Raw genomic sequence first — 72,089 nt, forward strand, 5'->3', positions numbered from 1 at the left:
TCTACCAATTGAGCTACAGAGGACCTATACCATAATCAATGGGCCGAAACAGGGAGGGACCTATACCTTGTCCAATGAGAAACTTTTTTTTTTCTGTTGCAAAACATTTTACTACGGTTTGCTACAGTGTGTACTAAAGAATACACAGAACTTGCCCCCAGTTACCCTGGACACACAGGGTTATGATCAAGATTAGGATGGGGGTTGAAGGGGGGCATCAGGTGGTTCAGGGTGATTTAAAAACCTATTTTTATCAATAACCCCTGATTATCAATTCACAGCCAATGCTCTCCTCTGGCGTAGTATGCTGTAATTCTATTTCACAAATCCTCAGCAGGTTTATTGAGTGGAGAGCGGTCGTAGGATGCGCTGACATGCACATGACTGCATTTCAATTCAAAGCCAAAGAGACTGGCTAATCAGAACTAGATCATCATAGTCATGATCGGTCATAATTGATCATTGATGCCAAACTGAGACGTTTCTTATAAAGACTTGTTTATCTTAAACTTGTTATCTGGGAAAAGAGCTCAGAATTCCTGCAAGACAATGGTAGTATATGAATCATGCGTATATTAATGTATAATAATGTATTTTCTGTAAAAATGCATACCACAGTTCCACATCAAGGAATGTGTGTGTGTGTGTGTGTTTGTGTGTGTTTGTGTGTGCGTGCGTGCGCACGTGAGTGAGTGCACATCTGTTTGTCTCACTTCTATGAGCATATGTTTGTTATAACACCACCAGTTGATTATGCATCTCTTTACTGATTGGCTCATTTTATCTGGTTGGGGCCAGGAGACAACCCCCTTCTGAGAAGTGACCTCCAGTAAGCGTGCTGATTGGCCCAGATGTGTGCCCGTGTTAAACCTATCTGGGCCCTAGTGCTTACACTAGTCTGATCACAGGATCAACGGCCCTAATGGACTTTACAGCTATATCCCTGGGACCAGGATCTCCAGCAGATCCGGGTGCTCCAGGTTGAAACTAAAAGCTATAAAAGCACTGTTCCACGAAGACACATCACTGCTGGGTATTTATGACCACACTGAGCCATTTATTTCAGACTCAGAAGTCCATTAAGCTCATGACCTTACGCTCATGACCAGCCCCAAACCAGAACAACCATTTAGCATAAGCTAAATATTAGATAAAGGCCAGTAGCATTAGATAAATGACACATGTAGTCCTATGTGCCTACTGGTGGTTTGAATAAGTAAAACATTATTAGGACAAATTAGAATGAGCTACTGTAAATACCGAGCATAAACAACATGACCTGTGTGTGTGTGTGTGTGTGTGTGTGATCCCACTGCAAGCTAAGAAGGTCACTCAGACATTAACACATAAACAAACATATACACTAAACAGATATATAAACGCAACATGCAACAATTTCAAATATTTTACTGAGTTACATTTCATTTAAGGAAATCAGTCAATTGAAATTAATTAATTAGGCCCTAATCTATGGATTTCACATGACTGGGAATACAGATATGTATCTGTTGGTCACAGACACCTTTAAAAAAAGGTAGGGCCGTGGATCAGAAAACCAGTCAGTATCTGGTGTGACCACCATTTGCCTCATGCAGCGCGACACATCTCATTCGCATAGAGTTGATCAGGCTGTTGATTGTGGCATGTGGAATGATGTCCCATTCCTCTTCAATGGCTGTGCGAAGTTGCTGGATATTGGCGGGAACTGGAACACGCTGTCGTACACATAGATCCAGAGCATCCCAAACATGGTCAATGGGTGACATGTCTGGTGAGTATGCAGACCATGGAAGAACTGAGACATTTTCAGCTTCCAGGAATTATGTACAGATCCTTGTGACATGGGGCCGTGCATTATCATGCTGAAACATGAGGTGATGGCAGCGGATGAATGGCACGACTATGGGCATCAGGATTTCATCACGGTATAGCTGTGCATTCACAACGTTGACATCAGCAAACCGCACGCCCATACGACGCCATACACGCTATCTGCCATCTGCCCAGTACAGTTGAAACCGGAATTCCGTCCATGAAGAGCACAATTCTCCAGCGTGCCAGTGGCCATCGAAGGTGAGCATTTGCCCACTGAAGTCGGTTACAAACCCGAACTGCAGTCAGGTCAAGACCCTGGTGAGGACTACAAGCACGCAGATTAGCTTCCCTGAGCATGTTTCTGACAGTTTGTGGAGAAATTCTTCGGTTGTGCAAACACACAGTTTTATCAGCTGTCCAGGTGGCTGGTCTCAGACGATCCTGCAGGTGAAGAAGCCAGATGTGGAGGTCCTGGGCTGGTATAGTTACACGTGGTCTGCGGTTGTGAGGCCGGTTGGACATACTGCCAAATTATCTAATGGTAGAGAAATTAACATTAAACTCTGGTGGACATTCCTGCAGTCAGCATGCCAATTGCACGCTCCCTCAAATCTTGAGACGTCTGTGGCATTGTGTTGTGTGACAAAACTGCACATTTTAGAGTGACCTTTTATTGTCCCCAGCACAAGGTGTACCTGTGTAATGATCCATTTGTTTAATCAGCTTCTTGATATGCCACACCTGTCAGGTGGATGGATTATCTTGGCAAAGAGGAAATGCTCACTAACAGGGATGTAAACAAATTTGTGCACAACATTTGAGAGAAATAAGCTTTTTGTGCTTATGGAACATTTCTGGGATCTTTTATTTCAGCTCATGAAACATGGGACCAATACTTTACATGTTGCCTTTATATTTTTGTTCAGTATAATAGCCTTAAACCGTTTGTGGTGGTATTATAACACCAGTCACCAATAAATATGACCAACTTTTGTCTCTCTACTCTCACATTCTTTCGCATTCTCTCTATATTTCACTTTCTCTCTCTCTCACACACAAACACACACACACACAAACACACACACAAACACACACACACAGTGGCGTCATGTCCATAGGGGACACAAAGGCATGTGCCCCCACAGATATATCCCGTTTTTTTAGATGTAAACATAATTACTAAACTTCATTTTAAGCCCATGTTTTATCATCATTATTTATAAAAGATCTGTCAGCTGTATTTTGTGGAGGGGGCACACTGACTGGACCAGGCAAAGAGTACTCCTGCCCCCTAGTAAGTGGTTCCTTCCAAAGTGCAAAGAGATGTCTAGGCAGGATGCTAGATACTTGAATGCATGCGCTATCATTAGTGGAGGAGGAGAGAGAGTGTGAAGTGACACACACAGTGTTTGATTTGATTTTAGCTGCCGGTGATGGGCAGGAGGCATGCTTGTAAATTAATTTGATCATCTAATTAAGTTTACATCTGAAAAGGTACTACAGATGAAAATGAGCTATCTAGTTAAATCTGGTGCAATGGCATGTTGTACATGGTCCCTGACAAATAAAACAATTAAAAATACAAAATCAAGCTATGTAGCCTATTGATCCCTTCTTGATTAATTAATCAAACAAAAATGTTTTGTTGTTTCTCTGTAATACTAGCCACCTAGCAATTTTATGAAGTTAGCTTTAGCTAGCCAGCAAGATATAGGTTCCCAATCTCCCAACCTCATAACTAGCTACCAAGAAGCCATTTCAGGCCATCAATCAAGTTAGAGTAGCTTGTCTAACTATCTTAGCTGGCATGCCTGCTGGCAAGGTTGGTAGACTTTAGGGTTAGGGATTGACAGACATTTAGATTGTTATTTTCAAAACTCAAATTACAATAAATGGATACACAATTGACTAAAATTACTTTAATTATTGGGTTATGATACTATATACCAGTGTGGCAGTTGTACTAAATTCATAAGACATAAAAGTTATTAAAGAATCAATGTGCATCATTAATTAAAATGATAATTGAACAGGTAAAAGGTATGCTTAGATAGCATGCAGAAAAATAAACATATTTTTTTACACAGAATTAGGCATAATTATTATGGCTCTAGATTGCAGGAAAAATATGTTGTGCTTTATTTGTACTACTCCTGCTGAGACTGAGGCTGTCCTAATGTGGACACCGTACTTATGGATCACACAGTGGCTTCATTGTGATTCATCCCAGTCTCCTTTACTTCTACTGAACAGGTCATCATGGGTTAGTGTTTAATCATACATCCATATGGGTCATCATGTCCAAACCTACATGGACAACAGTTGTACAGTCGGTCAACCTCAGCTGTAGTACAGTGACCTCCTGGGTGTTTTCTTTGATGCTTCGTTGTGTGACAAGTTACAAGTAGAGCAATCATTTCAGAGAAGAATTAGTGTTTACAAATAGTAAAGCCCCATGTGTTTACACGCACAGATGCATGCATCCACGCACACAGACACACACACACACACACACAGTTTTAATATGAAAACCAGTGGTCTGTCTTGTGGAATGCAGGATCAGTCATGGGACGTATTTGATGGCTCTAATAAACACCATGGATCATTGTAGAACATTAGATTAGGGCAAGAATGTGTCACAGCGGCTCGTTGCCATGATGACGGAGGAGCGTTATTGGCAAGGAGGTGATGTGGAGATCAGAGGATCAGAGAGAAGCCTTGTTCCTGGAGGAAGTAAACAAGAAAATGGATTCCGCCCCATAACACAATACCCCATGAAAAATCCTTGAATGTCTGGTCTATGGCCTACCTAACCTCTTTCTCCTTGTCTCTGTACAGAAGAGGGTTTATCCCCCCCGGATCAACTGGATTAGGTGTAAGGCAGGCAGAGAAAGGGCACCCCTACACCCCTCTAGTGTTGGCTGTATATCCTGTGTTTTTCCCCCTTGGTAAATTTCATATTTGTATTTATTAGGGATTCATCAAGCAAACAGTGGATCTGTGCTCCTTTCTACATCAGGGGTGGGGAGGGGGGGATTGGGGGTGGGTAATGTGATTGTTTTTTCATATTGTTTCATATTTCCCTGGGTGTAATCTGCTGTGGTGATCCCCGCCCCCCACTCCCGAGGCTCTGTGATCCTGTCTGATCTGCTGTGATCCGATTGCCTGGCAGGCAATGTGGGATGCAGCGCTAAGCCTCTTTACCACAAGTGTTTAATAACTCAGCAAAATTTGCTTACGTACCCCCCTTGTCCCCCCTCGTCATACAGTCACTGCTCACCGTGACAGTCAGGATTTTGCACCCCGCCCCCCACCCCAACACACGCACACACACACACACACACACACACACACTCCCACCCTCACGGAATGATCATGTGTTCTGAAACCAAGGTTATAATAGTAAACTAAACTATTATCTTTGACACCAAAACTAACTAAAATAAAATAAAAACCATCATAAACGATCTTCAGTTTTAGTTTTTTCTGTTCTAAACTTTGGGCAAAAATCGAATGGGGTTTTCGTGCTTTGTTAAATGCCAGGAGATGGCGCTGTTTCTTATAGGCCTAGTTTGTGCGTCACTTTCACTAGCTATGTAGTTTCTCTAGACAGACGGAATGCCTCCCACAATGTTCCAGCATATACGTCTGTAAAAGTACCTGCGTCAGTCGGGACAGAAATGAGTCAGAACATGGAAGACAGTCACTGCCTTATCCGCTTGTTGACCTAGCGTAAACATCCCCGCCGGACACAAAGTAGTAGCTAGATAGCTAGCGAGATGTAGAATGCAGAGGTTATTTATAATGAGTGCATTTCGCTAGTTTGCATCATCTACCACTAAAACCACGGCAAAGGTTTTGCCTCCAAAATTTGGTTTCAAATCACGACGTTCTGAAATGTCTGCCTACAGACTACGGAAAGAGTAAAATTTTTCAGGATTGGCCCACGGAGTTGTCTGTCCGGAGAGTTGTCTGTCTGAAGAGGACCCTCCATGGAATTTTTTTGCCCCCGAAATGTCCAAGAAAATCTGACATCCTCCCCAGACCTAGTGCTGTTGCTCTAGGTCTGGGATTTCCAAGACTACTAGCTATCACTAGCTAACAGGAGACTACTAGCTATCACTAGCTAACAGGAGACTACTAGCTATCACTAGCTAACCGGAGACTACTAGCTATCACTAGCTAACAGGAGACTACTAGCTATCACTAGCTAACAGGAGACTACTAGCTATCACTTGCTAACAGGAATGAAAAACAACCTACAACACATAGATGCCTACTAGCCTCCCATGCATAGGCTACTTTCTGTTCCTAACACTAAAACTAAAACTGAAACTAAATAATATAAAAACTAAATTGAAATGTTTTATCAAACTAAAACTGAATAAAAACAAGTAAATCAAGTCAGAAAACTAACTGAAACTGAATTTTGAATAAAATTAGAAAAACACAAAATTATAATAACCTTGTCTGAAACTAATCACTTTGAATTTAGCCACATTTAACAAAAAACAAGCTGAGTCGTTGAGTTAAGGAGACATGAATAGAGCGGGAGAGATAGAGGGATTTAGACCAGCTGAGAGAGAGAGAGAGAGAGAGAGAGAGAGAGAGAGAGAGAGAGAGAGAGAGAGAGAGAGAGAGAGAGAGAGAGAGAGAGAGAGAGAGAGAGAGAGCGAGAGAGAGAGAGAGAGAGCGAGAGAGAGAGAGAGAGAGAGAGAGAGAGAGAGAGAGAGAGAGAGAGAGAGAGAGAAAGTAAGAGAGAGGGAGGGGGGGTCAGTAAGGCAGGCAGAAGCAATGGAAAAGCGAGGATTGGATACAGGAGGTTGAGAGGTTGTAAGGCATGTGTTTTTCCTGATGCTGCTTCTTACTTTATCCCATTTCTCAGTGTGTGTTTAAGCTTTGTTTAACTGTACTAGAGGTTACTCATAGGGCTGAGAGGCTCAGTGTCTAAGCCTGTCTACTGGATTAGCAAATCAGCTGAGGAGAGGTCACACACACAAACACACACCATCCACACTCACCACATGCAAATGATACACACACAAACGCAGACATGCAAAGTCTACAAACATATGAACCTCCCACAAACAAACAAGAATATACAAGTACTATACTCTACGCGCACACACACACACATGCACGCACACACACACACATACACACACACAGGGCCATTAGTGTGAGTATAGGCCTACATAGGGGCACATGACCGCAGCAAGTTGCCAGTATTAGCCTGAGTTGAGGGTATTTCCCAAAGCGTGTTTTCATTAGTGTTAAACAAATGCTGTTTATCCAACTATGGAGCCATCTTTGTTCCCCTTGAGCTTTACAGTAATCCATGTCACTCAGATCACTGGTTCATTATAACTGAGCTCTCTGTTAAAACACAAAGTGAATGCCTTTTACAGAAAAACGTTTCAACATACAGAGACGCATCAAAAGTTGATTGAGCTAAATTGATTTTTTTTATTTCACAGACATAAAAAAGTCTTATGCTGTTGAGTGAATTGACAAGTACAGCCCAGAAAAATACTGCTTTCTTTGTTATGTCGTCAGGAAGAGAATGTTTCAAAGAGAATGTGGAGATCAAGCAGAATGCCCTAACATACATTAGCACTGTCATGGTGTTCGTTTGAAAGAAAACGTACTTCTCGTGTGTGTGTGTGTGTGTGTGTGTGTGTGTGTGTGTGTGTGTGTGTGTGTGTGCGCACCCTTAACCCCCACCCCTCTGTAGGGAAAACATGACCAGTGCAGTTCAAACATACCCAAACCACAACAAGTCCAAATAAATAAAGCACAATGCAAACACTTGTGCTCGTGCTCTGTCCTATCGAGTCAACTGCACATAAGTACTTCTACGTTTCATTGATGAGATGAAGCATCTGTCTTTATGCTTTTGATAAACTTCATGCCCTCCACCAGGTAGAGAGCTGTGAGCAGAACGGGGTTGCAGTATGGCCTGTGGGTTGTTGGGTGGTGTTAAGCATTTCTAATCGGAGGGCAAAGCCTATTTCTTCACAGAGAGTTTAATGAGCCACTCAGGCGTTGGACACCTGATTTGCATTATGAGTTCCACAGCTACACGTGTAAGGAAACACAGACAGAGCAACCACCACCCCCGCCTTCTCATCACAGACACACGCATGCATGCACGCTCAAGCATGTCACACACACACATTCACACGCACACGCACAGTGTTATATTCACAAATACCCTCCTGAGCGGGACACCCAGCAGAATGGCTGTCGCCCATCTGGGCCCAGTATACCGGTCGGAACCAAAGCAGCTCCACATGTTGCCTTTGAAGTGGCTCTGAGCCCAGCTGGGGCTGATAAACCAGGGGGTTTATGTTGGTTCAGAGCTCGGCCTGGAGGGGGGGAGGGAGAGGGGCGGTGGGGGTGCACAGCGTGTAATTTCCATATTATCTGGTACTCGCCCCCCACATGTTTTTTGTTTACCTTTTTTCCCGGCCCTCCTGTGAAATCTCATAGCCCTTCTCATGATGGGGCTGCTGTGGCTGCTGTGTCGCTGTGTGATCCTGGGGTCCGTCTGCTAGTGTCTCTGGTGGATTCACTCACCCCTCTGTGATGTTCCTAGGTCAGTGCTAGACAGACAGACGGTTTATTTTAGTCCAATTATGCCCTTGGATATTAAGACAACAAGACAGACAGGAATTGTGCCCCCTTTTTCTTTTCAGTTTCAAATGCAATCCAAAAACAATGCATTCAGGGGCTATAAGGGAAATGAGTGCAATATAATAAGGTACCATCTATCAAAAATAAAAATAAATATCTTACTTAGTCTTCACAATTGAATAACACCATCCTGTGGAACGTCTACCGCCGTGCCTGAATTACTACACCATGAAGCCGAGGGAAACAAATGACTGGCTCCATAGAACAGCTCAACTGAAAACCTCAAGAAAATGTCCATTATTAACACACCTCAGGAACATGAATCCTTCGCAGCCTCCCTCCCCTCTCCTATTGTGGTGAGTGACTAGAGTGGGATCACTCCATTTAGCCTCCCACACGAAGCTGCTTGTTCAGCCATTATCGGTGAGAGCTTCTCATCACTACAGCAGGACTGACACGGCAACCGCTGAAATAGCCACTTCTCCTGGCTGTCTCTCTAGTTTTTTTTATAAAATCCCAGTCGTTTGTTTAGCCACCAAATCAGAAATTAATTAACATTTGCAAACCAAATGGGGGCTTGTTTGCTGGTTATATCTGTCATTCAAAGCAGGCGTTAATGGTGTGCGTCTCCACTCTAAACAAATGTAGGTGGGGGGAACAGAGAAATGGGCCAGAGAGTGGTTTGCGAGGGATATGAAGTGACATTGTGGTCCTCTGTTGCTCAGCTGGTAGAGCACGGCGCTTGTAACGCCAAGGTAGTGGGTTCGATCCCCGGGACCACCCATACACAAAAAAAATGTATGCACGCATGACTTTAAGTCGCTTTGGATAAAAGCGTCTGCTAAATGGCATATTAATTAAAATTATTAATAATATCTACCCTGTCTGTCATTGATGAAAACGTCAGGGAGCGTTCTACAGTTGGGGTTTGCCTGGAATACACCTTCCTGTTTACTCTAAACTGGATAGCACAGATGGAATCAACATATAGGATTGGATTGTAGGGGTAGTAAGTCATGCACTTACGTCACTTACTAATTTCGACAAGCATAAGTATTTAAACGTATCTACGGATAAGGTATACGTATCTAGACGTACAGTTGAAGTCGGAAGTTTACATACACCTTAGCCAAATACATTTAAACTCAGTTTTTCACAATTCCTGACATTTAATCCTAGTAAACATTCCCTGTCTTAGGTCAGTCAGGATCACCACTTTATTTTAAGAATGTTAAATGTCACAATGATAGTAGAGAGAATGATTTATTTCAGCTTTTATTTCTTTCATCACATTCCCAGTGGGTCAGAAGTTTACATACACTCAATTAGTATTTGGTAGCATTGCCTTTAAATTGTTTAACTTGGGTCAAACGTTTCGGGTAGCCTTCCACAAGCTTCCCACAATACGTTTGGTGAATTTTGGCCCATTCCTCCTGACAGAGCTGGTGTAACTGAGTCAGGTTTGTAGGCCTCCTTGCTCGCACACGCTTTTTCAGTTCTGCCCACAAATGTTCTATAGGATTGAGGTCAGGGCTTTGTGATGGCCACTCCAATACCTTGACTTTGTTGTCCTTAAGCCATTTTGCCACAACTTTGGAAGTATGCTTGGGGTCATTGTCCGTTTGGAAGACCCATTTGCGACCAAGCTTTAACTTCCTGACTGATGTCTTGAGATGTTGCTTCAATATATCCACATAATTTTCCTTCCTCATGATGCCATCTATTTTGTGAAGTGCACCAGTCCCTCCTGCAGCAAAGCACCCCCACAGCATGATGCTGCCACCCCCATGCTTCACGGTTGGGATGGTGTTCTTCAGCTTGCAAGCAACCCCCTTTTTCCTCCAAACATAACAATGGTCATTATGGCCAAACAGTTATATTTTTGTTTCATCAGACCAGAGGACATTTCTCCAAAAAGTACAATCTTTGTCCCCATGTGCAGTTGCAAACCGTAGTCTGGCTTTTTTATGGAGGTTTTGGAGCAGTGGCTTCTTCCTTGCTGAGGGGCCTTTCAGGTTATGTCGATATAGGACCCGTTTTACTGTGGATATAGATACTTTTGAATCTGTTTCCTCCAGCATCTTCACAAGGTCCTTTGCTGTTGTTCTGGGATTGATTTGCACTTTTCGCACCAAAGTACGTTCATCTCTAGGAGACAGAACGCGTCTCCTTCCTGAGCGGTATGATGGCTGCGTGGTCCCATGGTGTTTATACTTCCGTACTATTGTTTGTACAGATGAACGTGGTACCTTCAGGCGTTTGGAAATTGCTCCCACGGATGAACCAGACCTGTGGAGGTCTACAATTTTTTTCTGAGGTCTTGGCTGATTTCTTTTGATTTTCACATGATGTCAAGCAAAGAGGCACTGGATTTGAAGGTAGTCCTTGAAATACATCACAGGTACACCTCCAATTGACTCAAATGATGTCAAATAGCCTATCAGAAGCTTCTAAAGCCATGACATAATTTTCTGGAATTTTCCAAGCTGTTTAAAGGCACAGTCAACTTAGTGTATGTAAAGTTCTGACCCACTGGAATTGTGATACAGTGAATTATAAGTGAAATAATCTGTCTTTAAACAATTGTTGGAAAAATTACTAGTGTCATGCACAAAGTAGATGTCCTAACCGACTTTCCAAAATTATAGTTTGTTAACAAGAAACATCTATCCTCTGTGATTTACGTTCCTTTCCTGCGGTACAGTTGACAACCATGGCCATGAACGCCATCTTTTTTTTTTTTACTGAAGCACGTTATTCCTATCACTCTCTATTGGCCTCGGCCAACTCACAGGGATCCTCTTAGGATCCCTCGCCCTGGACCCATCTTCCTCTACTACTCTCTTCACTGCCTCAGCATACGACACCTTCTGCACTACCCTGTTACTACTCTGATCCTGGCAACCTCTGATCTCCAGCACCATAGGTACCCCTTCAGTTTACACACAACTTTTTCCACCAATACTTACTACACATTCCTTGGTCTCATGTCCCCCTACACACTTCTCACATCTAGGAATCTCCCTCCTACACACTACTGCCACATGACCATAAGCTTGACACCTAAAACACCGTAATGAGTTCAGGAGAAAAGCTCTCACGGGATAACTGACACATCCTAACTTGACTTTATCTGGTAAAGTCTCTGCATCAAAACTCAGTAGTACAGACAGTGTCTTCTCTTTTTCACCACTCTCTCCACTGGGTCTGCATTGCACCAAACAGCGGGCATCACAGACACCAGGTATCTTCAACTTCAGTTGACCCTCCTCAACACTTAACGCCACTCCAGTTCTGACTCTTTTCAACGGCGCCCTGAGAGGAAAGCAAGTCACAGTTCTTGTCCCCAGTCGTGTGGGGGGAGCGCACGCTCCCTCTGGATGACAGAAACGCAACAAAATCTACACAATTCCACCTAGAGTCACTTTCACCGACCCAACATTCCCCAACTTCTTCTCCACCCAACCTGACACCACATATGGATCAGCCAGAAGGCAAGGATCCATTCTCCAAAAATCTCACTCCCACTGGGCCATCACCATCAGGACGGGGCTCAAACCCGGCGGTCTTCACCGCACCTGCCAGAGCAGTTCATTCATCCTCACTCTCGTCATGTTCAATTTCCTTTTGCAGCACTCTTAATATGTTCCCCTTTCTTCCTTTCTTTCCTGCCAGCCTTCTTACCAACCTTTATGGGTTCCTGTGACTCCATCTCCAAGTCTGACAACCATTCAGGCGTACTTGCCATCTTCCCTCTCCCTCAAGACCGCAGAGAAAACTTGAGACCACAACTTGTTCTTCTATACTATTGTTGTTTTTATCCCCACCAAGTAAATTATGTTTATTTTCGCCTCCCTCATGGAACCCAGCCCTGTCAACGAATTCACTTTGTCAACCGGGCTACAGGAAGGGGTTCGTCAATAGTTACTACCCAGCCCCCACACTCGACTCTCAGCTGCGTGATAAACGTCATCCATTTGGGCACCAGGCGTGTTTGTATAGCCTCCCATTATGGCTACAGTATATTCGCCCTTAATGCTGTTCAATGTTCTGTGCTATTCTAGCTGATTCTATGTACAATGGATATTTTATACTGACTACACACCTGATATTCAAGGAATAATGCTGACAGGACAGCTTGCATGCTTCTTAAGTGGAGACTGAAATACGGAGCTGAATAGTTTATTTGTATGTGTGTGTGTGTGTGTGTGTGTGTGTGTGTGTGTGTGTCTTTAAAGGCGTCCTCCAGCAATTTTTGAACTTTTACTGTTGAAGTAAAGTACTCACTAAAAGATTAAAAAAGGTTTTGAACAAAACAGTGTTTTTTTAGACACAACTGCAAACTTCAAGTAGTAGGGCGTTCAGGGAATTGGTCTGATGGGGATTCGTGATGTCATCGCGCATTTAAGGACCTTTAACGGTACCACGTTACTTTGATTGACAGCTGAGATCTGTCACTCTTCAGTACACTAGCTGCCTTGCCCGCCCCTCCTCGCGAAACCTATCCGTCATTCGGGATTGGCTGGTGTCTGTGTAGCTCAAAATAATCGACAGGCTTGAATACGTTTAAAGAAAATCTATTGCTGGATTCTACATATCGCGTCATTTTGCCACGTGGAAAGACAATTCCTATTGGCCTGTGCACATTTTCGGGGGCAGTTCCTTTTCTGGTTAGCTGGGGGGGGGGGGGGGGGGGGGGGGGGGATTCGATTATCTGGCCCTGGCTTTCCCAGTGAGAGGAGTTTGAATCTGGGTGAAAATTGATTGCATTCGTTTTGGAACTGGGCTACCTCCGGGCGTGAGCCAGATGCCCCATTCAAAGCCCACGGCTAAATTGGTTCAAAACAAAAGTGAAGTAGCCTAGGCTAGATTAAGCACTTGGAGTAAAGAGCAGGATTCTGTGTTTTGACATGCAAAAGTTATTGCTTATTTGCTTTTGAAAAAAACGCTTTATCTACCTTCCCAATGAAAACTCGTTAGAAAATTCGAACATATATTTTATGGAAAATAGATGTATGTTTATGGACGATGCTTCCTTGTTGACAATTTGACCGAGCGGCGCAGATTACTGTTCAATTTGAGAATTGCGCTCCTCACTGCTTTTGCCCGTTCACGTCACGGACCATAAATCGGTGCACCGCGGCTCAGGTTAATATAACTCCCTCAGTCTGAAACCTCGTGAGAAAGTTGCCTTTGAGGCAAAGCTACATTTCGTTGTGCTGATAGTTGGGGTTGTTATTATCAAAACTAACAACATTTTCCCCTTACGAAACCTTTATTGGACTGCATTCTTCCCCACCCCCCTATCTCACGTTTAATCGAATACAGTTTATTCTTCGGATAACGAATATTAATTTATGCTGAGCATTCACCACAAGCTATTGCCGCAAGTCAAGTGGGAACTCTACTTTGCAATTAACTTCTGTGGATTTGTTCTAGTAGCCTACGCTTCTCATGACCGCGTTGTGGGTTTGGCTTGTTGACTATAACTGGAGTTTCGGGCTATTCGGATATTGCTGCGTGGACAGGATCACACAGTATACATAAATAGGGATACTAGTAGGCTACTCTTTTTGTCCTCACCTGTTTTCTTCTCCCTTTTCTATGGTTGATACATGATCGTATGCTGGAGTAGCATACAGCGAGAGAAACAGATTCTTACACGCATCATTCGCTGGAGCACCGCTGATAAAGAGTTGACCGGAGATCTAGGAGGACAAATGGTCGGACGACGTTGTGTCATTTAACGCACAGTCTCGGAAGGAGCTAGGATGAATTTATCGTAATCTGGAACATCCCCGCGCCGGTCCCTATTTTGTTAGCAGACGGGTTTATCAGGAACAGGGCATCTGCGGAGGTAGAACGATGTTTCCCCAGGGTCGACACCCGGTAAGGTCGGCCAGTGAAACGCATTTCCCATCCGCAGGTTCTCTGCACTCATTTGTCATGTTGAACCATTTTCGCATTTGTATAGCCCACGATGGCGGGTCGGTCGAAGTTCCTTTGTTTGTCATTGCCTAAGCGGCTGTCGGCCTGTAACATTTCTGTATTGAGTTTATCATGATGCACTCTCAGTAATTAGGGCAAGGCGCATATCGCACTTGGCAGCGAATGCTGCATTGCTTTTTGTGTAATTCACTACTAATTAGCCTACATCTAAAGTATTTTAAATGCTTAATGAGTTGCAGAAACAAAGGTTTTGAATAATGGTAAAATGGGTATTTTGTTTTTTTTAACAGACACCCCACCAGGCCCCAGGCCAACCTTTCAAATTCACAATCCCAGAGTCACTGGACCGCATCAAAGAGGAGTTCCAGTTTCTCCAAGCCCAGTACCACAGGTGAGTGGCTGTTCAACATACACACACACACTCTGAGGCCAAGACATCACAGTTTGTGTGCTCAGACTGCATAGGTCTAAGCCATGCTGATGTGCTTGAGCCAGAGGAGTGGTGTCTGAGGTCAGATTATCAAAATCCCCTCTTATTCCCTATGTGTGAAACTGCATGTTGCTGTATTTGGGACTAGTGAAGGGTAAAGGAGAGAGCTGGGATATCCTGCATGATCACAGTAGAAGGCAGTAGGCTATACTGCTGCTATTTTAGCCCTATGACCTATAACCTTCTGTTACTGAAAAAGGTAAACAAATATTGCTCTTCCATGATTCCAAGATGTTTTCCTGACCATGTGACCCTCTGCAGATATGTTTATCTGAACTGAATTATGAATGTTTTCTGGTTATGTGTTCAGGATTGGTGATGGTATCTGAGGCCTTTTGCTTTGTTTTGATTGTGTCCCTGTCCTCGGCAGTTTGAAACTGGAGTGTGAGAAGCTGGCCAGTGAGAAGACAGAGATGCAGAGGCACTATGTTATGGTGAGTCCAATCAGCACAATCTATGTTCAACTCTCATCAAATCAACTCTAGATGTTAACACTGTCAGTGTGTGGATAGATATATTGCCACATTGTACATGCAAGCCTGCTGTCAACTCTTATTGTTGCTCACACACACATGAACAGGACTACACACACCCAGCATGCACAAACGCACATTCTCTCTCTCACATTCTGTGCTCAATGATTTCCAGTACATTATTGACTTGGGGTCAGTACCACATTTTGAGGTTGTTTTGTCCTTTTCAAACACCAGCAGTATTATTCACGTATCTCTCTTATGGCCAAGAAGCAGTCTACTTTGAGATTGGAATATACTGTAATCCTAGTAACTCCAACTCTGTCATCCACAGTACTATGAAATGTCTTACGGGCTGAACATTGAAATGCACAAACAGGTAAGCCTCACACACTCTCTTCTCTATCTCTCATCTATAGTGTGTGTGTGGGTTTACCCAGGGAATGAGCTTTTAGCCTGCCAGGGAACTTGGGTTTATCAATGATAGATGGTGCTCTGTTTCTCTCTAGTTAGACCCAATGGTATGAGCCCAGAGGCAGGATGAATTACTCTGATTGATTGGTATTGTCTGGGGGAGTAGCCTGTTTTATTGCATTGAAGAGGCCTGGCTGGGGAAGGCATAGGAATCAATCACGGAGCTCCTTGATCCAGGAAATGCAAAGGAGCACTCCTCCTCCATACATACATGCATACACACACACGTGCAGGTTTGCCCCACAGGACCAGAGCACTCTGGCTCACAGCATTTACCAGTAATTACCACAGAAATCGATTGGTCAGGACAGAGGAAATTGGAGGTGGATTGGCCTGGGTGGTTTGCTGAGGAAGGATTATGTGGGTTCTATCTCTCGCTCTATCTCTCTCTCTTTCTGATACTAATGCATGCCTCCTATTGTGAGGGAGATGCCATTTCTGCTCATTGTCTCCAGAGGGGGGTGTATTGTGAGTGCTGTATCGCTGCTGCCTCCTCACTGTAGCCTGTTGCTCTGGCCACTCCAGCCCCAGGCTAATGTGGCCTCCCCTTGGAGCAGTGGAGGCTGCTGAGGGAGGACTGCTCATAATAATGGCCGGAACGGAGCAAATGAAATGGCATCAAAAGCATGGAAACCATGTGTTTGATGTATTTGATACCATTCCACCAATTCCGCACCAGCCATTACCACAAGCCCGTCCTCCCCAATTAAGGTGCCACCAACCTCCTGTGCCTTGGAGCCCCTGTCTCTGCTGCCTGGGTGTATGGGGTTTTAGGAGAGTGGAGAGCAGACCCATTCTCCTGCTCATATAAGGGGCTAAATTCCGAACTCACTCCTAGGGACTTTACGTAGATCCTAACGGAATCGAGTGGACTTCCATGAACTGGTATGGTATTAGGTCTAGCTCCATCTTGCCCTCTTGATAGGTTGAAGTTTAGCCTATCCAGTCCTCAGGTGAACTACAGAACCAGCAGTGCCTGGGGGTTAAAGGGCGACTGCACTTCCTGATTTGGCCTTGTTTTTCATCATTGCTTATTAAGAAATGCTAGCGGCCATGACTGAAGGCAAACGAGAGTTTGATGTGGGTGTCTTTGCCATTCAATCACAACAAACAGTAGCTAGCCAGTTTGAGTTAAAACATTATTGAAAGCAAGCTGCCAACATGCATCAAACATGTCATCAGGTTTGCTTGATCATGAGCAAGCTAGCTAACGTTAGCTAGCAGGGATCAAACCTGTCTTCAGGTGCAACGTTGGCTATAAAAATCTTCCTCTCACATTACACGTTAGGGAGAGGCTATGTATTTGGCTAGTTACATCACAGTATCATGGCGGCATAGCCTATCAAAAAATGACCTGTAGCTAGCTAGCTAACGTAGCTAGCTAGCTATGAACAAAACTTAGTTACTTACCAACACACCAGTCTCAGGTTTGACCGTTGACAGCCCAAGTAGAAACTAGTCAGATGTAATCCATATCCTGGCCATCTGCCCAAGATTGTTGAACAACTTAATGGAAGCCCATTTTCTAGAGTAGCTATTTCCTGAGCAAGGGCAAGTACTAATCACACCTCTTGTCTGGTGAAGAGGTTCCAGTCGGCGGGGCTTGCTCATTTTCAACCATTCCATTGGTCCTCCACCTGCCCAGGGCACCGGGCCATGTAAAGCCAACTCGCCCAGTCTTTTCACAGAAAACACAGTGCCACAATAAGCAAAAGGGGGCATGAATTGTTGACATACAGTGCATTCAGAAAGTATTCAGACCCCTTGACTTTTTACACATTTTGTTACGTTACAGCCTTATTCAAAAATTGATTAAGTCTTTTTTTCTTCCCCCTCATCAATCTACACACAATCCCCATAATGACGAAGCAAAAATAGGTTTTTAGATTTTTTTTCTCTCAAACCCTTTACTCAATACTTTGTTGAAGCACCTTTGGCAGCGATTACAGCCTCAAGTCTTCTTGGGTATGACGCTACAAGCTTGCCACACCTGTATTTGGGGAGTTTCTCCCATTCTTCTCTGCAGATCCTCTCAAGCTCTGTCAGGTTGGATGGGGCGCGTCGCTACACAGCTATTTTCAGGTCTCTCCAGAGATGTTAGATCAGGTTTCAGTCCGGGCTCTAGCTGGGCCACTCAATGACATTCAGAGACTTGTCCCGAAGCCACTCCTGCGTTGTCTTGGCTGTGTGCTTAGGGTTGTTGTCCTGTTGGAAGGTGACCCTTCGCCCCAGTCTGAGGTCCTGAGCGCTCTGGAGCAGGTTTTCATCAAGGATCTCTCCGTACATTGCGCTGTTCATCTTTCCCTCGATCCTAACTAGTCTCCCTACAACTGAAAAACATCCCCACAGCATGATTCTGACACAACCATGCTTCACCATAGGGATGGTGCCAGGTTTCCTCCAGATGTGACGCTTGGCATTCAGGCCAAAGAGTTCAATCTTGGTTTCAGCAGACCAGAGAATCTTGTTTCTCATGGTCAGAGTCCTTTAGGTGCCTTTTGGCAAACTCCAAGCGGGCTGTCGTGCCTTTTACTGAGGAGTGGCTTCCGTCTGGCCACTCTTCCATAAAGGCCTGATAGGTGGAGTGCTGCAGAGATGGTTGTCCTTCTGGAAGGTTCTCCCATCTCCACAGAGGAACTCTGGAGCTCTGTCAGAGTGACCATCGGGTTCTTGGTCACCTCCCTGACCAAGGCCATTCTCCCCCGATTGCTCAGTTTGGCCCAGCAGCCAGCTCTAGGAAGAGTTTTGGTGGTTACAAACTTTTTCCATTTAGGTGGACTCAAATCAAGTTGAAGAAACATGTCAAGGATGATCAATGGAAATAGGATGCACCTGAGCTGAATTTCGAGTGTCATAGCAAATCCAGATATAAATAAGGTATTTCTGTTTTTTGATTTTTAATAAATTTGCTAACATTTCTAGATCTGTTTTCACTTTGTCATTATGGGGTATTGTGTGTAGATTGAGGAACTTTTTATTTATTTAATCCATTTTAGAATAAGGCTGTAACGTAACAAAATGTGGAAAAAGTAAAGGGGTCTGAATACTTTCCGATTGCACTCAAGTAAGCCAAACCAAACCCTCAAGTAAGTTATGACACAGTCACTTACCAAACTTTGTTTACACTTTGTAGTCAATTTTGACACTAGAATGAATGTTTCTGACTCGTATTGATGCCACATAGGCCATTTCAAACCAGAGAAGTTGGTTCTAAAGGGCAGTTGATCTTTAAGAGAGAGGGGTGGTTCTGGAATTCAACATATGTCCTCCTAGTCCCTGTAGGGCTCACTTTCTCTGCCACCTGGCAGGCCCTGTTGCTCAGTTCACGCCCTCTGACCTACGACCTGAAGGCCCCCCATCACTGATATCCTAGCTGATGACTTGAGAACTCGCCATGATTGCGATGTGTGGTTAGTTTTGTCACCTACTACCCTAGTTGAACACACTTATCGTAAGTCTTATGCTCTGCATAAGAGCGTCAGTCTACTCAATGACGACAGGCGATCCTTTCAATGTAACCCTCTGGCTTGTGTGGTAACCACCATGCTGCCTGACTTTTGGGGTGTGTTTGGGTTTGTTTGAGTTGGGTAAGACACAGGCGAGGTAAGTGCCACTGACCCACTTTGGCCTCCAGCTCTGGGTCACGTGTAGATTTCCTTAACCGCCCCTTAATGAATCCCGTTAGCTCCCTCTAGTGATGTTACGTTCGATACCAGAGCTCCGATTCTTCATGCATTGAAATCGCTAAGCAGTTTACTTCGAAACAGTGGGCAGATGCTTGTCACTCTATCAGAAGCACGTAATCAATGACAATCGAAGCTTCATTTTGTCGAACAACCACCTGATTGGTTTGGTAGAAGGCAAACAAAAAAACTTTGACCAGCAGGTGCCACTACAGTATACTGTGTTGGTCAAAGCCTCAAGTAATGAACCTATTTTTGACAATTGGCTGGAAATGCTCAGTGCTTCAGGAAGCTTAGTTTCCCCATAACTAGCTCCCTCCCGTGGGCTTAGCGGTAGTGTACTGGACACCGCCTGTTCCCAGCCTGCAGCACCTATCTGCTGGCTAAGAATACCCCTCAGACATTCTGGGAAAGCACAGTGGGAGAAGCAGGTATTTTTTTGGCTAGTGGGCTATTATAGGTCATCTGCTGTGTTTCTAGGAGCTAGGCAGCAGCCAGGCCAACAGCAGGTGTGTGTGTGTGCTAATGGTAAGTCTGTCAGGCCAGGGCTTTCGAGGGCGTCACATGAGGACAGGGCCGATGGCTGGACTGCTAGAAGACTGGCTGGAGGAATTAAACCAATTTATTTTACAAAGCTTTTTTACATCAACCGTTGTCACAAAGTGCTTTAAAAACCCATAGAGCAAGCAATGCAGAGGCAGAAGCACAGTGGCTAGAAAAAACTCCCTAGACGGCAGAAACCTAGAGAGGAACCAGGCTCTGAGGGGTGGCAAGTACTCTTCTGGTGCAGCTTGGATATGATGTTATGGAGATTTGGGGCCATATGTATCAAGAATCCCAGAGGAGGAGTGCTGATTTAGGATCAGTTTAGCCTTTTAGATCACAATGAATACGATTACATGGACAGGGGGGACCTGATCCTAGGTCGGCACTCCTGCGCTGAGAAGCTTGATACATACGGCCCCTGGGCCTGGATTTTTAAAGGAAAATGGGCTGTGTGTGTCTGTCTGTGCGTGTGTCTGAGTGATGTCCCATTACTGCATTCAGAGGCTCCTCTAGTTTCACCTGTACCCTGACCCGCCTTGTATCAATTTGTTTGGCCGATATGTAATTTGAGCTGGATCATCTGATTTGCCGCCACCGTGGGGGTATAGGGTATCCAGCCAATCGCAGTCACCCCCGAGGGCCGGATGCCTGGCCATGGATATGAGAGTGGGACCAAATGAAATTAGGAGTGATGAGATTATTTTAAGCGCCGATGGGAATGGAAGAACAGAAGAGTGAGGCACAGGGTGAAACCTAATCTCAGGCTGACATGATAGCAAGGTGGGAGCCTCTCTCTGATTCACTGCTGTGAGTGTGTGAGCGGAGCTTGAGTGGCGCTAGGAGCGGAGCGTGCCCATTTTGACTAAAGCGCGGAGCAAGTTTCCCAAAGTCTGGAGCGTCGGCCTTCTCGCCCGCTCCAATTCTGCTCCACTAAATATTTTCATAAAGGAACTGATAAAATACGCCGGTGCAAAATCAAGGTGACCTACAAAGATGAGGAGGACCAAGAGAGGGAGTGTGGTGATGTAGTGTCCACAACTACAGAGTCATTGTGGAATCTGAAAATACATGTATCCCGAAAGCATGATCGTGTACTTACTATGTGCACATGCTAACAGAAAGGAATGAGGTGGGTAGTTAATTAAGTGTGTCATTGTAGCAAAGTATTTATGAACAAAAAATCTGATCTCTTAAAAGTTTAGTTCATTTTTGTTCTATTATGTGTGTATATATATATATATATGATTTTGGCCCAATAGGCCTCCTGTCATATTACCTCTTTCAAGGAGCTTTCTGTTTTGATAGGGTTATTTTGCCTAAAAACCTTAAGGCCTACCTAATAGAAAAACAAAAAATGAAAACTCCGCATCCCTGCCCAGCCTGGCAAGAGTGGCCCGAAGGGTGTTTAGCATCCCTAGTAGCTCTGCAAGAGCAGAGAGGGTATTCTCCACTGCTGGCCTGCTCTCCAGGCACCATCGCATGAGCCTGAAGCCACAGACTCTGGCCAAACTGGTGTTTCTAAAAGTGAATTCAAAGGCCTAATAAAGCATTTTTTGTTTAATTGTTATTTCATTCTAAGTAAGTCACAGCCTATACAGTATGCAAAATGTATAGACTATAATACTTTAGTACAACTAAATATTGTTTAAATGCTGAGCGCTTAATGTTCATGCCAGCCTAGTGTGTCGCACTCGCAAATGCTTCACAATTTTATTTATTTGTAGGCTATAGCCTTGAAATAATTGAAATAGGCTAATCATAATATAGCTTAAATATACTGAACAAAAATATAAATGCAACAATTTCAGCGATTTACAGTTCATATAAGGAAATCTGTCAATTGAAATACATTTAATTAGGCCCTAATCTATGGATTTCATGACTGGGCAGGGGCACAATCATGGGTGGTCCTGGGAGGGCATAGACCCACCCACCTAACCCTAACCCTTCCCCATTGGGGAACCAGGCCCAGCCAATCAGAATGATTATACTCAGCAGTTTCATCAGCTTTCTGGGTGGCTGGTCTCAGACGATCCCGCAGGTGAATAAGCCAGATGTGGAGGTCCTGGGCTGGCGTGGTTACACGTGGTCTGTGGTTGTTAGGCCAGTTGGACGTACTGCCAAATTCTCTAAAACTACGTTGTTTATGTTATAAAAATGAACATAAAAATGATCTGGCACCAGCTCTGGTGGACATTCCTGTAGTCAGCATGCCAATTGCACGTTCCCTCAACTTGAGACATCTGTGGCATTGTTGTGTGACAAAACTGCACATTTTAGAGTGGCCTTTTATTGTCCCCAGCACAAAGAGCACCTGTGTAATGATCATGCTGTTTAATCAGCTTCTTGATATGCCACACGTGTTAGGTGGATGGATTATCTTGGTCAAAGGAGAAATGCTCACTAACAGGGATGTAAACAAATTTGTGTACAAAAGTATAGAGAAATGAGCTTTTTGTGCATATGGAACATTTCTGGGATCTTTTATTTCAGCTCATGAAACATGGGACCAACACTTGACATGTAGCTCAGCTGGTAGAGCACGGCGCTTGTAACGCCAAGGTAGTGGGTTCGATCCCCGGGACCACCCATACACAAAAAATAAAAAAGAATGTATGCACGCATGACTGTAAGTCGCTTTGGATAAAAGCGTCTGCTAAATGGCTTATTATTATTATTATTATTATTATTATTATTATTATTATTATTATTATGTTGCGTTTATATTTTTATTCAGTATAATTCATTTTCATTCCTTCTTAGGCTACATGTCTGGCTCCTGACCTATTTTTTTGAGTGTTTATATGCTGTTTAATACGACATGTAGCCTATTTGAAATTATGACCGCTTCTTACTGTCACCTTTTTCATGTTGTTTATTAAAATACTTTTCATTCAAATCATATGGTTTGGTTTCAATACTTCAAAACCAAATGGTAAGTCCAGGTAGTCACAAAAATAGATTGGTGTTAGTTAAATTGTGATTTTAATTTGAATGAATGGAGCGAATTTGGAGTAGCAGTTTTTTTCCCTGTGAGTGAGGAGTATTTCTTTTAGCGGAGTGGTTGGAAAGGATGTGGTGCGCCGGCGCACGGCTTGGATTTCCGACCGCTCAACCTCCACTCCGCTCACATGCTCTGGTCTGCACACCTATGTGTGTGACTGCGTGCGCATGCCTGTGGTGCGCTCGATTGTGTGTATGCGCGCAACTGCATGTGTTTTCTGTGAACTGTGGCAGCAAGCTGTTAACTAGCCCTCTCTCCCCCAAGTTAATTGTGTATGGAGTCATTCACACCCATATTGACTAATATGTGTTGTGTGCATTGAGCCCATGTCATGACAGATAGCATCAGTTGCTCCTAAGAGCAGTTAGATGTCTGCCTATCCTTCAGTAACTCTCCAGCATCACACATACATGGGGATATCAGGTGGAGTTGACCTATGGTGTACTCGGAAGCCAGGCTGAAACTGGGAGGGACATGCCTGAACTTGTCCAATAAGAAACTCTCATTTTCATTGCAAAACCTTTTCTCGTTGCAAAATGTTTTGCTATGGTGTGCGCTAATGAATACACCCCAGGTGGAGTTGACCTGAACATACTAGCTGTGTAGCTCAGTTGGTAAAGCATGGTGCTTGCAACGCCAGGGTTGTGGGTTTGTTTCCCACGGGGGGCCAGTATGAAAACATTTATGCACTCACTAACTGTAAGTCGCTCTGGATAAGAGCATCTGCTAAATGACTAAAATGTAAATACAATCAGGATCCCTTTGGATCTCTGTGCATGCTAATTGTAGCTGCTAGGCTATTTCTGGTGCTGTTGACACTGCCCATACTTATCCATCCTGTACTCTATCCAACAGACAGAGATCGCCAAGAGGCTCAATACCATCTGTGCACAAGTCATCCCCTTCCTCTCACAGGAGGTAGGTGTGTGTGTGTGTGTGTGTGTGTGTGTGTGTATCCACACTACTATGAAATGTCTTACGGGCTGAACATTGAAATGCACAAACAGGTAAGCCTCTCTCATTCTTCCCTTTCACTCCCCTGTATTGTGTGTGTGTACCCATGCAGCACCAACAGCAGGTGATCCAGGCAGTGGAGAGGGCCAAGCAGGTCACCATGGGCGAACTCAACTCCGTCATCGGGGTACGTGGCCTTCCCGGTCTACCACCCACAGTAAATGCACTCTCTACTACAACTTCCTGTGTTTGTGTGTACTGCGATAGTGTGGGTGTGTGTGACATTTTATTACTGAAATGTAGAGTTATTTACCCAAGGATATGCTACTACTGTTTTGCAACCATAATATCTGCTGTGTGTATATATTATATTATTATTATATTTAGGCTGCTGTTTGGATATTTAGGCTGCTGTTTGGATTTTCTCAACGGTTCTGGGAAGCTTTGGAGGGGGTGGGGGCTTTGCTTGATGGCTGTGGCGGGGGGTGGCGGTTGCCATTTTGAGTCTTAATTGCAGGATTCTAGTGTGTATAAAGGGGGTTTGAGCGTCTGGTCCTCCCACCAAGCTGTCAGTCACCCTGTTTGTGTGTTAAATGAGTGTAATGAAGCATGGCCACCCTTTCACTCCTCCCCCTCCGGCTTACCCTAAAGGCGTCAGCATTCTTCAGTTCGGCTGGCGCCTAGCCGAACTTGGCTAGCCGAACCGAACGACTGTGCTCACATACTCCCTTAAGACCTTCGCATGTAAAATAAGAAAAAAAATGGCAGAAGTACTCTGTCCATTTTGAGACGCCGTTGAATTAATCGAAGATAACTAAAGAAATCCGTCATTAATTTTGCCGTTTTTGCCGAGGAGGTCTTAGTCACACAATTTTACATCTAACTAAGTAAGATGTTTGGTGCAGTATTTCTCCCCAAAACAAATTGTGCATGAAAACGAGTCTTCTCTCGTTGAATGACGACAGACTTTATTGAAGAATCCCTACTGTTGACCAATCAGCGACGAAGGGGCATAGACTTCGGCTCCAAACTTCCGCTTGCCTCCAGAAAATATGAAGTGTGCCCGAACAGCTGAAATGAACAAAAACATCACAAAATGTCATCATAATATAGCCCACACCTTAACACCCCCTGACACACAGGGCTCCCCTTGCCTCCACCAATACCTCCCCTCCATTGACTCTCACCGTGTGTGTGAGAGCGTCCTTTGCTGTGCTGTTTTGGCACAGCGAACAAGGGTTTGGGTGGTGTGTGTTTTGGAGGGCAAGCGCAGGGATTAGTGCTGTGAAAGCCACACCCACTGTTACTGGGCCTGCAGTATGAAAATGTATGCACTCACTTAACTGTAACTCGCTCTGGATAAGAGCGTCTGCTAAATGACTAAAAATGTAAAAAGCATGGAGATGGGGATAGAGTGCTGTGGCGTCTCTTTCCTGTGGTTCTCTGAGGGGAGGGGGGGGGCTTAGTCAATTAGGTGAGATAAAGAGGGTTGACCTTCACCACTGCCCCTCCCCCCACTCTACTACTGAGACCTCCCTCCCCCTGCGGCAAATCTCTGGAGTTTGATTCCCGCGGCTACTGTCTGAAGACGCAATAATTATGTTTTGGAACACAAAAGCTTTTCACGCTCAGACGAACGCCTGATTTGGTGTGAAAGAGACCGAGACCTGACAGCTAAACGCCCCCAATCCACCAGAGTCCCCCACCCTCCCTGGCCTGCAGGCAGCAGCTGGAGCTCTCTAACCCCTTCTCCTCTCGTATCCTCCCTCCATCCTCAGGCTCTGGGCTGTGATCCCAGCTGTCACTATTGTTCATTGTTTGACCCCAGAGGGAGGTGTTTGCGTGTGTGTGTGAGAAACCGTGTGTGTGTGTGTGTTGAGGGGGAGGTTTACTGCCTCTGACATTATTTGTAAGCAGGCCACGTCGTTGAAAGCTGCTCTTGATGAAAGAGTCATGAATTCCTCTATATATTTTCACATTGATCACTCTGCTCCATCTGTGTATTAATGGCTTGTCGTATTGATTGACACACTTTCCAGTGGTAGGCCATATTGATTATGGATTAGTAATTGATTGCTGTTCCCTCTCTCTCTCTCTCTCCTGTAGCAGCAGCATCTGTCCCACGCACATGGCCCCCATGTCCCTCTCACACCCCACCCTGCGGGGCTCCACCCAGCCCACCTGGGGGGAGGGGCCAGCCTGCTCGCCCTGTCCAGTGCCCTGGCGGCACCACCACACCACCTGGTGTGCAAAGAGGACAAGAAACACCCGTCAGAGGCCGAGTACCTGAGAGGTGAGCAGCAGCCACACCCACTGTTACTGGGCCTGTCTGGCCCGCCCACATAGACAGACTTGACAGACAGACAGAATAGAACTGACAAGACTGTGTCATCATTGGGTTTGTTAATAATTAATATACTGAAAAAAACAAGTGCAGAGCTCTGGATTCTAATTGATGATTTTTCTTTTTTCTCTTTCTTTTTGTGTGTTTTGTTGCGCCTCCCTCATGTGCGCCCTGGTGACCTTATCACCTTGATGCTGTGTCATCGTTGCTATGGGAACAGAGCGAGAGCCGGGCACAGTAAGTACTTCCTGTTACCTCTGGCTACAGCCTCTCCTCCTCATTCCCTTCTCTACGCATTCCAACATTCACCCCAGTGTGCGTGTGTCAAATACCTCGAAACAAGCATTATACCCCTCATAGTTTTAATAAGAAAAGGATGAAACTAGAGAAGCAACTAGTCCCCGGTTGCTAGGGGACCTGATGCTACTTTACACCACAATACACAGTCAATCTAGTTTTCCCCTTCACCCCCCTAGAACTTTTGAACTTAACCCCTGCTAATAATTTCCTAAACCCTCACTATCTTTCTCACACACACCGCTCTGTACAACCCACCGTCATTGCTAGGATTCATTTCCCATTTCCCTCATTATCACAACAACCTGGGCTTCATTTACACATGCATCCATGGCTTTTGAGTGTGTGTGCCTCTTAGGTAAACATCATGGTGGGTGGGGGGGGAATGGCGCTGGAGAGAATAGTAGCTGTTTTACGGGCTCCTGACCAATTGTGCTATTTAGTATTTTTTTGCACTGAACGTAACTTTTTTTTGTAAATAATGTTTCACCATCGTTTCCTATTACCGAAAAGCGCTTGTGGACATCAGAACAGCGATCACTAACCTCGATTTGGATGAGGATTTCTACTTCGGAGGCGAAGTACATATTGCTAATCTCAGACAAAGGAAGAGGTGACGTTAGAGGCCTGACGAGACTACGTCGGGGAGTGGATAAACCGCTTCTACCCTCTGGTCGATTGGCGAACTTGTAATCTTTTGAGAATAAACTGGACAAGCTCCATTCCAGACTATCCTATCAACGTGATCAGAAGAACTGTCGCGGCTGAGCAAGGACATGGAAAAACTAAGTCTAGCTTAAATGCAAATTAATTACTTAAAAATCATACAATGTGATTTTCTTGATTTTTGTTTTAGATTCTGTCTCTCACAGTTGAAGTGTACCTATGATAAAAATTATAGACCTCTACATGTTTTGTAAGTAGGAAAACCTGCAAAATCGGCAGTGTATCAAATACTTGTTCTCCCCACTGTATATGGAATCATGTAGTAACCAAACAAGTGTTAAACAAATCAAAATATATTTTATATTTGAGATTCTTCAAATGGCCACCCTTTGCCTTGATGACAGCTTGGCACAGTCTTGGCATTCTCTCAACCAGCTTCATGAGGTAGTCACCTGGAATGCATTTCAATTAACAGGTGTGCCTTCTTAAAAGGTAATTTGTGGATTTTTTCCCTTCTTAATGCATTTCAGCCTATCAGTTGTGTTGTGACAAGGTAGGGGTGGTATACAGAAGATAGCCATATTTGGTAAAAGACCAAGCATATTATGGCAAGAACAGCTCAAATAAGCAAAGAGAAACGACAGTCCATCATTACTTTAAGACATGAAAGTCAGTCAATCCGGAAAATTTCAAGAACTTTGAAAGTTTCTTCAAGCGCAGTCGCAAAAACCATCAAGCACTATGATGAAACTGGCTCTCATGAGGACCGCCACAGGAATGGAAGACCCAGAGTTAGCTCTGCTGCAGAGGATAAGTTCATTAGAGTTACCAGCCTCTGAAATTGCAGCCCAAATAAATGCTTCAGAGTCCAATTCACAGACACATCTCAGCATCAATTGTTCAGAGGGGACTGTGAATCAGGCCTTCATGGTCGAATTGCTGCAAAGAAACCACTCCTAAAGGACACCAATAAAAAGGAGACCTGCTTGGGCAAAGAAACATGAGCAATGGACATTTGACCGGTGGAAATGTGTCCTTTTGGTCTGGAGTCCAAATTGGAAATTTTTGGTTCCAACCGCCGTGTCTTTGTGAGACGCGGTGTGGGTGAACGGATGATCTCCCCATGTGTAGTTCCCACTGTAAAGCATGGAGGAGGAGGTGTTATGGTGTGGGGGTGCTTTGCTGGTGACACTGTCTGTGGTTTTATTTAGAATTCAAGGCACACTTAACCAGCATACCACAACATTCTGCAGCGATACGCCATCCCATCTAGTTTGGGTTTAGTGGGACTATCATTTGTTTTTCAACAGGACAATGACCCAACACACCTCCATGCTCTGTAAGGGCTATTTTACCAAGAAGGAGAGTGATGGAGTGCTGCATCAGGTGACCTGGCCTCCACAATCCCTCAATCTCAACCAAATTGAGATGGTTTGGGATGAGTCGAACCGCAGAGTGAAGCAAAAGCAGCCAACAAATGCTCAGCATATGTGGGAACTCCTTCAAGACTGTTGGAAAAGCATTCCAGGTGAAGCTGGTTGAGAGAATGCCAAGAGTGTGCAAAGCTGTCATCAAGGCAAAGGGTGGCTACTTTGAAGAATCTTAAAATATATTTTGATTTGTTTAACACTTTTTTAGTTATTAAACTCAGCAAAAAAAAGTCCAGTGTAGCTCAGTTGGTAGAGCATGGCGCTTGCAATGCCAGGGTTGTGGGTTCGATTCCCATGGGGGGCCAGTATGAAAATAAAACAAATTTATGCACTCACTAAGAGCGTCTGCTAAATGACTAAAATAAAATAAAAAGAAACGTCCTCTCACTATCAACTGCATTTATTTTCAGCAAACTTAACGTGTAAATATTTGTATGAACATAACAAGATTCAACAACTGAGACATAAACTGAACAAGTTCCACAGACGTGACAAACAGAAATGGAATAATATGTCCCTGAACCAAAGGGAGGGTCAAAATCAAAAGTAACAGTATCTGGTGGGGCCACCGGCTGCATTAGGTACTGAAGTGCATCTCCTCCTCATGGACTGCACCAGGTTTGCCAGTTCTTGCTGTGAGATGTTACCTCACTCTTCCACCAAGGCACCTGCAAGTTCCCAGACATTTCTGGGAAGAATGGCCCTAGCCCTCACCCTCCGATCCAGCAGGTCCCAGACGTACTGAATGGAATTGAGATCCGGGCTCTTCGCTGGCAATAGCAGAACACTGACATTCCTGTCTTGCAGGAAATCACGCACAGAACGAGCACTATGGCTGGTGGCATTGTCATGCTGGAGGGTCATGTCAGGATGAGCCTGCAGGAAGGGTACCACATGAGGGAGGAGGATGTCTTCCCTGTAACACACAGTGTTGAGATTGCCTGATGGAGGGATTGTGCATTCCTGGTGTAACTCGGGCAGTTGTTGTTGCCATCCTGTACCTGTCCCGCAGGTGTGATGTTCGGATGTACCGATCCTGTGCAGGTGTTGTTACACGTGGTCTGCCACTGCGAGGACGATCAGCTGTCCGTCCTGTCTCCCTGCAGCGCTGTCTTAGGCGTTTCACAGTACGGACATTTGCAGTTTATTGCCCTGGCCACATCTGCAGTCCTCATGCCTCCTTGCAGCATGCCTAAGGCACGTTCACGCAGATGAGCAGGGACCCTGGGCATCTTTCTTTTGGTGTTTTTCAGAGTCAGTAGAACGGCCTCTTTAGTGTCCTAAGTTTTCATAACTGTGACCTTAATTGCCTACCGTCTGTAAGCTCCACAGGTGCATGTTAATTAATTGTTTATGGTTTATTGAACAAGCATGGGAAACAGTGTTTAAACCCTTTACAATGAAGATCTGTGAAGTTATTTGGATTTTTACGAATTATCTTTGAAAGACAGGGTCCTGAAAAAGGGAAGTTTATTTTTTTGCTGAGTTTACATGATTCCATATGTTATTTCATGGTTTTGATATCTTCACTATTATTATTTGCTGAGTTTAATAACTAAAAAAGAGTTAAACAAATCAAAATATATTTGAGATTCTTCAAAAAGCCTCCCTTTTGCCTTGATGACAGCTTTGCAAACTCTTGCCATTCTCTCAACCAGATTCATGAGGTAGTCACCTGGAATGCATTTCAACTTTTAACAAGGCAAACCTGTTAATTAATTTGTGGAATTTCTTTCCTTAATGCATTTCAGCTAATCAGTTGTGTTGTGACAAGGTAGGGTTGGTATAGAGAACATAGCCCTATTTGGTAAATGACCAAGTCCATATTATGTCAAGAACAGCTCAAATAAGCAAAGAGAAATGACAGTCCATCATTACTTTAAGACATGAAGGTCAGTCAATCCGGAAAATGTGAAGATGTGGAAAAGTTGGATGTGGATAAGGGGAAGGGGTCTGAATACTTTCTGAATGACGTGTGTGGAACAAAAATATAAATGCAATTTCAAATATTTTACTGAGTTACAGTTCATATAAGGAAATCAGTCAATTGAAATAGATTCATTAGGCCCTAATCTATGGATGTCACGTGACTGGGAATACAGATATGCGTCTGCTGGTCACAGATACCTTAAAAATAAAGATAGGGTCGTGGATCAGAACCAGTCAGCGTGACACATCTCCTTCGCATAGAGTAGATAATGCCATCTACTAGGGCTCGGCGGTATTAATGCACAGACCGGTTCGAGCTACTTAGCTAATACTGCCTGGTACCAGTGCTGATGTAGGTCTAGATAAGCAGGTTTGTGCAACGGTATCTTTTCAGAGAGGAATAGGTGAAGCATGAATATGTTGGCTAGCTTGCTACATTAAGTAGGAAAACATATATTGTAACATCTAATTAGTGTCACCTGGAAACACTGACCAACACTTTGGTTCCTACCCTGTCAATAATTCCTCACTAGCTTATGAATGATTCGTTGTCATGTCAAACAACAATGTGTTCTAGGGCGGCAGGTAGCTTAGTGGTTAAGAGCGTTGTGCCAGTAACCGAAAGGTCGCTGGTTCTAATCCCCGAGCCCACTAGGTGAAAAATCTGTCGATGTGCCCTTAAGCAAGGCACTTAACCCTAATTGCTCCTGTAAGTCGCTCTGGATAAGAGCGTCTGCTAAATGACCAATTATATTATTTTTATTATGTTCTAGGTGCTGCCCACTATATTCCAACTGTAGAATTATAATAACCATTATATTTCCATGATTCCAACAGTTCACCAATTAACTAGGCCTAGAATTTTTTTGCCCATATCTTGCTGCGTGGAAATGCAGAAATTTATGAAAATGCTGGAAATATTTTTTGTTTGGAGTTGGCTTGAACAGTATAAATGGAGAAAGCCCCATTGAAATCACGTATTTGTGTTGCCACCCTAGGGTTAAGAACTACTCAGAAATCATATTTAGAACATTTATTATTCCAAAACATCAAATACCGTCAAATGTGACAATTATCGTGATATCATATTTTGTCCATATCGCCCAGCCCTACTATTTACCAAGAGTTTTCATCTATATTTTTCGTAGCTGTTTATTTACCACCACAAACCGATACTGTCACTAAGACAGCACTCAACGGGCTGTATAGGGCCATAAGCAAACAAGAAAATGCTCAACCAGAGGCGGCGCTCCTAGTGGCCGGTGATTTTAATGCAGGTAAAATGAAATCCATTTTACCTAATTTCTACCAACATGTCACCTGTGCAACTAGAGGTGAACAACTCTAGATCACCTTTACTCCACACACAGAGACGCATTCAAAGCTCTCCTTCGCCCTCCATTTGCCAAATCTGACCATAACTCTATCCGCATGATTCCTGCTTACAAGCAAAAACTCAAACTGGAAGTACCAGTGATGCTCTCAATATGGAAGTGGCCTTATGAAGCGGATGCTAAGCTACAGGACTGTTTTGCTAGCACAGACTGGAATATGTTCCAGGATTCATCCGATGGCATTGAGTTTACCACATCATCGATGACGACGTCCCCACAGTGACCGTTCATACAGTGCCTTCAGAAAGTATTCACACCCCTTGAATTATTCCACATTTAGTTGTTGCAGCCTGAATTCAAAATGGTTTACATTTGATATGTTTTCTCACCCATCTACACACAGTAATCCATAATGACTAAGTGAAAACATGTCTTTAGAATTTTTAGCAAATGTATTGAAAATTAAATACAGAAATATCAGATTTACGTAAGTATTCACACCCTGTGTCAATACAAGTTAGAATCACATTTGGCAGCGATTACAGCTTTTGAGTCTTTCTGGGTAAGTCTGTAAGAGCTTTGCACACCTGGATTTTACAATATTTGCACATTATTCTTTTTTAAATTCTTCAAGTGCTGTCAAGTTGGTTGTTGATCATTGCTAGACTGACATTTTAAAGATTTGCCATAGATTTTCAAGCAGATTTAATCCAAAACTGTATCTAAGACACTCAGGAACATTCAATGTCGTCTTGGTAAGCAACTCCAGTGTATATTTGGTGTTGTGTTTTAGGTTATTGTCCTGCTGAAAGGTGAATTTGTCTCCCAGTGTCTGTTGGAAAGCTGACTGAACAAGGTTTTACTCAAGGATTCTGCCTGTGCTTAGCTCTATTCCATTAATTTTTTTTATCCAAAAAAACTCCCTGGTCCTTGCCGATGACAAGCATACCCATAACATGATGCAGCCACCGCCATGCTTGAAAATATGAAGTGGTACTCAGTGCCGTGTTGTTGGATTTGCCCCAAACCATAACGCTTTGTATTCCAGACATGAAGTTCATTTCTTTGCCACCTTTTTTGCAGTTTTACTTTAGTGCCTTATTGCAAACAGGATGCATGTTTCTGAATTTGTTTATGCTGTACAGGCATCCTTCTTTTCACTCTGTCATTTAGGTTAGTATTGTGGAGTAAGTACAGTGTTGTTGATCCATCCTCAGTTTTCTCCTATCAGAGCCATTAAAATCTATAACTGTTTTATAGTCACCGTTGGCCTCATGTTGAAATGCCTGAACGGTTTCCTTCCTCTCTGGCAACTGAGTTAGGAAGGATGCCTGAATCTTTGTAGTGACTGGGTGTATTGATACACAATCCAAAGTGTAATTAATAACTTCACCATGCTCAGAAAAAAAATATATATTTTTTTCAAATGTTGTCTACCAATAGGTGCCCTTTGCGAGGCATTGGAAAACCTCCCTGGTCTTTGTGGTTGAATGTGTGTTTTGAAATTCACTGCTCGACTGAGGGGCCTTAGAGATAATTGTATGTGGGGTACAGAGATGAGTTGGTCATTCAAAAATCTGTTACTATTGCACACAGAGTGAGTCCATGCAACTTATTATGTGACTTGTTAAGCAAATCTTTACTCCTAAACATATTTAGGCATGCCATAACAGAGGGGTTGAATACTTATTGACTCAACATTTAGACTTTTAATTAATTTGTAAAAATGTCTAAAAACATCATTCCACTTTGACATTAGGGTGTATTGTGTGTAGGCCAGTGACACAAAATCTCAATTTAATCCATTTAAAACTGAACAAAAATTTTAACACCAACAATTTTAAAGATTTGACAGAGTTACAGTTCATACAAAGAAATCAGTAAATTGAAATAAATAAATTAGGCCCTAATCTATGGATTTCACATGACTGGGAATACAGATATGTATCTGTTGGTCACTGATACCTTCGCATAGTTGATCGGGCTGTTGATTGTGGTCTGTGGAATGTTGTCAAACTCCCCTTCAATGGCAGTGTGAAGTTGCTGGATATTGGTGGGAACTGGAACACACTGTCATTCACGTCAATCCAGAGCATCCCAAGCATTCTCAACGGGTGACGTGTGGTGAGTATGCAAGTCATGGAAGAACTGGGACATTTGCAGCTTCCATGAATTGTGTACAGATCCTTGCGACATTGGTGATGGCGGTGCATGAATGGCACAACAATGGGCCTCAAGATCTCGTCATCTGACCGGTACAGTTAAAACCAGGATTAATCCGTGAAGTGCACACTTCTCCAGCGTGCCAGTGGCCATCGAAGGGGAGCCTTTGCCCACAGAGGTCGGTTACGACGCCGAACTGCAGTCCGGTCAAGACCCTGTTGAGGACGACGAGCACGCAGATATGCTTCTTGATATGCCACAACTGTCAGGTGGATGGATTGTCTTGGCAAAAGAGAAATGATCACTAACATGGATGTGAACAAATGTTTGCACAAAAATGTGGAGAAATTAGCTTTATGTCTGTATGGAAAATTTCTGGGATCTTTTATTTCAGCTCATGAAACATGGGACCAACACTTGACATGTTGCGTTTTATATTTTTATTCAGTGTAAATTCAGGGTGTAACAACAAAATGTGGAAAAATTCAAGGGGTGTGAATACTTTCTGAAGGCACTGTCCATATCCCAACCAGAAGCCATGGATTACAGGCAACATCCGCAATGAGCTAAAGGCTAGAGCTGCCGCTTTCTAGGAGTGGGACACTAATCCGGGCACTCTCCGATGAACCATCAAACAGGCAAAGTGTCAATACAGGACCAAGATCGAATCCTACTACACCGGCTCTGACGCACGTCGGATATGGCAGGGCTTGCAGACTATCACGGATTACAATGGGAAACCCAACCGTGAGCTGCCCAGTGGCACGAGCCTACCAAGTGAGCTAAATGCCTTCTATGCTTGCTTCGAGGCAAGCAACACTGAACCATGCATTGGAGCACCAGCTGTTCTGGACGACTGTGATCGCGCTCTCCGTAGCCAATGTGAATAAGACGTTTTAAACCGTTAACATTCACAAGGGCCAGACGGATTACCAGGACACGTACTCGGAGTATGTGCTGACCAGCTGTCAAGTGTCTTCACTGACATTTACAACCTCTCCTTGACCCATTCTGTAATACCTACATGTTTCAAGCAGACCACTATAGTCCCTGTGCCCAAGAACGGCAAGGTAACCTATCTAAATGACTATTGCACTGTAGCACTCACATCTGCAGCCATGAAAGGCTGGTCATGGCTCACATCATCCCAGACACCCTGGACCAACTCCAATTTGCATATTGTCCCAACAGATCCACAGTGTACGCAATCTCTATTGCACTCCACAATGACCTTTCCCACCTGGACAAAAGGAACACCTACATGACAATGCTGTTCATTGACTACAGCTCAGCGTTCAACACCATAGTGCCCTCCAAGCTCATCACTAAGATAAGGATCCTGGGATTAAACACCTCCCTCTGCAACTGGATCCTGGACTTCCTGACGGGTCGCTACGAGGTAGTGAGGGCAGGCAACAACACATCCGCCCTAATGACCCTCAACATGGGGTCCCTAGGGTGCTTGCTTAGTCCCCTCCTGTTCACCCACGACTGCATGGCTGCGCATGACTCCAACACCATCATTAAGTTTGCCGACGACACAACTGTGGTAGTCCTGATCGACGTTGACACAGCCTACAAGGAGGAGGTCAGAGACCTAGCAGTGTGGTGCCAGGACAGCAACCTCTCCGTCAACGTCAGCAAGATGAAGAAGCTGATCATGGACTACAGGAAGCGGAGGGACGAGCACGCCCCCATTCACATGGACAGGGCTGTTTTGGAGTGGGTCGAGAACTTCAAGTTCCTCGGTGTCCACATCATTAAGGACCAAACAAACCAACACAGTTGTGAAGAGGGCACAACAATGCCTCTTCCCCTCAGGTGGCTGAAAAGATTTGGCATGGGCCCTCAAAGTTCTACAGCTGCATCATCGAGAGCATCTTGACTGGCTGCATCACCGCTTGGTATGGCAACTGCATGGCATCCAACTGCAAGGCGCTACAGTGGGTAATGCATATGGTCCAGTACGTCATTGGGGCCAAGCACCCTGCCATACAGGACCTCTATACCAGGCGGTGTCAGAGGAAGGGCCTAAAAATGGTCAGACTGCAGCCACCCAAGTCATAGACTGCTACCGGATGGCAAGCGGTACCAGAGCACCAAGTCGGGGACCAAAAGGCTCCTGAACAGCTTCTACCCCATTAGACTGCAAAAAAGTTAATAAAATGGCTACCCGGACTATTTGCATTGATGCCCCCTTTTTTTGCACTGGCTCAATGCGCACACACACACTACACTGACACTCCACCACATACACATACTCACACACTATATATGCTCACACACACAAAACACACACGCATGCATATTGACCCCACTCACGTAGACACACTTTCACATACTTCACATATGCTGCTTCTACTCTGTTTATTGTCTGTCCTGATTGCCTAGTCATTTTTAGCCCTACCCACATTTACATATTACCTCAATTACCTCAACTGCCTCGTACCTCTGCACATTGACTCAGGACCGGTACTCCTTGTACATTTATATTGCCTCCATTATTTTTTTGTTACTATTTCCTCATCTTAATTTGATCAAATTTGTTTTTTAAGTGTTTATATGTTTTTAAAGTGTTGAACAAACACTTTTTAAGTGTTTATTGTTGGGAAAGGGCTCATAAGAAAGCATTTCACGGTAAAGTCTACACCTGCTGTATTCGGCGCATTTGACAAATAACAATTGATTTGATTGGGCTGGGGTGTTGGGCTGGCCTGCTGTTACTGGATTGGCCTGGATCTCTGATCTGTTTGGCTCTCTTTCTCCATCCAAATGAGGGCTTTAGCAGGGTTCCAGAGAGCGCGTGCACACACACACACACACACACACACACACACACACACACAGAGTCTGTGACAGGAGCTCTCTCCCTCCACTGCCCCTACATTGTTGTGTGTATTTAACACCTCAGTGAGCAGATTGCCCCCCCCCTCCCACTCTCCTGATCCCATGCTTAAAGGGTCTCATTGTGTTTAATACAGCCACCAACGGGGGGGAGCATCATATGACCTGAGAGAACGCCGGGGAAATTGCTTGTGTTTTGTGGGTCAGCAATCTGCTTTCCAAAGCCTTTAAATAATGTTCCCCCCCGAGAGGGAGGGTGTGAAGGAGCCTTTGGCTGGGGGCGTGGAGGGGGGAGGCAGGGGGAGTAGGAGGGGGGCCTCCCCCCCCCCCCCCCCATGGCTTGTCTGTTGGGTCTGTGTGTGTGTGTCTCTGCGGCTTCTGGAGGCACATTTTCATTGACAGACTGAGGCCTAAATGGACTCCAACATGATGGGCTAATCCACACACAATGGGATCCGTTAGTCAGGGGAGCTGGGGGAGGGGATGGTGGAAGTGAATCACACACACAAGCACACACTGCCCTTTAGCTGCAGCCGTAAAAGCTGGACAGGGCCAGGAGAGGGAGGACTGATAGTGGCAGAACAACTCACACTAATCAGGGCCTTCTCGCTGTGTGTGAATGTGGTTGTGTTGCTCCAATGTGCCCGAAATGAATATGTATGTGTAACACCACCACCACCCAACTGGGGTAGCTGTGTGGACTGCATGACACAAGGGCTTTGACTGAAGACTGAACGACAGCCCCACCTTCCCCTGGCCTGTAGCACATATCTTCTGCTATTTCTGCTTCTTCTTCTCATCTGCTCCTCCTGTCTTTGGCAGAGTAATACCATGCTGGTTGCTGACAGTTTGAGGAACTCAGACAAGCGGCGCAACGGACCTGAATTCCCCAATGACACCAAGAAGAGGAAAGTAGAGGACAAGGACTCTAGTCATTATGTAAGCAGCAGAAGTGAGGGTGATATCTGTTTGTTTGTGTGTGTGTGTGAACGGTGAATGACATTGACACACCTTTTGTCCCCACAGGATAGTGATGGAGAGAAGAGTGATGACAACCTGGTGGTGGACGTCTCCAATGAGGTACCTACGTGTGTGTGTCTGTCTGTGTCAAATAAAATAAAATGGTTGATGTCCTTGATGGTCTTTTTGGCCTTCCTGTGACTCTCTGACGTATACATGCCGGTCTGTTAGGGAAAGGAAAAGGAGGATACCTAGTCAGTTGCACAACTGAATGCATTCAATCTGTGTTTTCCAGATTTAACCCAACCCTTCTGAATCAGGCCTCGCTAGATAGCTCAAAGCAACTCTATGGATGCCAAATGGGCCCTGGTCAAAAGTAGTGCGCTATATAAGAAATAGAGTGCCATTTGGAACGTATACTATTATTTCACATCAAGGGAAGTGGGGCGCTGAGTATGAGTCAGTGTGTGTGTGTATGAACCTTCCCCCCCCCCCCCGCCTCCAGGATCCTGCCTCCCCTCATGGTACGCCCCTGCCCTCCCCCAGGGAGAACGGGCTGGACAAGACACGCCTCCTGAAGAAGGACCCCTCCTGTAGCCCCGCCTCCACAGCCTCCTCTGCAAGCTCCTCCTCCCTCAAGTCCAAAGAGATGGGAATGGTGAGTGTGGCCAAAGATCTCCATACACTAACCCTCTTCGCTGTCTAAACAAGTCTTTAACGCTGGATCACAGAAACACACACTTTTTAATGGGCCTTCCCATTTCCCTCTAAAGAGTGGTGGAATATCTTACCTCTCACCTTCTTTCTCACTCCATCCCTTCATTTCTCTCTCTTTTAATGGTGTGATATCTGGGTAACAAATGCCTCTGTTTCCATGGCAGCGTGACAAGCCGGGTACGCCTCGACCGAAGTCGAGCACTCCCACTCCCCGAGGAGACTCCACCCCCGGACCCAGCGCCACACCCACTCTCCGCCCCAGCCTATCCAAGCCCCCTTCCATGGAACTACCTCACCCACCTAGTAAGAGAAACTTCACCCCCTTTTAATTGACCTCAGTGCCATTTCCAATCCTTCCTAACAGCCTATAGTACAGGCTACCTACTAATATGCATTTGTTTAGTTTAGTTAAAGGAATACTACACTCAAACCATATTTTAATATTTTGTTCATTAGTCCACAGTTAATAAAATACCAAAATGTTTTGCATGTCAGCAGTCAAGTTTTCAAGATAGAGCACTTTCAGTAAAGAGTACAAACTTGCCTTGATGATGCGTTTTGCGTCATGATTATGAATATGCTGCAGACTGACTACGCTGCAGATACATTAAACCCATCTGAAAACAGCTCTTGTCTACTCCCTAGCCGCTGGTCTGCGGACTCCGCTGGCGGTGTCAGGGCCGTACCCCGGGCCGTTCGGCATGCTGCCCCATGCCGCCATGAACGGGGAGCTGGCGGGTGCCGGCGCAGCCTACGCCGGCCTCCACAACATGTCCCCTCAGATGAGCGCTGCAGCCGCCGCCGCTGTGGCTGCCTACGGACGCTCCCCTATGGTGGGTGTGTGTGTGTGTGTGTGTTTGTTCAGTGTATCTCTGAGTCCATAATGTGCGCTCATTGCGTGTCTAAACAGCTAAATGTCGGTATGTTTATGTAGGATCCATTGCGGTGTCTACTGACCACATTTCTCGTGTGTGTGTGCGTGCGCGTGCCCGTGGCTCTCCTCATCCCTCGGTGTGTGTGTTCTCCCTCAGGCCGGCTTTGACCCTCATCCTCACATGAGAGTCCCTGGAATGCCCCTAAGCTTATCAGGCATCCCTGGAGGCAAACCGTGAGTTGCGTGTGTTCTGTATGTAAACTGTAGGGGAGCGTCTTTCAGCACTGTTCTCCGTAGTAGCAAGACTTGAAACAAATATCCCCAAATGTGTTCCATGCCTCAATTCCACCTTTCCTCCTCTTACTCGGCCTCCTCCTCTCAGAGCCTACTCCTTCCATGTTAGCGCCGATGGACAGATGCAGCCGGTACCGTTCCCTCCGGACGCCCTGGTGGGCCCTGGCATCCCGCGCCACGCACGCCAGATCAACACGCTGAACCACGGCGAGGTGGTCTGTGCTGTCACCATCAGCAACCCCACGCGCCATGTCTACACGGGCGGCAAGGGCTGCGTCAAGGTCTGGGACATCAGTCACCCTGGCAACAAGAGTCCCGTGTCCCAACTGGACTGCCTGGTGAGTGCTAGGCCTAATATACACACTGTTATCCAACATCACACAGTTAAAGCATGTATTCAGTAGCATTGTCCTGCAACCTACATCACAGGATGTGTGTGTTTGTGGGCAGGGCACATGCTTTAAATATACACCTACATACCACTTTGTGTGCATAGTTTGTGTATTAGAGACAAAAAATAACTTTGTGCGCTTGCTTGTCAGAACCGAGACAACTATATCCGCTCATGCCGGCTGCTCCCCGACGGGCGGACGCTCATCGTGGGGGGCGAGGCCAGCACGCTGTCAATCTGGGACCTGGCCACGCCCACTCCACGCATCAAGGCGGAGCTGACCTCCTCGGCCCCGGCCTGCTATGCCCTGGCCATCTCCCCTGACTCCAAGGTGTGCTTCTCCTGCTGCAGCGACGGGAACATCGCCGTCTGGGACCTGCACAACCAGACCCTGGTCAGGTAAGGAACACATGGGAGAATATATTGGCAATAGGTAGCAGGTAGAAAATAGTAGCCTCTAACCACTGGTCCAGGGTCAGATATTGTTTCATCCCCCTAATGGTCAGTCATGCGTGCATAAATTTTCATATGGGTGGCCCCAATGGGAATTGAACCCACAACCCTTGGCATTGCAAGGGCCATGCTCTACCAACTGAGCCACACAGGACCACGTATTTGATAACATATCTGTTATTAATGTGTGTTGTTAACCACAGACAGTTCCAGGGCCACACAGACGGAGCCAGCTGTATTGACATCTCCAACGATGGGACCAAGCTGTGGACGGGGGGGCTGGACAACACCGTACGCTCCTGGGACCTAAGAGAGGGACGCCAGCTGCAGCAGCACGACTTCACCTCGCAGGTACACACACTCCTGAAAGACACAAAACAGCTCCAGCAGCACGACTTGAAACCGCAGGTTCACACACACCCCGCAAACACACAGGCAGGGCTCTAAAGTGCGACCAATTTGGCCGCATATGCAACAAAATATTTTGCTGTGTGACCAGGGGTTTTATTTTGGGAGCACGGTGCGACTATGAAAAAAGTATCCCAGATAATTGTTGTAATGATAAGGCTTCGCTGTACCGTTGTTTCCGAGTGCCCTAAAGAAGCAAGCGAGTGCAGATTCGTTAGCGTCATGGTTGAACCATTACTACAGCGAAAACGGCTTGCTTCTAGCCCTATCAGGTCAAAAGATCTGACCCATATTACCATTTTTGTCTTCCTATAGCGGACCGCCGGGACCTTTTCCATTCATAGATCATGTTGTGGGCTGTTCTAAAACTACTCGTGTATCGACGTTATTAACCATTTTGTTTACACTTTGTTCAGTCACATTACCTCATTGGCTAGCTAACATTTTACATGTACATTTTAGTCATTTAGCAGACGCTCTTATCCAGAGCGACTTACAGTTAGTGCATACATAATTTTTTCATACTGGCCCCCCGTGGGAATCGAACCCACAACCCTGGCGTTGCAAATGCCATGCTCTACCAACTGAGCTACATCCCTGCCGGCCATTCCCTCCCCTACCCTGGACGACGCTGGGCCAATTGTGCGCCGCCCCATGGGTCTCCCGGTCACGGCCGGCTACGACAGAGCATGGATTCGAACCAGGCTATCTAGTGGCACTGCGATGCAGTGCCTTAGACCACTGCGCCTAGTAACTTGACCAGTATATCCAAACGTTTAGAGGCACAGGAAGAAAGGAAAAGGGATAGCTTCTTCAGTAGATCAATGATCATAGCAATAAATGAATGACAGATCTCTACATGTTTTTAAAGCGACAGTGTAAAATGTTCAATGTTATTCATCTCAATGGGAAAATAGTGCTTTTATACAATGTAGAAACCTAATATTCCACAAATGACTTTGTAATTACAATGACAGGTATTTGTATAAACATTTTAGCTTTTATAATAAACTTATGTATTTACATTGTTACATATTAGTTTCTAGGGCACAAAGTAGCTAGAATTCCTAGGCTGCGTTTAGACAGGCAGCCCAATTCTGATATTCCTTCCACTAATTGGTCTTTTGACCAATCAGGTCTTTTCACATCAGATCTTTTTCAGAGCTGATCTGATTGGTCAAAAGGCCCAATATTGGCTTTATCTCAATCAATTTATAAAATCTTATTTTCTGTTGCTCCTAGATTTGATGTGGTGCTACTAACTTTTTTAAAGTTGGGAGCAACAGTGCTACCAATGGAAAATTATCATTTGGAGCCCTGCACACTGGCATCTCAAATCACTGGTGAGGAATGATCTCATACCATTTGGTCACAGCTTGTTTTCTCCTGGCAACAGTGTATTCTTTACAGCCTGCTAGTGCAACAGGAGTATCCAGAGTAATGCAGTATCTGTTATATGTGAAATCACAATAGTGTAATGATACGCAATGGCGCCAGAGGGGATGGCTGCCATTTTACTGGCTCCTAACCAATTGTGCTATTTTGTGTGTTTTTTCACATTGTTTTAACTTATTTTGTACATAATGTTGATGCTATTGTCTCTTATGACCGAAAATAGCTTCTGGATATCAGAACAGCGACTACTCACCTCGAACTGGACGAAAATGAGTCTGACGCGAAGGATATGATGGTGCTCCCGGACAAGGCCCAAATCTCTGTCATTCGCATTAAGAAAATAAGGAAATACAGGGGGCGGAGATCAGGGTGCCTTGTGAGAATTAGTTGGCAAGTGGGTAACCCGCTTCTACCATCTGTTTTTTGGGCCAATGTGCAATCATTGGAGAATAAACTGGATGACCTCCGTTCGAGACTATCCTACCAACGGGACATTAAACTGTAATATCTTATGTTTCACCGAGTCATGGCTGAACGATGACATGGATAATATACAGTTGGCTGGGTTTTCTTTGCATCGGCAGGACAGAACAGCTATGTCCAGTAAGACGAGGGGTGGGGGTGTGTGTCTATTTGTCAATAAGCTAAAGGCTGGAGCTACCGCTTTCAAGGAGCGGGACGCTAATCCGGACACTTGAAGAAATCCCGCTATGCCCTCAGACGAACCATCAAACAGGCAAAGCGTCATTACAGGACTAAGATTGAATCCTACTACACCGGCTCTGACGCTCGTCGGATGTGGCAGGGCTTGCAAACTATTACGAACTACAAAGGGAAAACCAGCCGCGAGCTGCCCAGTGACGCAAGCCTACCAGACAGGCTCAATGCCTTCTATGCTCGCTTCGAGGCAAGCAACACTGAAGCATGCATGAGAACACCAGCTGTTCCAGATGACTTTGTGATCACGCTCTGCGTAGCTGATGTGAGCAAGACCTTTTTAAACAGGTCAACATTCGCGGGGCCAGACGGATTACCAGGACGTGTACTCAGAACATGCGTGGACCAACTGGCAAGTGTCTTCACTGACATCTTCAACATCTCCCTGACCGAGTCTGTAATGGTTACATGTTTCAAGCAGACCACCATAATCGCTGTGCCCAAGAAAGGAAAGGTAACCTGCCTAAATGACGGTAGCCATGAAGTGCTTTGAAAAAGCTGGTCATGGCTCACATCAACACCATCATCCCGGAAACCCTAGACCCACTCCAATTCGCATACCGCCCCAACAGATCCACAGATTACGCAATCTCAATCGGACTCCACACTGCCCTTTCCCACATGGACAAAAGGAACACCTACGTGAGAATGCTGTTCATTGACTACAGCTCAGCGTTCAACACCATAGTGCCCACAAAGCTCATCACTAAGCTAAGGACCCTGGGACTAAACACCTCCCTCTGCAACTGTATCCTGGACTTCCTGACGGGCCGCCCCCAGGTGGTAAGGGTAGTCAACAACACATCTGCCACGCTGATCCTCAACACGGTGGCCCCTCAGGGGTGCATGCTTAGTCCCCTCCTGTACTCCCTGTTCACCCACGACTGTGTGGCCAAGCACGACTCCAACATCATCATTAAGTTTGCTGACGACATAAGAGTGGTAGGCCTGATCACCGACAACAGTGAGACAGCCTAAAGGGAGGAGGTCAGAGACCTGGTCATGTGGTGCCAGGATAACAACCTCTCCCTCAACGTGATCAAGACAAAGGAGATGATCGTGGACTACAGGACAAGGAGGGCCGAACACGCCCCCATTCACATCGATGGGGCTGTAGTGGAGCAGGTCGAGAGTTTCAAGTTCCTTGGTGTCCACATCACCAACAAACTAATCTGGTCCAAACAAACCAAGAAAGTCGTGAAGAGGGCACAACAACGCCTTTTCCCCCTCAGGAGAATGAAAAGATTTGGCATGGATCCCCAGATCCTCAAAAGGTTATACAGCCGCACCATCGAGAGCATCCTGACCAGTTCCATCACCACCTGGTATGGCAACTGCTCGGCATCCGACCGTAAGGCGCTAAAGAGGGTAGTGCGTACGGCCCAGTACATCACTGGGTTCAAACTTCCTGCCATCCAGGACCTACAGTTGAAGTCGGAAGTTTACATACAGCTTAGCCAAATACATTTAAACTCAGTTTTTCACAATTCCTGACATTTTTATTTTTTATTTTCACCTTTTATTTAACCAGGTAAATCAGTTGAGAACAAGTTCTCATTTACAACTGCGACCTGGCCAAGATGATAAAGCAAAGCAGTGCAATTAAAAACAACAACAACACAGAGTTACATATGGAATAAACAAAACGTATATTCAATAACACAATAGAAAATCTATATACAGTGTGTGCAAATGTAGTAAGTTATGGAGGTAAGGCAATAGATAGGCCATAGTGCAAAATAATTACAATTTAGAATTAACACTGGAGTGATAGATGTGCAGAAGATGATGTGCAAATAGAGATACTGGGGTGCAAATTAGCAAAATTAATAAAAAATATGGGGAAGAGGTAGTTGGGTGGGTTAATTACAGATGGGCTGTGTACAGGTGCAGTGATTGGTAAGCTGCTCTGACAACTGATGCTTAAAGTTAGTGAGGGAGATAAGTGTCTCCAGCTTCAGAGATTTTTGCAGGTCGTTCCAGTCATTTGCAGCAGAGAACTGGAAGGAATGGCGGCCAAAGGAGATGTTGGCTTTGGGGATTACCAGTGAGATATACCTGCTGGAACGCATAGTACGGGTGGGTGTTGCTATGGTGACCAATGAGCTAAGATAAGGCGGGGATTTGCCTAGAAGTGATTTATAGATGACCTAGAGCCAGTGGGTTTGGCGACGAATATGTAGTGAGGGCCAGCCAACGAGAGCGTACAGGTCACAATGGTGGGTAGTATATGGGGCTTTGGTGACAAAACGGATGACACTGTGATAGACTACATCCAATTTGCTGAGTAGAGTGTTGGAAGCTATTTTGTAAATGACATCGCCGAAGTCAAGGATCGATAGGATAGTCAGTTTTACGAGGGCATGTTTAGCAGCATGAGTGAAGGAGGCTTTGTTGCGAAATAGGAAGCCGATTCTAGATTTAACTTTGGATTGGAGATGCTTAATGTGAGACACCTAGGTATTTGTAGTTCTAAGTCAGACCCACCGAGAGTAGTGATTCTAGTCGGGCGGGCGGGTGCAAGCAGCGTTCGATTGAAGAGCATGCATTTAGTTTTACTAGCATTTAAGAGCAGTTGGAGGCCACGGAAGGAGTGTTGTATGGCATTGAAGCTCGTTTGGCGGTTTGTTAACATAGTGTCCAATGAAGGGCCAGACGTATACAAAATGGTGTTGTCTGCGTAGAGGTGGATCTGAGAGTCACCAGCAGCAAGAGCGACATCATTGATATACACAGAGAATAGAGTCGGCCCGAGAATTGAACCCTGTGGCACCCCCATAGAGACTGCCAGAGGTCCAGACAACAGGCCCTCCGATTTGACACATTGAACTCTATCTGAGAAGTAGTTGGTGAACCAGGCGAGGCAGTCATTTGAGGAACCAAGGCTATTTAGTCTGCCAATAAGAATGCGGTGATTGACAGAGTCAAAAGCCTTGGCCAGGTCGATGAAGACGGCTGCACAGTACTGTCTTTTATCGATCACGGTTATTATATAGTTTAGGACCTTGAGCGTGGCTGAGGTGCACCCATGACCAGCTCGGAAACCAGATTGCATAGCGGAGATGGTACGGTGGGATTCGAAATGGTCGGTGATCTGTTTTGTTAACTTGGCTTTCAAATACTTTGGAAAGGCAGGGCAGGATGGATATAGGTCTGTAACAGTTTGGATCTAGAGTGTCACCCCCTTTGAAGAGGGGGATGACCACGGCAGCTTTCCAATCTCTGGGGATCTCAGACGATACGAAATAGAGGTTGAACAGGCAGGTAATAGGGGTTGCGACAATTTCGGAAGCTAATTTTAGAAAGAAAGGGTCCAGATTGTCTAGCCCTGCTGATTTGTAGGGGTCCAGATTTTGCAGCTCTTTCAGGACATCAGCTATCTGAATTTGGGTGAAGGAGAAGCGGGGGGGACATGGGCAAGTTGCAGCGGAGGGTGCAGAGCTGGTGGCCGGGGTAGGGGTAGCCAGGTGGAAAGCATGACCAGCCGTAGCAAAATGCTTTTTGATATTCTCGATTTATCGGTGGTGACAGTGTTTCCTAGCCTCAGTACAGTGGGTAGCTGGGAGGAGGTGCTCTTATTCTCCATGGACTTTAGTGTCCCAAAACTTTTTGGAGTTAGTGCTACAGGATGCAAATTTCTGTTTGAAAAAGCTAGCCTTTGCTTTCCTAACTGATTGTGTATATTGGTTCCTGACTTCCCTGAAAAGTTGCATATCGCGGGGGCTGTTCGATGCTAATGCTGTACGCCACAGGATGTTTTTGTGCTGGTCAAGGGCAGTCAAGTCTGGGGTGAACCAGGGGCTATATCTGTTCTTAGTTCTGAATTTTTTGAATGGGGCATGCTTATTGAAGATGGAGGAAAGCACTTTTGAAGAACATCCAGGCATCCTCTACTGATGGAATGAGGTCAATATCCATCCAGGATACCCGGGCCAGGTCAATTAGAAATGCCTGCTCGCTGAAGTGTTTTAGGGAGCATTTGACAGTGATTAGGGGTGGTCGTTTGACCGCGGACCCATTACGGACGCAGGCAATAAGGCAGTGATCGCTGAGATCCTGGTTGAAGACAGCAGAGGTGTATTTAAAGGGTAAATTAGTCAGGATGATATCTATAAGGGTGCCCATGTTTACGGATTTAGGGTTGTACCTGGTAGGTTCCTTGATAATTTGTGTGAGATTGAGGGCATCTAGTTTAGATTGTAGGACGGCCAGGGTGTTAAGCATATCCCAGTTTAGGTCACCAAGCAGTACGAACTCTGAGTATAGATGGGGGGCAAGCAATTCACATATGGTGTCCAGGGCACAACTGGGGGCTGAGGGGGGTCTGTAGCAAGCGGCAACAGTGAGAGACTTATTTCTGGAAAGGTGGATTTTTAGAAGTTCAAACTGTTTGGGCACATACCTGGATAGTATGATAGAGCTCTGCAGGCTATCTCTACAGTAGATTGCAACTCCGCCCCCTTTGGCAGTTCTATCTAGACGGAAAATGTTGTAGTTCGGGATGGACATTTCTGCATTTTTGGTGGCCTTCCTAAGCCAGGATTCAGACACTGCTAGAACATCAGGGTTGGCAGAGTGTGCTAATGCAGTGAATAACTCAAACTTGGGGAGGAGGCTTCTGATGTTAACATGCAAGAAACCAAGGCTTTTATGGTTACAGAAGTCAACAAATGATAGCGCCTGGGGAGTAGGAGTGATACTGTGGGCTACAGGGCCTGGGTTAACCTCTACATCACCAGAGGAACAGCGGAGGAATAGAATAAGGATACGGCTAAAGGCTTTAAGAACTGGTCTTCTAGTGCGTTGGGTACAGAGGGGCAGATTTCCGGGCGTTGTAGAATAGATTCAGGGCATTATGTACAGACAAGGATATGGAAGGATATGAATACAGTGGAGGTACACCTAAGCATTGGGTAACGATGAAAGAGAGCATCACTGGAGGTACCGATTGAGCCAGTCTCCGCGTGTGTGGGGGGTGGGACAAAGGAGCTATCTGAGGCAGGTTGAGCGGGACTAGGGGCTCTACAATGAAATAGTACAATAAGAACTAACCCAAACAGCAATAGGCTAGGCATATTGACATGGGAGAGCGGCATAACGCAATCACAGGTGTTATTCGAGAGGGCTAAGACAACAACTGGTAATGGCGACGAAAGTTTGGGCTGAGGCTAAACAGATAAACAGGATGGGGTACCGTGTAAAGGAACAGTCCAGCAGGCATCAGCTGTGTAGCTGAGTGATCATAAGGTCCAGTGAACAGTAATAGGTAAGTCCGGGAGCAGTTCGTAGGCGGCTACAGCACAGGCGTAACCACATCATACGATTACGTCGGCAGACCAGTCGTGATGGATCCGCGGGGCTCCGTGTCGACACTAGGAGGTCCCGTCCGGTTGACAGAGAGGTAGATAGCCGGGAGATGGGCCTGGCTCGAGGCTAGCTCAAGGCTAACTGGTGCGTCGGGACAGTGGTGATTAGCCAACAATAGCCATTCGGTTGCAGCTAGCTAGTTACGATGATCAGGTGTTAAGGTCCAGTGATTCAGTGATTCCGGCAGAAAATCCGATATGCTCTGGGTCGATAGCACGCTGTGCAGACTAGCCGATAATTGTCCAGGCTAGAGCTGGCTTGTAGGTAGTGCAGGCCACGGACAGTGGTGAAGACCGCGAACGGTGGATAATAGCAAGTAGCTAGTTAGCTGGCTAGTTTCAGCCGTAGGTTCTTGATAAAAATAAAGAAATAATAGAATCCGTTCCACATTGGGTGAGGCGGGTTGCAGGAAAGTATATTTAGTTAAAGGATGGAAAGTGAGAGAAATATATACGAAAAAAAGACGAAAAACTAAAAAACTGGCTATTTACACGAGGACACAACATAATACACGACCGCACTGCTACGCCATCTTGGTTTAATCCTAGTAAAAATTCCCTGTCTTGTGTCAGTGAGGATCACCACTTTATTTTAAGAATGTGAAATGTCAGAATAATAGTATAGAGAATGATTTATTTCAGCTTTTATTTCTTTCATCACATTCCCAGTGGGTCAGAAGTTTACATACACTCAATTAGTATTTGGTAGCATTGCCTTTAAATTGTTTAACTTGGGTCAAACGTTTCGGGTAGCCTTCCACAAGCTTCCCACAATAAGTTGGGTGAATTTTGGCCCATTCCTCCTGACAGAGCTGGTGTAACTGAGGCAGGTTTGTAGGCCTCCTTGCTCGCACACGCTTTTTCAGTTCTGCCCACAAATGTTCTATAGGATTGAGGTCAGGGCTTTGTGATGGCCACTCCAATACCTTGACTTTGTTGTCCTTAAGCCATTTTGCCACAACTTTGGAAGTATGCTTGGGGTCATTGTCCATTTGGAAGACCCATTTGCGACCAAGCTTTAACTTCCTGACTGATGTCTTGAGATGTTGCTTCAATATATCCACATAATTTTCCTTCCTCATGATGCCATCTATTGTGTGAAGTGCACCAGTCCCTCCTGCAGCAAAGCACCCCCACAGCATGATGCTGCCACCCCCATGCTTCACGGTTGGGATGGTGTTCTTCAGCTTGCAAGCAACCCCCTTTTTCCTCCAAACATAACATAATGATGTTCATTATGGCCAAACAGTTCTATTCTTGTTTCATCAGACCAGAGTACATTTCTCCAAAAGGCAGGGTTGTTTGTTGTTGCTCTCTGTGTGTGTCGGTTTCTCACGCACATGAACACACACACACTGATCAGAGACCGGTTTCCCGATAGCGATGGAACTTAAAAAACGTTCCTACAACGGCAGAAGATGCAACATGCGTTTCCCAAAATACCACGCAGAGAGAGCGGTTGCTAAGTTGGCATATATGTCGATACTGATAGGATCGAAAGAAAGGGAGCGCTGCTCTCGGATCAGCTTTCTCCATTCACATTTTACCTAAACATTCTAATTATTTCACAATTCTGACGAGGGTATCACCTCCTAGAGAGAGATTACCACCTACGGCTGCAAATATTGAGGCGGCTCATTCTAATGCTTACTCAATAAAAATGCACAAAATCACCATGTTAGGCTACACATCATGAAATGTATTGAGACGAATTACAGACGGTAGCCTACAAGTAGCGAAGTAGAGGTCAATTGATTGAACATTAAATGTATTTCAATATGATTGAAATAGGCCTATAGCCTACTGTTTTATATTTGAATGCAGTCATCTCATTTTTCATTTGAAGCATATTATTTTTTAGAAGTCGCTTGATTGTATCAATTGCAAACACATTGGTAACTTTGTTCGTAGTGAATTTGGTTCTGAAGTTATCGATTTGTCACAGAGAGACGAATAAATCATACGATTCTATGTTTAGCGGAGATCTTCTCTGTATAAAGTGATGCGGGAGGGCAAAAAAGCATCTACAAGTGGTCTGAGGCAGGCGTTAGATTACGAGCGTTTTCAAGTGCAACGTTAATAACGATGGTTTTGGGAATCCGCTCAGAGATCTAATGATGCTCCTACGAAGGTTCTAACTATGAACTTAACCTTAAGACGCTTTTGGGAAACTGGGCCCTGGTTCTCCCCTGTCCTTTCTCCAAATCTTCTCTCTGGGGTACTATGCATCTGTCTATCTCTCACGCACATGAACACACGACCACACACACACACACACACAAACTGACCATGTTGTCCCTCTGCCCCCTCTCCAGATCTTCTCTCTGGGTTACTGTCCGACGGGAGAGTGGCTGGCGGTGGGGATGGAGAGTAGTAATGTGGAGGTGCTCCACGTCACCAAGCCAGACAAGTACCAGCTCCACCTCCACGAGAGCTGTGTGCTCTCCCTCCAGTTCGCCTCCTGTGGTAAGGACATGTCACAAGAGCTCTGTGGCTGACGTGCTCGAGATTTGTCTATGGCTGCGTCTCAAATGGCACCTTATTCCCTATGTAGTGCACTACAGGCTCAATAGAGCTCTGGTCAAAAGTAGTGCACTATATAGCATTGTGGGCCATTTGGGATGCATGCTATGTCTTCTTTGTGTTAGCTGTGTACAGTAACTTGACGTATGTCTGATGCATCTAAACAGCGATGTTACTGGCTTTTGTCTCCTTGTATATTGGCATTTTCAAACTGATGGAACTGGCCCCCAAATGAGTCGCCTCTGCCTGGTTAATTTTACACTTTGAACCAAGCTGTATTAAACTCCCTGTTTAATACAGGTATTCAGTTCAAAATGTTTTGTTGACCTCTGGTGATATCTGACATAGTAGACAGCCTTACGTTCTGTTTTCATGGGAGAATCTCAATTGCATTTCGTTGACTCCTCTCGCCTCCTCAAAACCCATTGGAGGAGAAGGTCAGAGGGGAGGGACTTCATCATCCAATGGGTTTTGAGAAGGCGGAGAGGAGAAAGAAGGTGAGGAGTCAAGGAAATGCAATTGTCTCCTCATATACAGTAGCTCTAATCCTAACTTGAGATGTGATTGATTGTGAACCCTCTACTCTGGGTTCTCTAGGATTTGGCCCCTGCATCCACAGTAGTATCAGTCCTAGCTCTAGGTCTATGTGATTCCTAAAGCTCTGTCTCCTATTTCTCTGCCTGCCCAGGTAAATGGTTTGTGAGCACAGGGAAGGATAACCTGCTGAACGCGTGGAGGACACCGTACGGAGCCAGTATATTCCAGGTACACACACACCTGTCCACTTGGACAAATGTCTGTTCACTCCGACGGCCTACCTACTGACATGTTTTATTGATATTGTATCAAGGCTGGGTGTTAAGCTTTTACTAATCTCTCTCTCTCTATCTCTCTATCTAGTCGAAGGAGTCTTCGTCGGTGCTAAGCTGTGACATCTCAGTTGATGATAAGTACATAGTTACAGGTTCTGGAGATAAGAAGGCCACTGTCTATGAAGTCATCTACTAGACTGGTGAGCACTAGGATCAGCGACTGACAACCCAAAGGAGCTTTCACGGTCCTAAAACTGACCCTGGGTCAGGGGATCCTGCAGAACATTCTACACCCTTTGACTTTTTCCACATTTTGTAGTGTTACAGCCTGAATTTAAAATGAATAAAATGTAGATTTTTTGTGTGACTGGCCTACACACAATACCCCATAATGTCAGAGGTTTTGAGTCAATAAGTATTCAACCCCTTTTGTTATGGCAAGACTCTGTGTGCAAAAATAGTGTTTAACATGCTTTTTGAATGACTACCTCATCTCTGTACCCCACACGTACAATTATCTGTAAGGTCTTTCAGTTGCAGTGAATTTCAAACACCGATTCAACCACAAAGACCAGGGAGGTTTTCCAATGCCTCGCAAAGACGTTGGTAGATGGGTAAAAAATTAAAAAGCAGACATTGAATATTCTTTTTGAGCATGGTGATGTTTTTAGTTACACTTTGGATGGGGTATCAATACACCCAGTCACTACAAAGATACAGGCGTCCTTGCTAACTCTGTTGCCGGAGAGGAAGGAAACCGCTCAGGGATTTCACCATGATGCAAATGGTGACTTTAAAACAGTTACAGAGTTTAATGGCTGTGTTAGGATAAAACTGAGGATGGAGCAACAGCATTGTAGTTACTCCACAATACTAACCTAATTGACAGAGTGAAAATATTCCAAAACATGCATCCTGTTTGCAACAAGGCACTAAAGTAATACTTCAAAAAATCTGACAAAGCAATTAACATTTTGTCCTGAATACAAAGTATGATGTTTGGGACAAATCCAATAGAACACATTACTGAGTACCACTCCCCATATTTTCAAGCATAGTGGTGGCTACATCATGTTATGGGTATGCTATTTAATTGTTTTTCAGGCAAAAAAATAAAAAGGAATGGTTCAGTCTGCTTTCCACTAGACACTGGGAGATGAATTCACCTTCAGCAGGACAATAAGCTAAAACACAACGCCAAATAAACACTGGAGTTGCTTACCAAGAAGTCAGTGAATGTTCCTGAGTGGCCGAGTTAGTTTTCACTTAAATCTGCGGCAAGACCTGAAAATGGTTGTCTAGCAATGACCAACAACCAATTTGACAGAGCTTAAAGAATTTTGAAAATTATAATGGGCGAATGTTGCATAATCCAGCTGTGTAAAGCTCTTAGAGACTTACCCAGAAAGACTCTCAGATGTAATCGCTGCCAAAGGTGCTTCTGCAAAGTATTGACTCAGGGGTGTGAATACTTATGTAAATGAGATACCTGTATTTTATTTTCAAGAAATTGGCAAACATTTCTAAAAACATGTTTTCACTTTGTCATTATATGGGGTATTGTGTGTGTGATGGCTGAGGGGGAAAAAATATTTAATCAATTTTGAATTCAGGCTGTAACACAACACAATGTGGAATAAGTCAGAGGGTGTGACCTTTGAACTGTACAACTGACCCTGGGTCATGGGATCCAACAGAACATTCTCTATACATGAGCAGAGCTCCTCTGCATGGGCAGAGCTCCCAGAACAATGGCTGATGGACAGACAGACATGGGGATGGATGGATGGTTATAGAGAGAGATGGACCGAAACCTCATTATAGACAGATGGATGGAAAGGCGGACCGACACCTCAGAGGTGCCGAATTAATGGCATTGTAGTTTATTTTTACAGACAAAGAATGTGAATGGCCTGGTGACCTCTACCCTTTGTGACCTCTGACCTCAGCTTGCTCTTCTTCCAGACATGAGTCTCCACTCAGACCCTTCACACCCTAATACCGTGTCCCGTCCTACATGTCTGCAATTGCTATCGTGTAATTAGTTACGTTTTCTTGTCTTTGTATTTTTGTTATCAGTCGAGTACTTGTAAAAAGTGTATATATTTGTTTTCTTACAGTAATTGCTTTAGAAATAACAGAAATGTTTGGTATGTCTTTTACATGGAAAATATCTAACCAGGAAAAAACACTAAATGGTCTTAATGCTAGCTAATATAAATCAATTGAAATGTCTAGACAATAAATGTTTGTTTTTTCTAACAAACGTATTTTCTCTGGCTTCCAAAGTAGTGAACTGTAACATTCTTGTTCTTGGTGAGGTCATGGTCTTTCATCCAACAAGGCCAATATTCAAAAACGACATGGGCTAACTCATATGTAGATGAGACTGATCAGATATGGGTGAGAATGTCAAATGGCACTCATTGCTGTAGTCATAATCTAGATTTTCTTAAAGCTCATCAATGGTAGAGAGGTGATGAGGTTAACATTGAGAACATAGACGTCTGAATGGTGCCTCTGGGAGGTTCATTAGCTGAGCACGGCAGAGCAGACGGTCACAGGTGTTGAGCAGGTCCATTCACACAGTAGTAGTGATTGTGGGTTAATGCTAACGCAATTATCATTAATGCTGCGGTGTGGAGGTTAATTTGCAGGCTAATGACCATTAGCGGAGGGCTTCCAGGGGGAAGTGGAGGCGGTGCTGCTGCTACTGAATAATGAGCTGCTCTACGCAATGAAACTGGCTACATCCGCAATTGGAGACTGTGTGCATGTGTTTGTGCGGTTGCATGTACACGTGTGTACGTCAACATTTATTTGTCATCTGCACAGGATACAGCGAAGTGTGCACAGTACAATTAACAGTACAATTAAATGCTTAGATGTGTGTGTATGTTTGTGTGCTTAGTGCTCTGGACCTTTGCTCTACGTGTTGCATGGTATACCGAATTGTCAGTACTTCTTCGATAAAAAAACAACTAATCGGAATAATTTTTTATACGTTCGGTAAGCTACTTCTGTCAAATGTGTCTCACGTGATTGAGAGGATCAACTCTGTATCAGCGCAGCCCCATTATAGCGCGAAGAGCATAGTGCCAGCTCCACTTATTCATTGCTAGAGCTGTCTGGGCTGCATTGTTAGCTCCCCACTGCACAGAAGTTGTAACACACTTGAATAATTCAACATGGCATGTAGAAATTGAAGCTGTTCACAAGACAATGTCCATGCAGGCTAAAAGTTACACTTTACAATGGAAGACGATACCGGTAGCTTCTAGCTTTAATTGTAGGCTAACGTTCCTTGCTAGCTTACAGCTGAATTCACTACCCTAGTACTTTGTTTGTGATAATATGCAAACCGTAATGCAAAATATGCTGATTTCAAAGCTGATTGTGACTAATAACTTTATTAATTCACTTCGTCTCCCTCGCCACCAAAAATTAATTCACTTAATCTTCCTCGCCTCCCGTCTGGTTTCTACCATAATCACCATAATAATACCATAATCACAAAGTCAGATTCCACAGGCACATCAAAGACAGTACAGTATGAAGATAGGCAAAAACTGCTTCTCCAATAGAAATCCCCGATCACACCTGTAGGCAGTGTCATGGCGACATTATTAAGTTGTTTTTGACCATTTCAAACGTGTCAGTTTGTCACTTTCACAAGGTTGGAGTAATAACATGATCAACTACTTAAGGCATTGACTCGAATCTAGGTTGTGCCTTTTTAGATTTCGAGAAAATGAACAACTAAGGAATAATTTTTCACTTCTCAATAACTTCTCAAACCCTGGCCTGGACTACTTGGTATGTTTCCCAGAAGTCTCGCGGTGTTGCGCCTCGGTTTAGAAACACTATGGCCACATTCTGCCTCACCAAGGGCATCATTACTTTCTTAAAGAGACAGCGCACAGTTTTATAAAAGAAGCGATTGCTTCTTTTATGAAAATGTTGACCAATACAATAAAATATGTTCTCATAGCAGTTGCCAATAAAACAAGTCTTAAATGGAAGGGATTGTTTGTCATCTGTAGCCCTGTGAAGTCAGCTAAAACAAGCTCAATAACTCAATGCATGCACACACTCCTATTGAATAATATGCATTCACCTGTATTGTGAGTAGATTGGCTACATTTTGATTTACCCAGTTTATCAGTAGAGATTTACCATTCAAATAAATGATTAGTGAAAACAAAGCCAAATTGATTGTATAATTGATTCATTAATGCATTACATGGTTGTCTAAAAAAAATTGACATAAAAATGTTCAAATGTAATGACATTGAACTCAAAAGATGCCCAACAATTGAACAGAGCAGTAGCTGAGTTTATCTGTCTGGATCAAGTGCCATTCTGTGACTTTGGCTAATATCACTTTTCTTTTGCTGTGGTATCGTTTTGGTATCATTTTGGTATCGAATATCGTGATACTAAACCTGGTATCGGTATCGAAGTAAAAATGTTGGTATCGTGACAACACTACTTTGTACAGATGTGTGGAGTCGTACACATGGACGTAGGCAGGGCAAACCCGTTTTGCGGCTTTCTGGTGGTTTGAACAGCGACTGTGTTCTGCTGAAACTACCACAACTCAAAAACCACATGGAAACTGGAGATATTTCTACATCACCTGCAGAACACAGTTCCTCTCTCATGTGGTCTATGCGGTCTGTGTGTATTTAACCTAACATAGCAGGCATAAAATATCTGTATATAATGACGAGATGCTCATGCCTATGCCCTAACAATGGGAGTCGTGGTCCCAAAGGTGGGAAGGTAGGTGACAAGCTTAGGTCCAAAATAAGCCCATAGAAACGCATTAGTTTTTTTGGGACAGATTTTGGTGAAAGTGGAACCTCTCGCTTCACGTCTTCCTCTCTGATATATCGGCCGGGGAAAAAAACTGTTGGAATGGATTGTGGTTAATTACCATGTTTCTACTCTGAACTAGGTTGAATATTTGCTTAATGAAAACTACAACTCCCTTCAGCCCAGCGTCCCAAATAGTTGTTGACTTGATTTCTCAGATTTCTCTTGTGAATGATTTGTTATGTAGCACTATATTGGATCATTCCAATATGGTATCCTTCGCTTGGCAGGATACATTCCGAGTAAGAATTTCAGATTAGTACCGGGTAGTGCTGCGGCTGACTCCCTTAAGTAGCTGCCGCCGCACTACACCCACCTCTTCCTTTTCTCGGCTCATTCCAGAGAGGATTCGCTTGGTAAGAGCTTTATGTTAGAGTGTATAAGCGCAGAAGTATACCCGCAGCTATTCAATAGCTTGGAGCAGCTAGCTAGCTAGCCTCTCCACCTGGGTGCTCTGCTGTCCCCCCACTCGGTTTGGCTTGTGCCATCTCGTTTGGGTTTTGTCCTTGTTTTTAATTACTTGTGACAGTGTACCAACCTGGGCGATACTCTGTTTGGTCGACCAGTATTGCGGCGCTGAGGGTTTGTCCTAGTTGTCTGTGTCTTGTCTGTCCACCGGAACCCTCCCGGTTAGCCTTCGGGCTCGGGGACCGCGCCTATCCCCGCAAGATCGGGAGTCTGTGTATGTTTCGCTCCGGCGGGCTTGCAGTTCTCCCCGGAGAGTGAGTCATGTGTCGCTAGGCGCACCATGCTTATCTCTCACAGGGTGCAGCCATCTTGCCTAGACTCTTGTGTGTTCCATGGTGAACGAGCTATGCAGTAGCTATCTTAACGAGAGCAGACCACTGCAGGACTAAGCACACTCCCTACATTTGCCAACACCCCCACGTATAGTAGAATAAACTATAACGTGGCGTGAGTTACAGCCGACCCACACATACAAGCTAAGATTGAGCTAAAGTATGTGAGTTTGTGTGCTCTGCCCCTCCCACACGATCAGGCAGTTCACACCCAGTTCACGTCTCTTCTCATTCAGATAGTGTATGAGACTAAGGCTGGTACTGTAGGTCTGTAGTATCTGACTATTACAGTATTGCGCAGTGTATACTATAGACACACTAGTAATATCACACTGTTGGCTTCACTTTCACAGAGAAGCTAGATACAGTGAGGGAAAAAAGTATTTGATTCCCTGCTGATTTTGTACGTTTGCCCACTGACAAAGACATGATCAGTCTATAATTTTAATGGTAGGTTTATTTGAATAGTGAGAGACAGAATAACAACAACAAAAATCCAGAAAAACGCATGTCAAAAATGTTATAAATTGATTTGCATTTTAATGAGGGAAATAAGTATTTGACCCCTCTGCAAAACATGACTTAGTACTTGGTGGCAAAACCCTTGTTGGCAATCACAGAGGTCAGACGTTTCTTGTAGTTGGCCACCAGGTTTGCACACATCTCAGGAGGGATTTTGTCCTGCTCCTCTTTGCAGATCTTCTCCAAGTCATTAAGGTTTCGAGGCTGACGTTTGGCAACTCGAACCTTCAGCTCCCTCCACAGATTTTCTATGGGATTAAGGTCTGGAGACTGGCTAGGCCACTCCAGGACCTTAATGTGCTTCTTCTTGAGCCACTCCTTTGTTGCCTTGGCCATGTGTTTTGGGTCATTGTCATGCTGGAATACCCATCCATGACCCATTTTCAATGCCCTGGCTGAGGGAAGGAGGTTCTCACCCAAGATTTGACAGTACATGGCCCCTTCCATCGTCCCTTTGATGCGGTGAAGTTGTCCTGTCCCCTTAGCAGAAAAACACCCCCAAAGCATAATGTTTCCACCTCCATGTTTGACGGTGGGGATGGTGTTCTTGGGGTCATAGGCAGCATTCCTCCTCCTCCAAACACGGCGAGTTGAGTTGATGCCAAAGAGCTCGATTTTGGTCTCATCTGACCACAACACTTTCACCCAGTTCTCCTCTGAATCATTCAGATGTTCATTGGCAAACTTCAGACGGGCCTGTATATGTGCTTTATTGAGCAGGGGGACCTTGCAGGCGCTGCAGGATTTCAGTCCTTCACGGCATAGTGTGTTACCAATTGTTTTCTTGGTGACTATGGTCCCAGCTGCCTTGAGATCATTGACAAGATCCTCCCATGTAGTTCTGGGCTGATCATTGCAATCATTGCCGTTCTCATGATCATTGCAACTCCACGAGGTGAGATCTTGCATGGAGCCCCAGGCCGAGGGAGATTGACAGTTCTTTTGTGTTTCTTCCATTTGCAAATAATCGCACCAACTCTTGTCACCTTCTCACCAGGCTGCTTGGCGATGGTCTTGTAGCCCATTCCAGCCTTGTGTAGGTCTACAATCTTGTCCCTGACATCCTTGGAGAGCTCTTTGGTCTTGGCCATGGTGGAGAGTTTGGAATCTGATTGATTGATTGCTTCTGTGGACAGGTGTCTTTTATACAGGTAACAAGCTGAGATTAGGAGCACTCCCTTTAAGAGTGTGCTCCTAATCTCAGCTCGTTACCTGTAATAAATACACCTGGGAGCCAGAAATCTTTCTGATTGAGACGGGGTCAAATACTTATTTCCCTCATTAAAATGCAAATCAATTTATAAAAATTTTGACATGCGTTTTTCTGGATTTTTTGGTTGTTATTCTGTCTCGCACTGTTCAAATAAACCTACCATTAAAATTATAGACTGATCATTTCTTTGTCAGTGGGCAAACGTACAAAATCAGCAGGGGATCAAATACTTTTTTCCCTCACTGTAACTATTTTGGTGTTTAATTAAATTTTTTAAACAATTTTTATTGGTGTTTTCTTTCACAGTTACAGTAAACAATGCTTGAAATACAGTACATTGCACATGTGGTTTTATACATTCGATATACCATGGGAACATGCTTTTTGAATGAGGAAGGAATGTATATGCCCATACAAAAATATAAAATACTTAAGTAATACTTTCATAACAAAACATACATTAGAAACAACAAAGTGCACACAAAAGAAACATGGCTAGTCTTCAAAACGAATAGAACAATTATAATAAGACAGGATAATATTAAACACTCACAAAGGTAGATCAATTAAATACAAAGCCTAGGTAGGCAGTTTACTGTAGAGTAGAGGGAAATTGCAGTGTCTCTACATAGGTAAAGAAAGGTTGCCACATTCGGTAGAATTTGTCAGAAGAACCCCATAGGGTATATTTTATCTTCTCCAATTTACTAAAGTGTAAGACATCTTTAATCCACACAAAATGAGAGGGAGGAGAGGATTATTGCCACAGAAGTAAAATCAACCTTCTTGCCAACAAACTCACAAAGGCTACAAAGTCAGATGTGTATTTTGGTAGTGTTATAGTATCAGGTATTATCCCCAATAATGATGTTATGGCAGTAGGAGCAAAAGGAACTTGTAATACTTTAGATATCGTATCAAAGATAGCAGACCAATAGTTATGTAGAGAAGAGCAGGACCAAAACATATGTATCAATGAAGCAGGAGCTTGCCGACACCTGTCGTAAACAGGGTTGACATCAGGATAGATCTTAGAAAGCGTGAGTTTAGTCCAGTGAGTGCGGTGGAGGATTTTGCATTGGATCAAACCATGTTTGGCACAAATAGAAGAGGAGTGGACACGGTACAGAATATCTTCCCATGTGTCATCAGTAAACTCATCACCTACATCCTGTTCCCATAAAGTTTTAATAGCTGCGAATGAAGGATTGTGAAGAGAGTAAATGTTATCATAGCTATAAAAAATAATACCTTTTACTGTTTGGGATGGTGTGAAAAATGCATCATTGGGAGGGCCCACAGGAAGAGTGGGAAATTGAGAGGTCATGTCATGGACAAAGCTGCACACTTGTAAATATCTAAAGAAATGACTTATCGGAAGGTGGAATTTAGCTGAGAGTTGTTGGAACGATGCAAACGTGCCGTCGATATACAAATCATTGAATGATTTGATGCCAAGGCTTAACCACATGGAGAAGGCTCCATCTACTAGAGATGGATGGAAAACGTGATTTCTAAGTAGAGGGACCCTTAATGAATAGGTTTGCAAACCAAAGTGACGTTTAAACTGGTTCCAGATCTTGAGAGTGGTTTTTACTAAAATGTTTTTGGTATAACTTGAAGTAGCAGAATGAATAGGGGAATGTGCCACAGCAGCCAGTGAGGATGGCATACATGAGGAAGATTCTATCTTCAACCATGCTGGAATTATATGTGGGGTATCTGCACGGATCCAGTACTGAATTACACGGAAGTTGGCAGCCCAATAATAGAACTGGAAATTAGGTAGGGCCATGCCCCCTAATTTCCAGTTCTATTAAGGGTTTAGGCCTTTGCAGGAACACCTTGCGAATCCATGGATTTTTTTTTATTCCAGATGAAGTGTGAGATAGTCCCATCGAGTTTGCAGAAAAAAGATTTGGGAATAAAAATAGTAAAAAGAGGTAGGAGAATTTAGGAAGGGTATTCATATGAACCAAAATAATTTGACCAGCTAATGATAGGGGGAGTAGTGACCATCGTTCAAAATCTTTCTCCACCAGAGTAAGGAGAGGAGTAAAATTAGCCTTAAAAAGGTTATCAGATTTGTCTGTGACGTACCCCCAAGTATGTAAATGTTTTGAGAACTACTCTGAAAGCCAATGTGTGTAATGGGTAGTTACGAGCTGCCGCATTTAAAGGGAAAAGCTCGATCTTATTCAGATTTAACTTGTAACCAGAGACTGGGCCAAATGCATTAAGAACAGATCGCACAATGGGTAAGGATACATCGGGGTTTGAGATATAGAGAAGCAAGTCATCAGCATAAAGTGAGACCCTTTGTTTGATGTCGCCTCTGAACGCTCCTGTTATATGTGGGTTGGATCTAAATACAATTGCGAGAGGCTCGATGGCGATGGCAAAAAGCAAGGGAGACATTGGACACCCTTGTCTAGTGCCTCTGAAGAGAAGGAAATAATCTGAGTGGGTGTTATTCGTTCTGACAGATGCAAGTGGGGAAGTGTATAGTAACTTGATCCAAGCAATACATTTTTTGCTGAAGCCCAATTTTTCTAATGTATGAAAAAGGTAGCCCCACTCCACTCTATCAAAAGCCTTCTCAGCATCTAGCGAGATTAGAATCTCGGGGAGATTTGAGATAGAAGGATTATACATAACATTAAACAGTCATCTGATATTTGAGAAAGAATGTCTATTTGTTATAAAACCTGTCTGGTCAGAGGAAATAACAGATGGTAAGACCTACTCCAAACGCATAGCTAATAGTTTAGCCAAGAGCTTAACATCCACATTGGGAGTGAGATTGGACGATAGGACCCACAGGAGAGAGGGTCTTTATTATTTTTCAATATCAATGAAATGGAGGCCTGTGTTAAGGATAGAGGGAGAGAGACTGATTCAAAGGATTCAATAAACATATTAATCAAGAGCGGGGCTAATTTATCCAGAAACTTCTTAGAAAATTCTATTGGGTACCCATCTGGTTCAGGACATTTACCACCTTGCATTGCACATGCCGCCTCTGAAATATCTTCCATGGTGATAGGTTCCTCCAATTGAAGCTTGGAGACTGAATCAATTGTTGGGACAGTTAGGGTATTAAAAAATGTATCAAGAGCAGAGGGGTCAGCAGACTGTTTCGAAGTGTATAAAGAGGCATAGAAGTCCTTAAACTGGTTATTTATTAGCTGGGGATCTGTTGTTGCACCTGTAGGTGTTTGAATTTGAGACATTTGTTGAGCAGAGGAAGATTGGCGAAGTTGATGAGAAAGCAATTTACTTGCCTTGAGTCATCCTTTGAAAAAAAAAAGAAAATGAGTGTAGCCTTTTAAATGTAAGCAGAAGAGTGTCTTCCCAAACATGACACGCACATCCCCCCTAGTATATAAGCTCCTAAATACTCTCCAGGAAACATAGTGGTTCCAGCAGCTAGGCTAAACTCTTACCAAGTGGAGCGTTGTGACAATTATATTAATAAAAGAGAAAAAAATATTGTATTTATTTTATTTATTGAAAGCACAGTTTACCAACAGTGCCAAGTAAAGTGACAACAGTGTGTTAAATCAAATAACATAGGCAGCATGACAGCTTATGGCCTCAACAAAATAAAAGGGAACCTGTTCCACAAGCCTACATAGAAAACAATGACAAAATAATGAATAGAGGCTTACTATTTCAGCCAACAATGAGGAAAATGTACATATAATGCAAATAAAACACAGGAGGCACTGTAGTAGGCTACATGTGTCGGGCCTTACCTATCAAACACTGCCCTGCAGATGGGCTAAATATCCATCTCGTTGCTCCGGTCAGTCTGGGGGAGCAGTTTCCTTCAAGTTCTTGTTGATAAAGAAAATTGCAGCAGTCGGGTCATTGAACTTGTGAAGTGCTCCGCTTGGTTGTGTGATCCTGAGCTCGGCTGGGAAGAAGAGGCTAAACTTGACTCCCGGACAGGTGTGCAGAAGCCGCTTTGCGTTACCAAACGCCACTAATTTCTTGGCCACGGAGGCATTAAAGTCTGGGAAAATGGACAGTCTCTTGCCTCAGTACAGTAAGGGTGATGCTTCTCCAGCTCGGCGCATGATCTGGTTTTGGACGTGGTAGCAATGCGCTCTAATGACGAAAGGCCATGGGGAGTCACCCTCTCTGGGTCTAGCTCGCAGTGACCTATGGGCACAGTCTAAGAGGGGATTTTCTTCAAGGTCAAGTCCTCAGCAATAGGACTCCTCAGCAATACCCCCAGGCGTATATTGTGGCGGCGTTGACGTCCTTCTAGGTCCTCACATTTTTCTTTAAGCGCTTTAACATCAGATGAAAGCTAATTCACTGTGGCCTGAAGGGTGGTTAGGTCTTCACTGTAAGACACAGCAGAGCGCTCTAGTTCAACTATGGTAGTGCCCTGTGTACTCACTGTTGCCTGTAGTGTAGCTACAGATTATTTCAGTTCTTCCTTAATTAAGGACATTTCTGAGCTGAGAGTTGTGGAGAGAGTGTCGATTTTCGTGTCAAGTTTATCATATATGTCTCTTTTGAGCCCATCCAAAGCTTCTGTGAACTTCCTCAAACTAAGGGCAGCATCCTGGCCATCACTGTCCTCCTTCCACCCTGGCGAGTTGCTTGGCAGGGTTGCAAGCCTGGGGCTTTAATGGGGCCTCCTTTGGGAGGGTCTCTTTTAGAGCAAGTGTCTCTTTTATCTGCCATTTCCGGAATTTGTGGAACAGTGAAGAGTCAGATTATGTTTTGGAAATGAAGCTCAGCAATAGAAGTCAAGTTGTAGACTAGACTGAAGTTTTAAATAACAGAAATATGACCGTTTATTCAATTAGCGGCTGTGCTAGCTTGCTGACGAAATGTCAGTATGTCAAGTCGCGTTTACACCGATTATATCGATTTTTTCACTGTTATGAAGAGAAAAGAGATGGAAAACCTTGCTTTGGATATTCTGCCGACCAAGGCAACTGAAACTGTGTCAAGAGCAGACAAATATGCCCGCCTCTCCAGATGCTAAATCGTTCAGGAAAATTCAAGGCTTTGCTGCAGCCTCCTTTAGCAATCTTCCATTCAGCAATTCACTGCCATTATTACCGTTCGGAAGAGCAACGAGATATGAAACTATGTAAGCAATACTTAGTAAAGCTAAATTAATTAAACAATAAATTAAACTGTGATCTAAATTAAATAAAGTTCGTCACAACTTGGCAGAGCTCCGGGAAATGTGTGTTACGTCATTCGTACCCCTGGAGATTTTGCCATTACTCTCCTCATGGTGTTTCATTGTGAGAGATGCGGGGTACCCCTGCCTACGGGGGATGCACACTCTGCCTGCATGACCTGTCTTGGGTTAGTGATATTATGTGTTTTACACAGGATTTGTTAATGTGTTTGATATTACGTGTAGGACTTTGAGGATGAGGACATTCCATTTATTTATGTCACTGGTGGGTGCCAGAAGGTATGCGTGCCAAGGAGGTCTAAGGGGCCACTGGTGTTAATCTTAGAATGAGTACGTGATGGAATGTCCTGACTGGGGTGCAAGCAGACTGGGTTGCAAGATGATACTATTGTAGTTGGGAGTGACACCCAATAATGGTTGGCAACTGTGGGCTAGAATTGGATGGCAAAGCATTATATAAACTGAGAGATTTTCTATGTCTATTCATTCAAATGGGACGAGGCAATTGACTTGTGTCTTGTTATGTTGAATCCGGTACCGTATCAATTAAATACTTCGTATCAACTCTCCATATAATTGTTTAAGTATAGTCTTGCATCCTGAATTATTTGATACCAGAGAAACTCATCATAACAGATTGGCTTCTTAACGAACAGGATACAGTCAACGGCCGAACCAACAGGTAAGCAGACTTTAAATTTTTTGTTGTTGATTATGTTAAAATTTGCTTATCTGTGGTAAAGCTGAACTGAAAAGAACGTTAAAATTCAATAATTTTGAGGGGGAAGATGAGTTGTATTGAGTTATTTAATGGGATGTGAGGAGAAACATCAAATTAGACAAAGACATGGTGCTATGATTCAAAACAGGGTGCGTTCAGATTAATGTGTAAGGCATTATAAAGAGGATAAAAGATTGGGCGCAGGAATCCTTAATGTGTAAGGCATTATAAAGCGGATAAAAGATTGGGCGCAGGAATCCCTTAATGTGTAAGGCATTAAAAAGAGAATGATGGGTTTGAGTCCCTTAGTAGGTTTGAGTCCTTTGGTGTGTTGAATCATCATAAAGTGTTAGGTTTGAGTCCTTTGGTGTGTTGAATCATCATAAAGTTGTTAGGTCCAGAATTAGTCCTTTGTGAATTACTCAAAGCATGTTGAATCATGGCACCAATGACTAAATAGACACACTTTTCGTGTCAAGAGAGGACCAGAGGACATTTCTCCAAAAAGTACGATCTTTGTCCCCATGTGCAGTTGCAAACCGTAGTCTGGTTTCTTTATGGCAGTTTCTGAGCAGTGGCTTCTTCCTTGATGAGAGGCCTTTCAGGTAATGTCGATATAGGACTCATTTTACTGTTGATATAGATACTTTTGTACCTGTTTCAGCCACCATCTTCACAAGGTCCTTTGCTGTTGTTCTGGGATTGATTTGCACTTTTCGCACCAAAGTACGTTAGTCTCTAGGAGACAGAATGCGTCTCCTTCCTGAGCGGTATGACGGCTGCGTGGTCCCATGGTGTTTATACTTGCGTACTATTGTTTGTACAGATGAACGTGGTACCTTCAGGCGTTTGGAAATTGCTCCCAAGGATGAACCAGACTTGTGGAGGTCTACAATTTTTTTTCTGAGGTCTTGGCTGATTTCTTTTGATTTTCCCATGATGTCAAGCAAAGAGGCACTGAGTTTGAAGGTAGACCTTGAAATACATCCACAGGTACACCTCCAATTGACTCAAATGATGTCAATTATCCTATCAGAAGCTTCTAAAGCCATGACATCATTTTCTGGAATTTTCCAAGCTGTTTAAAGGCACAGTCAACTTAGTGTATGTAAACTTCTGACCCACTGGAATTGTGATACAGTGAATTATAAGTGAAATAATCTGTCTGTAAACAATTGTTGGAAAAATTACTTGTGTCATGCACAAAGTAGATGTCCTATCCGACTTGCCAAAACTATAGTTTGTTAACAAGACATTTGTGGAGTGGTTGAATAACGAGTTTTAATGACTCCAACCTAAGTGTATGTAAACTTCCCACTTCAACTGTATTTGGCAAAGGTGTACGTGAGGGGTGGGAGACAATAAATAAACATTTTCTGAGTTGGTGCCGTTTATGGATCATTTGATAGAGATAAGGTTAAGCATTGTATGACTGTCTACAAACTAGGGGTAATAGTCTTAGAAACTGATTGGCGTATGTCAATTTTTTGGAAAACATGGGTGTAACTATTAAGGTTTAAGGGATTTTGTCTGTCCGGGTACAACATGTAAGAAAAAACTGCCATAAGGTTTGGAAATTAACGATGTAACTTATAATGTAGTACAAGTCCAATTTAGGGTTTCCATCAAACTAATTATCATTATGGAGCTAATGTAATTGGGAAATGAGAATGTAGAATTGAATTGTTTGGGTAGACTGGAATGACAATAATGTTTGCTAACAAGGTGAATGCAAATATGCTATTAGTTAATGGTGGTTTGGGGATAGGCTTTACTAATGCCATGTTTTACTCCGCGGGTGAAAAAGAGTCGTGCTCGCTGGGCTATATCGAGATGTAAAGGACGTAGTGGGAGATTTGAAGCAGAGATCTGAATAGTTGAATCAGGATTTTTTAAAAATAATTTCTAATTATTATTACTTAATTCTATAGTTGCGTAACACCAGTGATTGATGCAAGCAGTTACTGAATTCTAAAGATGATAATCTGTTTCCGTTACGTGGAACAGTGGAGTGCAGGTAGTTTTGACTATTACTCTGGTAGGGCAGCACCAACTTTTTGAAGGTTCTAGATTTGTTAATCAACAGGTTTATAATTTTACTAAATCAATGCAACAGGTTGCGATGATTAGATTACCGGAAAGGGGTTATGGGTTTGTTTGTTTAGAAGGTGTATATTCCACTTAATGGAACATGTTATTATCTGATGTGTCTTGAGTGAGATTCTTTCTTTTCCAGGACAGGTGGAAGTCCCTTACAGTAGGTATGTTAAGGGAAACGTAGGATACTGTGACGACCCTCCCACTCTGTCTGCCGTATTCTCTCTTTGCTCTTGTTTCCTTATTAGGATGCCGGTGGGCGGAGTTGGGAGGGTCGTCAGCTACATGGGAAACACCTGGGCCGGGTGTGTCCCAGCATAAATGGACCTCTTCCACATTCATGAAGGAGACTCTCTCCAGGCAGATACTTTGACTTTGGTTGTGGTATTTTTGTGGCCTTTTTGGTTGTTTGCTTTGGCACTTCTCAACACTTTTCCATATTACATTTATGCAAGCAAACACTCACTTACACTACTGATTACTGATTACACACCCCATTGTTATTTCAGTTAGTTTACTTTAGTTAATAAATATATACTTTAAGTATTCCTTGTCTCCACGTGTCTCCCTTTTGTTACGAACTTGAGCCGGTTCGTGACAAGTGGGGGTTCGTCCGGGATCTTGAACTGGTTGTGTTTGGGAGAACGTGGAGTTAATGTCCAATTCTGTAGTTTTTTTTTTGTAAATTTTGTTAGTTTGTTCGAGTTTGATAGGCCCAGTATTGGTTTCCTTTGGGTTGTGTACTGCGTTGGAGAGAGTACATTGGTTAGTTTCCAGTCCCTGCCCAGCCTGGAAACTCTTGCTCTACTCGCTGTTGGGGCATCGGTCTGAGGAGGTGAGTACAATCGGCTGTGTACCTCAGTGGGAGATTGGGTAGGGTAGTGACATTTTCTACCCGGAGCTATAGCTTTTTCCCCTGATAGGCTTAGTGACGTGTTTTGTTTTGGGATACGTTGGGCATGGTTAAATGTTTGTTATTTTTGTGTGGTGTCTGTGGACTGAGCAGTTGTCTCGGGGGCACATCCGTGGCTTGGTGGAATCTACCAGCGTGCTGGGGGGTTTAATTCCTTGCCAGCGGGCTACAGTGCGTAATTACCCACCGCGAATCCACACGAAGACTAGGGTTGAGTTATTGTAGGTTATGGGGAAGCTCCATATCCCAGCTCTCTTCTGTGGTGCTCGGTGTGATTGTCATTTCTCTTGTGTCTGGTGTGCTCAGCAGAGGGGTTGAGCAAGAATATTATGATATATATATATATATATATTTTTTTTTTCCCTGATTATGGCGTCTAATGTAGACGAGTTCATTCGCTTTCCATCAGAAGAACTGTTAGAATGATGTACTAAAGAACAGCTGTTGAAGGTTGCTGAACACTACAAGGTTGAAATTAGTGATAAACGTCTAAAAAATTCTATTAGGTTAATATTGAAGGCCAATTTGATGGAGAGTGGTATTCTGGATGTTACCACTGGGGCAGCCTCTGCTGAGGACACGTTGTCTCCCCAATATGTTACAATGACCGCTCCATCGGTTAGTCATAGTAGTCTTCTTTTTGAACAGCAGAAAGAACTGCTTCTGTTACAGCTGGAGCATGAACAAGCTAAAATGGAGCATGATCGTGTAAAATATGAAAGGGAATTGGAATTTAAACAGGATATGGAGCGTGCTAAAATCAAGCTGCAACAAGAGCGACTAGAGTTGGTTAGGGAAGGAAAGCTCTCAGGGGAGAGTTTGCTCTGGGAAGGTGACCCAGAGTTACCTAGGGGTCGTTCCTCTTTTGGTCGTAATCCAGACACATTTGATATTGTTGGGAATTTACGGTTGTTGCCCCAGTTTAATGAAAAGGACCCGGAGACATTCTTTTCGTTGTTTGAGCGTGTTGCTGACGCTAGGAGTTGGCCTGATTCTGATCGCACTTTGATGTTGCAGTGTGTGCTGACTGGTAAAGCGCAAGAAGCATATTCAGCTCTTAGTGTAGCAGACAGTGTTAGTTATGAGAAGGTTAAAACGGCTGTGTTACAGAGTTATGAATTGGTCCCTGAGGCTTACCGCCAACGATTTAGAACTTTAAAAAGGGATGATCAGCAGACTCATGTTGAGTTTGCGCGAATATTATCTTCACAGTTCAATCGCTGGTGTTCTGCCTCTGCAGTTATGACTTTTCAAGGGCTGTGTGATCTGATTATGTTAGAACAATTTAAGGACACAATCCCTGATCGTATAGCGACGTACATTAACGAACGAAAAATAAAGACTGTTGCTGAAGCTGCGGTTTTGGCAGATGAATATGTGTTGACTCACAAAAATGTTTTTGCAGAACCCCGTATTCGGAGTGAGTGGGGGCGTTCGCAGAGATTTGGGCCTCGCTCGCCGAGATACTTCGGTTCCCGGGCAGAGTTTCATTCAACTAGGGTTGAGCCTGATACCCGTGGTAAAACTGACGTTGGTCAAGAGTGTCACTACTGTCAAGAATTAGGTCATTGGAAAAATGAATGTCCGATTCTTAGGTCTAGGGGTAAATTCAGTACAGGTGCTTATGGTAAATCGAGGCCTGCAGCGTTAGCAGCGCCTGTTCCACATCAGTTCACTCCTGACGCATTGTCTCATGCCCAGAGCCAGGTGAAAGGTTATATTGATCCCGACTATTTACCTTTCGTTACGGAGGGTTTTGTGTCTATGGTAGGAAGTAAGAACCTAGTGCCAGTAAAGATCCTAAGAGACACAGGTGCATCTGAATCATTTGTGTTGGAATCTGTGTTACCCTTCTCTGCGGAGACTGATTCGGGGAATAGTGTTCTAATTAGGGGAATAGGTTTGAACACTCTGTCAGTTCCATTGCATAAACTGATGTTGGATTGTGGACTGGTGAAAGGTGAGGTTCTTGTGGGGGTGCGTCCTTCATTGCCTATTGAGGGTATTGACGTGATCCTTGGAAATAACTTGGCTGGGGAGCGTGTGTGGCCTATCGCGTTTCCATCTTTAGTGGTTTCCACTAAGCCGTCAATTGTAGGGATTCCTGATGAGAGTGCGCAGAATTTCCCAGAGGTGTTTTCTGCGTGTGCAGTGACGCGTTCTATGATCCATGACGACCTGGTCACGGAGCTGGCTAACGAGAATACCACAAAGAAGTCTGTTACTGTTTTCCCTGTTATCCCGTTATCTATATCCCGCTCCGATTTAATCGAGGCGCAACGGACTGACCCTACATTAGAAGAGTTGCGGGACCAAATTGTGCCTGTGGAACAGTTGGGAGATGTCGCACAGGGCTATTTTCTCCAAGAAGAGGTCCTGATGAGAAAGTGGATGTCTCATGGTAGTTGTTTTCTGGGGGAGGCGATTAGTCAGGTGGTGGTACCAGTTAAGCTTCGTGAGTTGGTGCTAACAACTTCTCACAATGACGTTGCTGGGCATATGGGTGTGAGAAAAACCTACAATCGTATATTACGACATTTCTTTTGGCCAAGATTAAAGAGGGATGTTTCTGATTTCATCAAAACTTGTCACACCTGTCAATTAACTGGTAAACCTAATCAAGCTATTAAGCCGGTACCACTGTTCCCTATTCCTGTACTCAGTAAACCTTTTGAGTATTTGATTATTGATTGTGTTGGTCCTCTGCCTCGTTCTAGAAAGGGTAGTAATTATTTGTTGACTGTGATGTGTCAGACCACTAGGTTTCCTGCTGCCTATCCTCTCCGGTCTATCACGACTAAGGCTGTGTTAAAAGCTTTGACTCAGTTTCTCTCACTGTTTGGAATCCCTAAGGTCATTCAAAGTGATCAAGGATCTAATTTCACCTCTAATCTCTTTGGTCAGGTTCTCCAACAACTCCATATTAAACACAACTTGTCTAGCGCCTATCATGCCCAAAGTCAAGGAGCACTGGAACGTTTCCATCAAACACTTAAGTCTTTGTTGAGAGCTTATTGTACTGAGATGGAAAAGGATTGGGAGGAGGGGTTGCCTTTGTTATTGTTAGCTGTTAGGGAGGTTTCACAGGAGAGTACGGGTTTTAGCCCAAATGACCTAGTGTTTGGACATCGGGTGCGTGGGTTTTTATCTGTTCTCCAGGATGACTGGAAGTCTCCCGAGCCTCCTCAGTCCCTGTTATCATATGTGTGTGATTTTCGGCGACGCTTGTATGCCGCTGGTGAAATGGCTAAAGAGAAGCTATCATCTTCACAGGACAGGATGAAGAGCATATATGATCGCCGAGCTGAGCCTCGTCACTTTAGTCCAGGTGATCAGGTTCTGGCTCTGCTGCCAATTGTTGGTTCTCCTTTTCAAGCCAAGTTTCAAGGTCCATATACAGTGGTGCGCCAGTACACTGAGCAAAATTATCTAGTTGCCACTCCAGAACGGAGGAAAGCACACCAACTGTGCCATGTAAATTTGTTAAAACCCTATTATGCACGTTCCTCTGAGACTGAACAGTGGGAGTCTACAGAGGACGGTAAGGCTGTTCTTTTGGCTGATACTGTTTATTCCAAGAGTTCTGGTCATGCTAGGTCTGTGCAGGAGCAGGAAGATGTTTCTGGTCCCGACGATTGCATACTGCAGGGTAGATTGAAAAATTCAGAGACACTGGAGATTTTAGATAGCCTTCTTACTCATCTACCTGTTGATGGGCGGAAAGAGATAGTTGGTTTGATTCGGAGATTTCCAGGGTTGTTTTCTGATACACCTACACGTACAAACTTAATAGAACATGATATTGACATTGGAGATGCTGACCCCATTCGT

At 44.2% G+C, this 72,089-nt stretch overlaps 1 protein-coding gene across 1 annotated transcript; it reads left to right on the forward strand.

Annotated features, from left to right (window-relative positions):
- The first annotated feature begins 13,841 nt into the window (after positions 1–13,841).
- LOC311145160 (transducin-like enhancer protein 1) lies at positions 13,842–54,794 on the forward strand. The gene is made up of 20 exons (XM_084181361.1): positions 13,842–14,340; positions 14,691–14,791; positions 15,261–15,324; positions 15,698–15,742; positions 23,926–23,988; positions 24,137–24,241; positions 26,131–26,317; positions 26,589–26,605; positions 37,854–37,970; positions 38,058–38,111; positions 38,497–38,649; positions 38,873–39,011; positions 39,354–39,541; positions 39,740–39,816; positions 39,965–40,214; positions 40,419–40,666; positions 40,924–41,071; positions 50,922–51,072; positions 51,818–51,894; positions 52,030–54,794. Exons 1-20 carry the CDS (start codon positions 14,317–14,319, stop codon positions 52,135–52,137), a joined length of 2,316 nt encoding a protein of 771 aa, XP_084037487.1. The 5' UTR covers positions 13,842–14,316; the 3' UTR covers positions 52,138–54,794.
- The last annotated feature ends 17,295 nt before the right edge of the window (positions 54,795–72,089 follow it).

Source organism: Coregonus lavaretus (genome assembly GCF_964263955.1).
Source record: "Coregonus lavaretus genome assembly, chromosome: 17".
Classification (NCBI taxonomy): domain Eukaryota; kingdom Metazoa; phylum Chordata; class Actinopteri; order Salmoniformes; family Salmonidae; genus Coregonus; species Coregonus lavaretus.

Bases quoted from the DNA above. Each gene is read 5' to 3' on its own strand.
- LOC311145160 (XM_084181361.1), top strand. From the start codon at position 14,317: ATGTTTCCCCAGGGTCGACACCCG. The intron at 38,112-38,496 runs GTACCTACGTGT...CCCCGCCTCCAG, and splicing joins TGGTGGACGTCTCCAATGAG to GATCCTGCCTCCCCTCATGG. The intron at 41,072-50,921 runs GTACACACACTC...CCCCCTCTCCAG, and splicing joins AGCACGACTTCACCTCGCAG to ATCTTCTCTCTGGGTTACTG.